The sequence below is a fragment of the Acipenser ruthenus genome, chromosome 36, assembly GCF_902713425.1.
Source record: "Acipenser ruthenus chromosome 36, fAciRut3.2 maternal haplotype, whole genome shotgun sequence".
NCBI lineage: Eukaryota > Metazoa > Chordata > Actinopteri > Acipenseriformes > Acipenseridae > Acipenser > Acipenser ruthenus.
The window spans coordinates 6,968,005-7,040,093 of NC_081224.1; the positions used below are offsets into that span (position 1 = coordinate 6,968,005).

Here is a 72,089-nt window from a genome sequence, read left to right on the forward strand (position 1 = left end):
TCAAAGATGACCCCCAAACTCTTAATTTCTAGCTTAAGTTTTGATGAGAGACTGCAAGGGTCGAGCTCATGCAAGCCCACATTTCCTTTTAGTTGGTTCTGTGAGCCCACTAATTTAACCTCTGTTTAATCTGAATTTAACATTAGAATATTCTGTGACATCCAATGCTTGGTGTCTGTAAGGCAAATAGCTAATAACACCCAGGCAGAAGAAATTCCTGTCTTTAGGGACAAATCTAGCTGGGTATCATCAGCATAGCAATGGAAGTTGACTCAGTGTCTGCGGATAATGTCACCTAACTGTAGGATATATAATGAAAACAGCAAGGGACCTAGAATGGAGTCCTGTGGAACACCACAGACAACTTCTGATAATGCCGATTTTACCTCCCCAATAGAGACAAACTGAAACCTATCAGAAATATAAGATTTGAACCAGGATAGGACCAGGTCAAACAGTGCCATTGTGCTTTTAAGATGATTCAGTAGGATGGAATAGTTTGTGTGTGTATATATACTGTGTGTATATATATATATTACACATACACACACACACACACACATATAATGTATTTTTTTTTAAGGAGGCCATTATTTAACCGACCCCAGTTGACGCTGGCTCCTGATTAAACTTGTTCCTGTTTGGCCGGTTTTTCAAAACTTTGGTAATCGGATATCCACGTTTTGATCTGGATTATATTGTGACATTTGGTTTTTCAAAACATTGCATTACTGCGATCCAGATTTGGTTTTGGTAAAACGATCTTAATCACAATTAAATGTTGCAGTTGGGTTGTTCAGAATTTAAAGAGGAGATCAGGATTATTGCGATCCTACTGCTGAAGTGGATTTAGCTTTTATTAAATGATCATAGAACAGCGATATTGTGTTTGAATTGTCATGGAAATCACACTCTATGTCCAAGTGTTAAATGCAGTATCTACATATTTATTTAGGTTTTGTATCGATGCAAGCAAAAAGGAAAACAGATTTAGTGGTATAACTTTAAAAAAAATAAGCATACGCCTCCTTTTTCAAAAGTTTTATTTTTATTCCATTTAGATTGTTATTTAATTTCTGCCAAGTAGGCATAAATAAAATAACCATTATTTGCATACGTTATATGTGCACTAACATTAAAAGTGATTTTGTTATAATATAAAACAAAATAAATAGTTGTGTATTTTTCATTATTACCTCGATCTTATTTCTTTTGTAAAATTAGGTTATATCATGAATAAGACCTCTTAAAAAATATTAAGAACTAGCCTATCAAAAAACTGGATTTCATAATCGTGATTATTTGTTATCTTGATAAATGTAATCCAGCAGTGACTTTTTCTGAAAAAAACTGATCAAAATGATCCAGATAAAAGTAATTTCGATCACAAAATATAGGATTCCAAAATCCAGTTCACTTTGATCCAGATTAAAAGTTTTGAAAAACTGGCCCCAGGTGACGCCTGATTAAGCCCGCTCCCGTTCGGTTTCATGAGCTGCTGTCCAAGTTGCTGATCCTAAATTTCCATCAGCATCCCCTAACGTAGCTGTCCAAGGTGTGCTGAACAATACTGACTCTCCTACAACAGCTTTTGAGAAAACAAAACTAAAACTCATTTGCATTGCTTTTTGACTTTATTTTTACTTTGAAAATAACAGTAAGTGCTCCCACCCCATGAGCTACATACACACATGTAGAAAAGTCAAATGTGTACACATCCCCAGATTTAAGTTTTATCATTGGTAAGTGGCATAATTGGTAGGTGGTTCACAAAATACGTTGAAATGTAAGTGTTTAGTGCAAACATACCCTTATGAAAGTTTATCACTGTCACGTTGCAGCTTTCTCACATTTTCCTCAGACACACTATACATTTACCATAGTTTCAACATATCTCTCTGGACTTTACAATGCTTACATATACTTTAGTATTCCTTTATGCTTTATTACACTTTAGGGGGGTGCTATTAAACTATTATACCTAACATAAGGTAAAGACAAATCTCCTTGTATCTGAAATAATTGCAGACATACATACATACATTTAGAAATACTACAAGAAATCAAATCAATCACAACTGTTGTGACTAGAAGCTTTTTCAGTGTCTCAAAAATAGACATTTGCCATTGAATTTAAGTTTCTTTTAGTAGTTCTAAATTCAGCACTATCGAGTGTTTATAGTTATGGATTAGACATATGTAAGACATACAGTTTATATCGCCAGATACCGCTATCTCAATAACTAAAGAACCTCTTAACCAAATCTGTTGGATAAGTGTCTTGATTTTTAGACAGTTGTATGTGGTTTATTTTTTCCCCATGTTTTTCTGCAGCTGTCTTCATCTGTGTGACGGGGTACACCCTGCCCCTGTGCTTATTTGTATTTTGTGTTGTATTATTATTATTTAAATGTACTGTTTGATGTTTAAAACACAATGTTTATTATTATTGTTTTACAGCATGGGAGGGGTTAAAATCCCCATCCAGCTAAAACTCGTGCATAACGTGGCCATCTCCCAAATTCATTATGTACAGTCAGCACTTGCATATCCGACCCTATACAATTTAGACTTCAGTGATGGTTAAACGAGTGTGACGTATATCTGATTATTTCATTTTGGCCCGTTCCAATCCTTCAGGGAACACAAAAATAAATGGCTGAAAGTATTGTGTTTTAAAATAAGTAGGCTTCCATTTAGATGTACTGTAATTGGTTTTGTTGGTACAGTACTCAATTTTCAACATAAGTAGTATTGTAATTTAGAACTATATGATTCTGAAAATATCACTTGCCAAATGAGATGACTGGACACGTGGACTGTAATACAGTACATACTTTTAAATCCGGTATGTATTGTAGCAGTATGTAAAATTCCTCATTAACAACCCAACAGCAAAATTAAATAAAAATGTTACCCATGCACAGAACTGCGTACAATGTAAAAGGCAATGCAATTTAGCAAGATTAAAAGAAATACCACCAGTTTACAGAATTAAAACAGTATTCAAAATTGCAGAATATCGTGCTTGATAAGACCCTAATGTCACAGTTCACTTGCAAATGAAAATGCACAAAAGCAACTAAAGATCACAGATTTAAAAAACAAAAACTGTTCAATGATTAACTTTTACATTTCTGTCTCGTTCACTTTGTTTTTGCTGCATTTTTGTCATGTGAAATTGAAGGAAGCGTTGTGTAACTAAAGACAGACTGATTTGGAATGCGAGAAAACGCGGGCTGTGACGGATAAACAAGTACATTGTAACATTGTAGCTTTGTATCAGAAAACTGGTGACGGAGTCGAAAATCACGTGTGATGGGAAAGTACATTAATTTGTTACATATATATATATATATATATATATATATATATATATATATATATATATATATACACACTGTATATGGGGATTGATTTTATTTGACAGCAAGATAAAACCTTTAAAACAATTGCTACGTGTGCGGAGTCAAAACCAGCACGATACTTGTTTGTTGTTTATTATTTGTTTGTTTTGGACAACGTGCCTTTTGCTTTGTTCAGTTTTTCTTTTGTTTAAACTGTTTGTTTGTTTGGCCATCAAGCCCTTTTTTTTAATGTATTTAATTTAAATCATGCGATCACAGCTGCGACTCACCCCCCAGTACTTGTGCCTGTGTTTTCCTCAGACTTTTTCCCAAAATAAACTTGGACCGCAGTCGTCTCCAGTCTTTCGTATTTACAAGGTACTGTACATTTAAAGGTAGGAAATTGCATTATTGTTTTTATTGTTGTACAAATAAAATAGAAGCATGGATGTGTTTGGATTTTATTTATTTATTTTTAAAAAGCGTGATGCAGTCTTAATGTTAGAAGATACATAGAGCGTGTTGTTCATAACAAGCAGAGAGATGCATTTAAAAATAAAATAAACATAAAATACATCAAATATATTTCACATCAAGTCAAAGTTTATTAAGTTTGATTATATCCATTTTAAGATACAGCTGTGTAGACGTGACTGATTATTGTGACATTATTTTGCACCTGGATAAAAATGGTCACGTAAAATAATTTAATACAGTTATTTAAATAGAATGGTTCTTGAATATTAAATCATTGGACATAAGTGTTTTGATTACTCATCTTAATGTACAATATAATTGAACGATCTGTAAAACACAGGGAAATAATGATTTGTTAATACGTTATTTACCAGTAATGTTAGAAAAGTCTTTGAGAAAAGCTGTGTGATATGAAAAAGCATGATATTTGAACTCCTAAGCTTATTCTAGTTGTTGCATTCAATCAGCCTGTGTTTTGAATCAACATCGTACCATAGAAATGTATTGGCGCTTTTCAAATATAGTGGTGGGATCTTACTCTTAAAATGCAATAACAAAATACAAATAAAAAAATTAAACAAGAAGTCGCATTTAATGTTATTTACCTGGCCGTGCAGGGAGAGAAATGGCAAAAAGAGGGAGGCGTCGCATTACATTTAAATCTAGCCTTACTCTTCATTTCAAATAGCATTTTTTATAAGATACATATTTCACTGAACAAAATCTAAAAATCTAAGTGCTCCATAGTGTGTTACAGACTTTAAACGTGATATGCTGTTTCTTGTGTGAAGGCAGAGTTAGTAGCTGACTGGATTGTTTGTTGCTGTGTCTGGTATGCAGAGGAATGTAATGTTACCGGGGTATCCATAGGAAAGTGCAATACAACAAACTCATGACAGGAATGATAAGAAGTGTGTGCAATGCATCGGAGAGCATGGTGCACGGTTACATCACAGATTTACGGTATTTTTTTATTTATGAAAGTAATTTCCCATGAAATATATAAACCCTACATAAATCATACCCCACACGTGTCAATCAGTTGGTTAAACAAGCCAATGAATTATTTTAGAACAGCGTTGAACCAGTCTGCTGGAATCAAATGTCCCGATGTACGCTGAAGTATAAAATGACTTTTTAGTTGTTCCTCAGGCTGCATGTTGTAGTTTCTACCATCTTGAATTTGGATTCAGGAGCAGTTTTACCCTTCAATAAAAAGAGAAGAGTTACTGACTGCTTACTACTTATTGATATTTTTTGTAATTCAATTTTAACAGATGTTCTGTTCTTCCTTGTCTAGAAACTAGCACAGAATGGGATTCCCATGAAGTTACCAAGCTTTAAAAATGACTTGTTTGAAACAGGTTGGCCACTCCTGATCCCCTGTTCCACACAGTGCCTGCAGGTGGTGCTACTGAGAAGAAGTTTAGAGTTTACGATTATGCTCCCTCACTGCAGCAATGCCCCACTCAGCTTAGGAGACCTGACTGAAGATTCAGACGTTGTCCTCGGATCCCACGACCGAGCCAGCTGCCTCTTTCACACCCAGAACTCGAGAACAGACTTAGTGGTACAATACAACAAAACCTTGCTGAAGGACGTAGAGACTGACAATCAATGAGCAAGTACTCCTGCAGAATATCGAAACACCTTACACATGTGTCGAGTCAAACATAGTGCTATTACCTTTGAGGTGCATCCAGCAGACTTCGTGGTAATGCTAAAGGTATTCCTCCGTCTGCAGAGAATGGTGAACCATTTCCTGTATTCTGCTCTCACCTGGAAACGAATAGTAGATGCTCTCAGTAACATGTGAGCAAAAGAATTCCCTTACCAAATTCAATAAGCACTTCTGTACATGTATATCAAATATATGTCTAACATGTATACATAAAGACAGGTGCTTCCATGTATCCCCAGATTGAGAAATAACTTTAATTCCCTGACAATTGAATAGGACGTTCTGTAGATATATGTCATATTAAGGTACAGGTTGAAAGATCCCTCAGTACAGTGGGGTGTGGCTGTTCATACACCTGAGCCTCAGATTAGAGCGTGCCTCCTGTCGCTGATGGAGCTGCAAGGCAGCAATGGAGAATTTAATGAAAAGCCTTGAATCAGCAGCACTTCATTCAGTCACATCACAACAGAACATTCAAAACTTCCCGTCGCCATGTCATAATGAATGGGAACTGATCAGATTCATAGAGTTATATTTGTGTATGTTATTATTATTATTTTTTATTTAAACCAACATTTAATGTTGTGTGTTGACGTCTTCTCCGTATGATTACACGTCAGATCAAAATGTGTCGTTCAAAATAAAAATTCTATTCTCAGCCTAGATCATTCAGTTTTAAGGAAAATGTATAATTTGGTTGCTGTCTGATTATACAATGTATCAAAGGCAACGTATCCTTTGCTGTAATGTTAGCGAATGTATCTGACACAAAAATAAAATACATAAATAATAACATTATACACTTCTGTGACAAATAAATGACTGATTCAGCACCATGGACATTTGTATACTGTATTTAAACTGCTGAGCGCGGAGGTGCTTTTGTTAATTGTAATGTGACGTGGCCGAGGGCAGTGTAAATGATCAGGCTGGAGTCTTGATTTACATATACTTTGACTACTTTACTTTTTGGACAGTATAGTACTGTAACAAACAGATCTCTACTTGCTCTCTTTTTTGTTTTTCTTTCTTTCACTTCTGCTTCCGCAATGCACGCATGCTTCCACTTACTTACTCCTCTATACCTCCATCACAAAGCTATCGGCTAAGACCTTTTTATCGAGCTTCGTTAAGGAAACAACTATGGATTTTCCAGATACATGCAGGAACTCATGGCATCTAGTGGTCAACCCACTGCACTGCAGGGAACAAAGCGCTTCTCATTTCCTAACTGGCATACTGATTCTGCAGCACTAATCATACCAGTCCGCTTTTAAGAATCAACTGCTTATAAGAATCAGATATTCCGGGACGGATGTGATTCTTATAAACTGACTGCACTGTATATAGATTGTTTTCCATTGTAACATGAATTTCAGCGTGCGACACCTGCTGGCGAACAGAAGCACTTCAGTTATCATTACTGAAATTTCTAGTCACATAGTGCCATCTAGTGTGGTAAACACATAATTGCTGGTTAAATAACTGGCACATCGCAACGTCAATTGTGCTGAAAATTCTGCTGGAAGAATCTGCTTCACTGTGGTCGGAACACGGGGCTCCCACAGTATCTCCTCTGATACTCCATCTTGTACTAAATATACACTTCCCATGTTCATCAATGTTGTGTGGTTGTTTGGCCCCACCTGTTGGGAAAGCTCACAGTACAGGCTGGATATGTGCTCTTTTATTTGAATTGTCACCGAGCACTCTGTCGTGTAAGGATTCGGAGTGGCTACCTTACCTCTCTGTTCAGCAAGCAATGCACAATGAAAATAAAGGACCCCTGCTGAGAGTTGAGGATGACGAACAACAATCTGAACATTTGATCTTGCACCGTAAACCCCAGGACCCAGGTACAGCCCATGATCAAAAACTGCGCCAGGGATTTAAAAACCAGCAACCTGGAAAACAAAAAAGGAAACTTCTTTAAACCAAAATGTTTGTGTATATAAGATTACACCCAAAATACATGCGACATTGAGAATAAGCATTATCCCGAATCCGTATGTGTGTGTTTGTGTGAACTTGGGACTCTGTGATGTACCAGCATACTGCGTTTGCATAATGTGGTCTGCATGCAGCCACAGATTATAAATGAGCTAGGTAACAAGGATATCTTATAATGTGGCTTCTTGGAACCTTCAAGTGTAATCAGTATTGTAAATGGTGTCTATTTTTCATAGACTTGTGGCTATGTAACTTTCTGTTTTATAAATAACAAAGAAAATGGTCATAAGTTTTTGTGATCTGCATTGAATCTGGACCCACCTAGTATCTTTAAGTTTGGATACGTCTGCATTCAGCACAGACAGTGTCGTTTTCAGAGTCCACAGAATTGCAATAAAGAGAAAGATGTTAACCTGCAACATACAGATGTATTGTGTGAAGAAAATGGTTCATTTGAAAGGTTTTATTCATTGCTTTTTTTGGATGGATATTTAAAAAGTTATACATTTTCTATAAAGAAAACCTATAGCATCCATTTATAAAAATGCAATAGACACACTTAGGGGTTGACAGGTTCTTCCATATGTTCTACAGTTTCTGATACTCAAACCTATGCTAAATAATGTCTTAACCAAGTTTAATTGCAATTGGATAAGGAAGTTCTGACTTGTTGTAAAAACCTTATGTAAAATTGTGAAATGTAACTCATCTATTAAATAAACCAACTTACTGCGATTATGAAATATATGGGGCCATGAAAACTCCAGCGGAAATCCCGTTCATTCTTCAGCCAGCATCTGGAATAAAAAACGTTGATGTGAATATGAACAGCATCGCGATCCTCCAGCTCAAGACCTCCAGGTTACGACAAACAAAAGCACACTGTTATGCTAAGTGATCTTCTGTGTTAAATAAAATCTACACCCATTGACTGTAGGATAGGCTGCCAGCCAATACAAACTGTTAGCTGTTGGTACAGTATTGAAATGTTGTAACAAATGCTATAGCACAGTACAGCATATAGAACGCAGCAATGAGGGTTACATCTTTTATGTCTAATAAATTGTGTTTTGTAAGAGTTGTGTGGGATGTTTTTACCATGATCTGTGCTTGCAGATTGATATTTGAATTGTCTAATGATGACATAACATGCTGTGTATTTAGTGAGAGAATCAATATTTATTTCTAAATTGTATGAAAATGGTGGGGGTTGGGTGATCATTTTTGAAAGTTTTTAAACTGGGATACCAAATCCATGTCCTTCCGGTGGATGGGGAAAGACTTTTACCCATACGAAATTCATGGCTGTTTTTGAAAACTAAAAGGAACACAGTCTTACATTTCTTTATCCCCATATCCATCTGGAAAGACTCCAGCAGACACAGCCACGATGACAGCAGGAAGGCCGTACCCAGCCAGCAGCAGGAACCTCCTTCGCAGCGCCTGTGTCTTGCTCTGGCCCACCTCCCTCAGCTTTCTCACCAGCAGGAAGAGCTGCACTCCCTCCAGGCACATCCAGGCAAAACTAGCCATGAAGAGGTAGTGCAGGAGCCCAGCTATGACTGCACACAGCACCTGAGAAAGAACAGGCAGGGGGGCAGGTCAACACTGAAGAATAACCCCTGGACCTGAACCACAAGCAGTCTGCCTGGACTACAGGAACCCAGCTGCACCACAGGTACTACCAGAACTACAAGAACCCAGCTCCTAAACCAGTTGCACCAGAGGGACTACCAGAACTACAGGGACTCTACCGGAACTATAGGAACCCAGCTGCACCACAGGGACTCTATCGGAACTACAGAAACCCAGTTCCTTGTGGTGCAGCTTGTTTTGACATGGAAATCCCTTCCTGTTGGCTCTTATTGTACCACAGTTAATTGTATTGGATATTTACAAGGCCCTAAACAGAGGCAATCCTGTGTAGAAACCTACATACAAATAGTAGCCAAGATTTAGGAGGGGAAAAACAAGATCCCACACAATTTTGTCAGTGGTCTTCAAGCATGGCGAGCAGCCAGGCTGAGTCAATTTGAGAGTCCTTCCCTTTGTACACTCTGAACCCATGAGTGTACCCAGTGGAACTCTCACACAGTTTGCACTGTTTAATCCCATACAGGCACTGTTATGTACTGTTTAAAGAGAAGCCTCCCCTTGAACAGCAGAAGGGACTCATTCACAGATATATTCTGACCAGATGTAGATATCTCTTCATATTTATGCTTCAGATGGTCTAGCCGTAATTTGAAGAGCCTGTCACTAAGGATGGTCCCTCGGGAGAGCCTTAGCATTGTTGCTTTAATGCAAAAACCTTAACATTAACTGGAATCTGCCCCGGCTCTTTGTGGACGGGAAAAGGGGGCCAGCAGGGATTGGGTTGGTGGACCAAAATAAATCAATTCTAGGCGTATCCCCAAAATTCAAAAAATGTCATGAGTGATGATCAACTGGACAAGGTTAATTGGGATAAACCCAGCTATGTTCACACTGCTACCCAGTATGCCATAAAAAGGAGATATTTGAGGCTGGATGATGTTGGGGGGGCTCCAGTGGTAGAATGGCTGAAAATTCCCACCCATCAGTCCAGGCCCACCTTCTGTACTGGGTTCACGCAGGTGCTCCGGCTGTTTCAATTGGCTCCTCTTCCTCACCACTGCTGATCTCCTCACTGGAGGAAGTGTCACTCGGCTCATATTCGCTGCCAGTCATCTGGCACAAAATCACTCCCTGAGCCAGACTCCATTAGGAGCTTACAGCAGCCTCTGCACTGAGCTGCCTTCTTGCCATTTTCTCCCCAAAATAACATCCACTGCCCAGTACAAATAAAATGATTAATGAAAAAAATGCAATAATAAAATGAGATCCTATTCAATTACTTGTGTTGTGAGGGGAGGAGATACAGTAATTCAATAACAAAAGCAAATTAATAATAAAGCTAAGTGTTTTTTTTTATCAGAAATAAAAGATCAATATATATTTGTAATGTTTTTGTGGGAAGAGGAAATAGAAATAAAATGAATCAATTTTATTTAATATCAAATATATGGGCAGAACTGACAGAAATAAATGTTGCTGCTTTTTTTGAGTTGGTGGTTAACTGTGTTATTAGGTTTCTATGTGTGACAAAATGTTACCTGTCCAGAATCTAAAATACCTACCTTGCTCTGTAGTGAGAAATATAAAGCTTTGTGTTGCTGTTGAGTGCTTAACTATAAGTAGGGGGTGATTTGTTAGTGTTTTTAGAAACTGTTAATTGCTGCAATAGTAAGCATGGTAAAGTCATTATCAGTGTATTAAAAAAAAAAGTTGTCATTATTAGCATAACTGAATGTGTAATAGTTATGGTTAAAATAAGCAGAAACGACCAAAGAGAATTATACAGAACTATATTGGGACAATATGATATGAAGTATCCCATTAAGCAATTTCAGCATTCCTTGTATATTTAGGCAATCCTGTCCCATGACATACCTCATACTCTACTTGGAGCGCTCCAGTTAAGAAGAGAAGGTGAGCCAGGAAGAGACTGATACTCAGGTGCAGGTGAATGGTGTTGCTGGCTCTCTGAATGCACTTTGTACAGATGAATGTTGTAATTGCAAGGGCGAGACATAACAAGGCTGCCCCCACTGCAATATAGCTGATCAGCTGGAGCAGCAGGTCTTCCTTATACTGCAAAATAAAAACATCTCAGAGTCCTGGGGACAAGTGCTGTGGGTTCTGTTCAGGTTAGAATACATTTGAGTGCAGCTTGCCTGGCTAACAGTGTTTTCAGGAAATGTCAACTGGCATTCAAAGACACGAATAGGGGTTTGAGATCAAATGTAATATTTGTTTCATTAAATACAAGACCTAAGGGATTACATTAATTAATTAATTAATTAATCCATCCATCCATTCATTCATGATCAATTATATTTTCCAATTATCAATGAATGAAAACAGTGGTCAAACACAAAAGGGACTTTTAAAAAAAATAAATAAAGAGTTTTGTTGTTCACAGGTCCTGGCAGTGGATGGCAAAATCCCCATTAAAAACTAAAGCAACACCGTCCTATCAACAGTAAAGTCACACACAGAAACATAAACTGCAAAATTAACTGAATACAGTAGCAGGTAATGAACAGAATGCTGCAAAGGAAGCAGTTATCAACTACGGGGAGGTGTCGCGGGGACTTCAAAGAGGTCTGAGATGGGTACGTTTGCACCTCACTGTCACTGACAAAGGGTTACACGATGCAATTAATAAATAAAAAATACTATTTCGCTCTGCATCCATGTGACAAAGAGCTTAAATCAAAATGTAAACCAGCCCTACACTTGCTTAACAAATCCTGTTGTGGTTAGCAGTGTCTAAAACGTAGAACAATCTCAGACAGCAGACAAAAGTCACAGTGCTGCACCCAACAAGTTCAATACAAGAGAGGCAAATGGTCCATTTAATGAGACACCCTTTTGGAAGTAACTAGATACAGCACTATTTGCTCTTACAATGCGCCTCCCATATTGAATCATAGTGTTTCTTTTGGATTCCCCTGGAACCCTTGCAGTGTTTGGGTTCTATGTAGAACCATTCTTCTATACATATAGTACTACAGACATTATTTGGGTCTAAATAGAACCATTTAATTCAATAGATTCCCGATTAGTGGTTCCAAATTGAATGCTTCATAACCGTACACCTCAATTAAAGGCTCCATAAATTAAGGATCAGATATGTCTATAGATATGTTCAGCACATACGGTTTATATTTAGACCCTAAACACTACTAATGTTTCACTGTAGAGAACAGCCAGGAACCCTTTTTATTTTGTCCCCTTGATCTCATCCTTGTGCAGGCTCAAACTGCACATGCAACTTCCATTAATGGGACTGCTTTTAGGAGAAATGATCCTCACAAACGTGACAGCACTGGTACTCACTCTGGCTCTTCGGGTCTATTCCAATCCAGGACCTTGCCTTACCAAGAGCAGAGACGCTTACTGAACCCACAGGCTCTGTTAAAAAAATGAAAGACCTAGCTAGAGCACTGCTCAGCACTGTGCAATACAATCATTGAGACAAGATCCTGGACCACAATGGACTGCAGGAGCCACAATTGAGAATCACTGCATTATAGCATAAGACCTTGATACAACTTCTTTCAGTATGTGTACATACCTAGTCAGAGAAAGAATCAATCAACTCATATTAGGCTGACATACTTGCACGTAACCACAATTAAACAGACATACTTTTCATTATTCTCTTTAATGCCTTCAGGCCTGGGTTGTTCTTAAAAACAGTCCCTGATGCCTCTGTCTACCCAGGTTAGCAAATCAGCACACGATAAAAATCACAATCTGATATAGCAAGGTATAACCAATTTGGAAATGTCTAAAATATTGCAGAGTGCACGGGGGAAGGCAGCAGCAGGGCTGGTAGGTGACGTAATCACACATGAAGACATAGGCCCGATATATGCTCCTTTTGCCGGCACTTTTGTACAGCGGTATCAGCGCTATGCTTTAGTGTGAGAGGTCCCGGGTTCGCGCCCGCCCTCCGCCTGTGTGTGGATTGCCTCGCCCTGTGTGATGCGCCTGCCTGCTTTAACCGAGTTCGCTACAATATTTACAATCCTGTGAATATTTTGTGAGTGTATTTTACAATCCTGGACCGGTTTCATTAAATGAATTACCGTCTCCCTTTGCATTATGACAGCGAAGGTGGAGAGATGAGTACAGCTGCAGACTGTGTACGTTTCATTAAACTGCACTGTCTTACAGCCATCCCGGGACCACCATTTCTCATCTTTCAAATAGACGCAGATCAGCCTGTCATCTTTTCTTGTTTCCTAAAAATAAATAAAGAAATAAATAAAATTAAAAAAATGGCTATCCTGTTACATCTGAAGTTGAGTAAGGATAGGAGAAAGGTTTGTTAAAATGCCTCAAATTCCTACACTGTCATGAGAAAAATTACAAAGTAATGGCATGTTACAAAAAAATATAAAAAATAATAACAACAATAATCGGGTCTTTAAAAAAAGAAGTTTTAAATCTAATTGCAGTTAAAAATAAATAAGTAAAAAAAATTATAGAAATTACATTTGCTTTTTAACTTACCTTTTGAAATTGTTATCCCATGTTGACCTCATTTTTTATTATTTTGTTTAACATTTTTATAAATAATATGTTAGAATAGAGAGATGTGGTTTGATAGTTCCATGTTGTGTTGGCTTCTTTCAGTCTAAAATGAGATTATGGGATTGCAGAACAAATGGAGGGGGTACTACTTTCAGTGATTTATTTATTATATTTATTAACATGCCCCAAACAATCCATTTATGTAACTGTAGTACTGATACCAGTTACTGTATCAGCTTTACATGCTCACTGAGAAAGTTAGAATTCTTTGCTCACAGTGTTTTTTTCCCCCTAACATTACCACAACGTTAACTCAGAAAACCGGTAAATTAATTATTTGCACCAATTTTCACCCAGTTTCAGTTTCACATTGGTAGGTTATTTCAAATAAAATAAAAAGGTGCATTTTTAACTAAGCAAACACAGAAATTCAGTGCAAGTTTACCATGGTAACTCTATTCCAACTTACATTTTTGTTTTTGAAAGTGAACTTCACAGACTCGAGGTTCGCTGTGTTTTCTAAAAGAGCTGAGATGACTCTTGAATTTATTTGGATCATTCCAGACTCCTCCTCAGGTCCCCTCTGATAAAATGTGTGGTCTAAAACCAACTCCAGCCCAATATAAGAGACTAAGCCAGCTGCTGCAAAACCTGGGGAAGAAATACACCAGACACAACTGAGTCCAACAACCAAGGCTACAAAATACAAGCAGGCTGGGGTCAGTGGAGGACCACTTATCACTGTCATCAGACTTGGTTAGGAGACCATTCTTTTGAGAGTAGAAAGTGGGGATACAAGAACTTGTATGAAGAGAACCATTACGTAGCATAGTGAAACTTGGCATTCGTACCATTTGTCTATTCACATTTACAAATTACTTTTGTAATGACTGAGTATTACTGTAAGTATTTCTGGGGTTTACAAATGCAAATTATTCTCTTGCCCACGTGTCATTCATTTGATTTGTTTTCCAGTTTCTGTCTTCCCTTTGTTTCTCATCACATCGTATATTTTTAAAGTTCTGTTTTTTTTTGTTTTTTTTGGTCAGTACAAACTATAACACAGAAACAGTCAATCTGTTTTAATTAAGAATTGAAGAACAATGGGGTGCACGTTATTGCAAATCTGAGAGGAATAGTAAGACCATAAATTGAGTCCTTCAAATTGGTTTTGCTCTCCTCAGATCACAGATAATGCAATGAATGTTATTTCAGTTGAGGTACCCCTGCCCTTAAATTAGGTTTCAGTTAAGTGGAGAGGCTGACCATAGGTAAGCCATGAGCAGGGGGTAAGATAGCTGCCTTCCCCGTTAGACAAAGCCAAAAAAAGCAGGTGGAGGCTGGGAAGGAGGAGACTAACTCTGGCGCACACCGGGGACGTAATAGGAAAGATATAAATCCTATCCTTGACGATCAAAGCACACTCAGGCACACACACAAAAGCAAGGCAGTCCATACAGCAGCAGTGTGGGAGAAGTGCTTCGTGGAAAAGTGTAGAGCAGTTTACAAGCAGTTTGAAAGCAGGTTGACAGCTGCAGAAACTAAACTTAAACTTGCAAAAAAAAATTAACATGGTCTTCAAGCCAGTAAACAGTGGGCTCCCGAGTGGCGCATCCAGTAAAGGCGCTCCTCGCAGGATGTGCTCTATAGCCTGGAGATCGCTGGTTCGAATCCAGGCTATGTCACAGCTGACCGTGACCGAGAGTTCCTAGGGGGCGGCGCACAATTGGCTGAGCGCTGCCCGGGTAGGGAGGGCTTAGGTCGGCAGGGGAATCCACGGCTCACCGCGCATCAGCGACCCCTGTGGCCGATAGGGTGCCTGTGGCTCTGCAGCGGAGCCGCCAGATCTGTGTTGTCCTCTGGCACTATAGGTCTGGTAGCATTGCTGTGGATCTGCAGTGCGAAAAATGACGGCTTGGAAGGAGCATGTTTCGGAGGACGCGTGTTCCAGCCTCCGTTTCCTGAGTCGGCGGGGGGGTTGCGAGCGGTGAGCCGGGGATACAGATAATAATTGGGCATGCTAAATTGGGGTGAAAAACCGGGGTAAAAAATAATTGGCGACGACTAAATTAAAAAAAAAAAAAAAAAAAAAAAAGCCAGTAAACAGTGACACCTGCATTATGTGGGAAATCCGACAAAACCCAGCAGAGCTAAACCAAGTGTGTGTAAAGTGCTGCACGATCCAGGACTTGCTTAAACTAGTAAGTATGCTAGAAATGGAGCTGCACAAAATGAGAGAGCAACAGGAGCTTGAGGAGCTGGCACACCCACAATTCATGGAAGTTTGCACCCCTAACAGACAGAAAGCCACCAGAAAGATAGAATAGGGTTGAAACAGCTGGGTTCAGATAGGCAGAGACAGGGGAAGAAAGAAACAGAGTCAAACACAACCACCAGAAATCAAAATGTCAAACAAATTTGACCCACTTCAAAATTTTGATGATCAAAACCAGCATCAAGAGAACAAAAGGAACAACACCCAGTGCTGGCCAGGCAGCAAAAGAGAGTGAGGTCATGGTTATCGGGGACTCCATATTGAGAAACACAGCAAGTTCACTGCGCAGTCTAGACCCCCTTACAACAACAGTGTGCTGCCTTCCAGGAGCCTTTGTCACATACATCACTGAGAACGTGGACAGGCTCCTAGAACGAACAGGAGACCCGGTAGTAGTCGTCCACATAAGTACAAACAACATTGGAAGAGACAGACCAAGATCCCTGCAAAACAAATTCAGAGAGCTAGGAAAGAAATTAAAAGACAAGACCAAAACTGGTATTTTCTGGGATACTGCCGGCACCTTGCAAAGGTTCATATGGACAGCTGGAAATAAATAATCTAAATGCACGGCTGAAATCGTGGTGCACACAGGAAGGCTTCATCTTTCTTGAACACTGGGCCACATTCTACAACAAGGACTATCTATATAGGCGGGACAGACTGCACTTAAAGAAAAAGGGAACCAATCTACTCGGAGAAAGGATCCTCGAGGAGGTTTAGAAGCATTTAAACTAAGGGGGGGAGAAATTAACAAAAAAAAAAAAAAACAGAAGGTAGACTAAATCAAAACAAGGGCAACAACTCAGGTAAGACATCCATTAAATGTATTTATCTAAAGGCTAGAAGTCTCAGAAACAAAATGTTAGAACTTGAAGCTACCTCACTAACAAGTAACTACGATTTGATAGGTGTTACAGAAACTTAGTTATCCAAGAGTGATGGAGACAAATATTATATTAGTGTATACACTGCAGGGACGCAGGAAATGGGGGTGCAGGCGATGTTCATTGTTCCAACCTATCATTGATGGTATCGACACCAAGGACTGTCATGCGAGAGACAGCGTTTACTTACAAATGTGTCCTGACCTAGCAGCTGGTTTTGCTATGATATCTGTGTGTTTAACAATGTGGGATGAAAAAACATTAAAAATGAATCTCTGTAATTTCCAGAACCACATTTAAACCGTCGAGAATAAAGGATATTTAACTGTTAACATGTGTCAATATATTTCTCAATAAACAAATCATAACCTGACTGCCTTTCTTTTTACTAGCAGTAAGAACCAGTCCACGTTCTATGTCTCACTTATTTTAATTTAATTAAACAAAATAAATTGTGCTCTAAACTGTATTTTTAGCGGTGCTGTCTTCTCTTTCGTGTTTTTTTTATTTTTTTATTCACTATGCCCTTTTATAACTGTTACTGCAACAGCCCAGGCCAGTGAGGCACAATAATTTCCATTAGTAGGCTCATACTAGTACTGTATTTGGAATTTGAGATTTATTTAGTTTGGATTCAAGTAGAAACTGACATTTTATGTTTTCGGTAAGTACTCTGAAGAGACGTTCAATCGCTCAGGAAGGCAGATTAACAAGGTAAGCTTACGTCTGTTTTAATGGGTGTATAACTGTGTTTCTTGCTACGGCATGACAAACTGCCATTTTCATTTTTATCTTCCAGTAGAAAATAGTTTTTCCATTGACCATTGTTGATTGTTACATTTTGAGTTGAATATTTTGTAACTGACCGCATGATTTCCATTACACGAGAGTAGATGTTAAAACGTCATGCTGATTTGAACTCGGCTCTCGCCAAGATAAGCACCAACTAAGACGTAGCTTTACAGTAAACTAATGTGATCCATATGTGTCTCCATCCATTTACGTTTCCTTCCATATGATGATGTAGATATCCTTCTGTCTGGTGTTAATGGCTGAAGTGTAATGCTGGCTCCAGGGATCAGCTTATTTTGCCTCCCTGGTGCATCAGCACACACAACGGCTGCGATGCTGGCTCCGGGGATCAACCATAGTGCGGCCTCCCCAGCGCATCAGCATGACAACCGTCTGGATTGAGCTAAGTAGGGTTCATCTCTGGGGTCTTCAAGTGGGCACCTTCCATCCTCGGTGTTTCGTCGACTAGCCCACGACACCTCAAGAGGGCTCGACGGTGATTCTGGCGTCCCAGCATCATCCCCCTCCGTCCACCACTCAACTCAGCCCAGCTTACTTACCCGTACATCAGCGTTTCTTTCTTTCTATTGTGCTTGAGATCCCCAGCCAGAATCTTTCCGTCTCAACCACAGCCAGTTGCTGCTCCTCTCTGCTGCTTCAGATAAGTTCTTCACTGTGCGACGCAACTCTTGGCCACTGAATCCGACGTCTCTGAGAAACCGGGTTGTAGAGTGTGCCACAAATCCTCGACAACCCACTTCCACTGGGTAAACCCGGACTCTCCATCCTCGCTGTTCCGCTTCAGTGGCTAGTTGAGCATACCGCAGTTTCTTCCTCTTATACGCCTCATCTACAGCATCCTCCCATGGCACTGTTAACTCTACCAGGTGAACAAGGCGTGCTGATCCAGAACACAAGACAATGTCTGGTCGAAGGTTAGTGGTGGCAATCTCAGGTGGAAAAATAAGCCGTTGACTAACATCTGCCAGCATTTTCCAGTCTCTAGCAGCTTCCAGTTGTCCTGGGCGAGGATTGGTTTTAACACCTTTTCTTGGTGGTTGCTCTCCTGGGCGGAGGAATGTTGTCTTTTGTGTGTAATGTTTTGATGGAACAGGTGGCAACTTATTGGTCATGTTACGCTTGTCTTCCAATGCTAAGGCCAAACATCGCAGCACCTGGTCATGGCGCCAAGTAAATCGTCCTTGGCTAAGAGCCACCTTACATCCTGTCAAAATGTGCCTTAATGTTGCAGGTGATGAACACAAAGGACATGAGGGATCCTCTCCTACCCAGAGGTTTAGGTTCTGTGGTGATGGGAGAACATCATATGTTGACCTGATGAGGAAACTGATCCTGCTCTGTTCCATTGACCATAGGTCTTGCCAGCCAATCTTGTGTTGTTCCACACTCTCCCATCTCATCCATTCTCCCTGCTTGGCCTGGGAAATGGCCTTTATACACCTCATCCTCTCCTCCTGCTTTTGCACCTCGTTGACTACCAGCTTCCTCCTTTGAGCTGGGGCTGCCTTGTGCCATGTAGGAGGAGCTGAACTGAAACCAAGACCCCCTCTTCCATGCTGAACTTGCCCCATGATATCACCAATTCGAAGGGCAGCCTTTGCATCTTCCACAGCTTTCTTTGCTGCCCACTTTCTTCCAGTTTTCAACACAGGTGCTGCCTCCCTTACGCATTTGTCGCGTGACTCTACTAATGTCATTTCCAGTCTGACCTTGGCGCACTTAAACTCCTCAGTTAGAGCAGAGACTGGTAGCTGCAGTATTCCTTTACCATAAAGTCCCACTCTGCTGAGGCAGCGTGGAACTCCCAACCATTTCCTGATGTATGAACTGATTAAAGCTTCCAGCTTCTCTACTGTTGTCAAAGAAACCTCGTACACAGTCAGTGGCCACAGCAACCTCGGCAGTAGACCAAACTGAAAGCACCAGAGTTTTAGTTTACCTGGTAGAGCGCAGCTGTCTATGCTCTTCAACCCTTCCACTGCTTGTTGTCTAACTTCTCCCACACGAACTGTGTCCTTTAGATCCCCGTCGTACCATCTCCCAAGACTCTTCACTGGCTTCTCAGACACTGTTGGTATTGCCGCACCATTAATGAAGAATGTTTTATCTACTACTTTGCCTTTAATTATAGAGATGCTCCTTGATTTAGTGGGCTTGAATTGCATTCGTGCCCATTCAATGTTATTGGTTAATTTGCCCAATAATCGATTAGTGCAGGCTACTGTTGTAGTCATGGTTGTCATGTCATCCATGTATGATCGAATTGGTGGTAGTCGCATTCCAGAAGCCAAACGCTCTCCTCCTACTACCCATTTTGATGCCCTAATGATTACTTCCATTGCCATGGTAAAAGCCAGTGGAGAAATGGTGCTTCCTGCCATTATTCCAACCTCTAGGCATTGCCATGTAGTGCTGAATTCTGAAGTTGAAAAACTGAATTGCAAATCTCCAAAGTAGGCTTTCACTAAATTTGTTATTGTCATCGGTACACTGAAAAAATCAAATGCTGCCCAAAGTAGTTCATGTGGCACTGAACCATATGCATTAGCCAAATCCAGGAATGTCACATGGAGCTCCTTCCTCTCCTTTTTAGCTGATTGAATTTGTTGCCAGATCACATTGATGTGTTCTAAGCAACCTGGGAAACCTGGAATGCCCGCTTTTTGTATTGAAGTGTCAATGAAGCAGTTCTTTAATAGATAATCTGACAATCTCTGAGCAATAATGCTGAAGAAAATCTTGCCTTCTACGTTTAATAGGGAAATGGGACGAAACTGACTGATGCTTGTAGAATCTTTTTCTTTAGGTATAAAGACTCCACCTGCTCGGCGCCATGCTCTTGGTACAACCTGTTTTTCCCATGCCACTTTCATCAATTTCCACAGAATTCGTAGAACTCCTGAAGCACTCTTGTACACTCTGTACGGAACTCCATTAGGCCCTGAAGCCCTTGCTTTTTTCACAGCTTGCTCTACTTCTTTCCACTTAGGTGCACAGTCCTCCATTTGGTATTCTGGTGGATTGATAGGTGGGATGTCTGAAGGAAATGACATAGGCTCCTGCCTTTTTGAATCTGTATGTGTTTCCTCCAAATATCTCTCCAGCTCAACCTTAGATGCTTTTAGTGTGCCATTCTTCTCACTGGTGAATAACTTCTTTACAAATTTGAATGGGTCTTTATAAAAGTTAGCTCTCGCACGCTCCTTCTTTTTGTAGCGTTTCCGTAGGCGCTCAGCTCTGCGCAATGTTGCAAGCTTATCTTTTATGACCCTTTGTAAGAGATTGAGTCCCTCCTTCTGACTTTGTTCTGCTCTTTTCCATTGGTTCCTCAGCTGTCTTCTTTCTCTAACTAAGCGTTCAATCTCCGTCTAGACTTTCCAGGAATAGTTTGTACTTTTTCCTTCCTTTTTTCAACTCCAAACCTTTCACTTCCATATGCGTAGATGATGTCCCCAAATTTATCCAGCTTCTTTTCAACTGTTCCACTTAATCTTTCCAATGCAACGCAGAGATCTGTGTTTACTGTGTCCCATGCAGTTTTCTCACAAGCTCTTGGCCATTTAACTCCAGGCTTGTGCCCGTTGAGGTTCTTTTGTCTCTTATGCTGGTTTGTCTGACCGGGTTCACAAGGATCATTAGGTTCATCACTAACTGTGTCCATGCAAGTCCTCCTCACATCTATGACAGGGGTGCTGATATCCTGCGAACTGTGGTTTGCTTCCTGTCGCTGGATTTCATTCGACTGACTTGACTGACTTCGTAAGAAGTACTGATCAATGCGAGGCCCTTGTCCCTTCTCCCTCAAGCATTTCATTCTCCCTTGATGAATCTTCAAACCCCTGACCATTGTCGCCTTGCTCCAGCCGCAGACACAAACCTGGAGTTCCATGTCTTTGTTAACTGCAGATCTTGAACTAGTCTTTTGTGAAGTACTCTCCATACTCATATCCGTTTCCGTTCCTAAGTCGTTAACTGTGTTGTCCAACGTTGAGTCATCTTCCGCCCCCGCTCTCGCAGACTCTAGGGGTATTTTTCTTTTTAATTTCTTAGAAGCCTTGGGCGGGTGTCTCCAGCATCCTGTAAACACAGAGCTGGATACTGCCGACAAGGGTAGCTAACCCTTACCAGCCCCAATGGGGTCTCTTTCCTCCTGTCAGCTGTCTCTCCAGGCTGTCACAAGGTCTTTCCCTTGTTGCCAGCTGCACTATTCACAGCAGTCACTGGACGTATCCAGAACTTCATGACTTCCATTACACGAGAGTAGATGTTAAAACTTCAATGTAATGGGGGGAGTTACAAAATATAAAAAAGAAACGCAAGATATATATAAAAGGAAGACGGGGAGGGATGCAAGATGTTTATAAAAGGAAGACGGGGAGGGATGCAAGACGTTTATAAAAGGAAGACGGGGAGGGATGCAAGACGTTCATAAAAGGAAAACGGGGAGGGATGCAAGATGTTTATAAAGAAGGGAGTGGGTGAAACTACTAAGAGATAAAACAATTCAAATCAAAACAAATCAATTTTCAATCTTTCTTTCACTCTAAAGAATTACTTACAGATAAAAGCAACGCGACTCGCTCCATTGCTAACAGGTTTATTGCTTTGTATCCCTGGATTGCAATTTAAATAGCACCCCTTTTAATGCAAACACATAAGAGAATTTATACTTCATGTCATTTCTTTGTTAATTCTACATTTTGCTATTTGTTACATTTAACAAGCCGTGTGTATCCAGACAGGCAACCTGGTCTCACTAGAAAAGCGTCGACTCAGTAGTGCAGTTTGTCTTCCAATTTACGTTCCTGTGAGCTCGCATTCTTGCCGCTACCAACAATGCATTGCGATGTACTGCCAAATGAAATGAAAATCAGCCATTTTCCCCGCCATTTCTTACACTACCGCTTGTGATCTGGAAAAATTCTAGGTAACTATATTTTAATTCATTATCTCTTCATTTTCTTTTCAGAATTGTATATGACAGTATAGTATCGTTTCATCCGAGGCTTGGCCAGAATGTGTCATGTAAAATGTGAATAAAATATTAATAATACGTTAAAGTGAGAGCTATACCAATGATTTCACAATGGCATTTTACTGGTTAACGAAAGTTTTCATATTGTATATCGAAGGTAAGAATAGCTATATGAATGATCTGGATTAATGTTTTTTTTTTTGTGTTACCTAGAGATTTTCCATAATTGCAAAGCACATTATTATTATTATTTGTTTATTTAGCAGATGCCTTTATCCAAGGCGACTTACAGAGACTAGGGTGTGTGAACTATGCATCAGCTGCAGAGTCACTTGCAACTACGTCTCACTCGAAAGACGGAGCACAAGGAGGTTAAGTGACTTGCTCAGGGTCACACAATGACTCAGTGGCTGAGGTGGGATTTGAACCGGGGACCTCCAGGTTACAAGCCCTTTTCACAGCCTCCTTGACATGGTTTATTTAGATTTCCAGAAAGCTTTTAGACAAAGTCCTGCATAAAAGATTAATTTTCAAACTGAACGCAGTAGGGATTCAAGGAAATGCATGCACATGGATTAGGGAGTGGTTAATATGTAGAAAACAGAAAGTACTGATTAGAGGAGAAACCTTAAAATGGAGCGAGGTAACTAATGGTGTACCACAGGGATCAGTATTAGGTCCTCTGCTATTCCTAATCTACATTAATGATTTAGATTCTGGTATATTAAGTACACTTGTTAAATTTGCAGACAGCACAAAAATAGGAGGAGGCAACAACCAAACAAGCAAGATGGGCAGAATGGCCTCCTGTCGTTTGTGACCTTTCTTATATTTTTTACTTGAGTTGGATTACAAACACGTTTTGATTTTTTGTGCTGTTTCTACCTCTATGGTTTTTTGCTGCTGGACTATTTTTTGAGAATGGTTTTACAGGACTATTAATACGGGACATTGTTTTGTATTGCCTGATCGCTATCGCTTTATTGCATCTACAGTATGTGCATACTGATACGTTGTTAGAGAGTGAAAGTGGTCACGCTAACGTTTTGTTTTCTTTCTCTTTGTGGTTCTTACCTGTGCCTCAAGCATTCTATTTCTTTCCAACCTTTGTAACTTTGGTTACAAAATTACTCAGGTAGCAAGTATCAAAGTTCTGTGTGTGCCGCTTGTATGTGGTTTGGAAATTAAATGTTTTGCAATCAATGAACCTAGCAATCCTGTTTTTGCTGTCAATCTGCCTTTCTGCCATCTACGTTTTACAGTATTATTTAATGGGTTTTTGGCAGTACCCTATTCTGATTCTGGGAATATTGATTGTTACAAAGTCATAAACCTCCAGTTTCTTGTCTTAATCAATTTCAAGAACCCACTTTCAATTACCTTGTTCTTCAGTGAGGGGCTTCAGGTTAACTTCCATTGTGGTTTCTTGTGCTTTCAATGAAGATCCATTCTTCAGTGTTATTGCTAAAAGGGAAACAGACCAAGCTGTGAGCATGAACTCATTGGAAGTCCTCAGCACAACCTGCCAGCTAAAGCAGGATTAACCAATACTTCAGTATCCATTGTCTTACCTCTATTAGCTTGATTAACATCGGAAATGGGAAATCAGTCATTAAACATGGGCTATGAGCAGCCACTCTCATTCTGGCAGTGTTTGTCTGCTGTCCTTGCTATATCCTTAATCTATATATCATTAATAAGATTATTATGATATATTGTCTGCATCGTTTCAGTTTAGGCTGTGTGTGTATGTGGGCGTGTGTGTGGGCTTGTATGTGTCAGCAAGCTACTAGCTACATCACAGCCTGCTCGTGTGCTGATAACTGCGGCTTGGTGTGTGAGGGTATAGGTGGTGTCATATTTCAGGTTTTTTTTGAAAGGCAAAGTGAGAGCTTTTGACTTGCGAGCTTTTGATTTTGTGCTTAGAGACTAAGATATTTACTTTCTGCCTTTTCTGATTTCTGTTAAATATTTTTGTACTTAATAAAATACATTCCTTGTGTCTGCGCGTGAATGTGTGTTCACAGTAAATCCTCGATCTGGTAAAACAATTAAATATTTTTAATAGGAGAACTAACCAACCCAGATAAACTCTAAATTATCAATTATAGAATTGTTCCTACAGATGGTAAGTCGTGGGGTTTGACGTCTTCACACCTGGGGTTAAATCCTGCAGACCAATGATGGACATTCTTTCTTTCAATAGGACCAATGCGAGATCTTTACACCTGGGTGTGGAGCTAACAACAAACACCCAATGTATAAGATTCCTCACAAACCTCATTAATCTACATTAAGACCTTGATAAAGATTTATAGTCAACGTTTGTCAGTTTTACTAGATTATGTTAGTACGTCAACATAATATTAATCCTAATACATACTTGAAACTTTAAAATGGATAATTAATTATGTTATCCTAATATTTAATGCATTATCCTTTATGTTCTGTATAATTCTTTATTGACTACGAATAGATAATTATTTGCCAGGCTAACTCATCAATTCCATCAAAAAAGAATTTCCAGCAAGACTCCTCAAGACTAATTGCATGGTGGGGAAGCATATAGGTGTTGCACAGGCTTCAGTGCCTGTACAGCGCAATGCTAATATGCGTCGCCATCATGATTTAGAAAATTAGCCCTGTGGGGTCTTCAGAATGGATTTTTGTCCATTCTTGCTAACATAACAGACTGTGTAAAATGATCTGTGACCTGGGCTGAAGGCTAGTTCTAAAATAAAGACTGAAGGAGATTGCTCGATTCCATACCCAGATCTTGTGTTTCCACAGTCAAAGGCTTCCAGTCACTTGCTGGCTCCAGAAAGGTTTTGACCTGGCTCTCAGTAGTGTTCAGAAAAAAACTTGCTGCTTTAACGGTCTCCTCCATGGTCAGCCCACTCCAAAGCTCCTTAGCATTCATCAGAGAGTTTAAAGAACCAGCCACACCCTGGAAGAGAGTTACAAGAGGTTACTGTAGGCCAGGGGGAGTCAATAAGGAGGATGTGGTCCCAATTCTGACAAACAGTACATTTTGACCGGACGCCAAGTCATGTGCCAATCTGTTTTTACTTGCATTCACAGTAGAAATAGTTCTTATGAGAGTGTGGTACACAAGGGTACAGTAGGTGTCGCTGTAGCAGATACAGAGTGTGCATTATGAATGAAACCAAATGTACAACAGTATTAGCAGCTAAAATGAAGTGACACTGCTGTCGTGTGCATTGGCTGCTGTAGTGTGTGGCAAGCGTCTGCCTTTCCCTTCTCTATGGCTAATAAAACAACCATCATTGGTACAGTAATCCATCATGTATCCGCCCGTCACATATCCGCCCTAACTGTTTATCCACCATGATCAAGCTCTTCAGCAACGTTAGTTTAGAATTGAAAAGAGTAGATTAGTTCAGAGATTGTAGACCTGTGGCAGAACGACTTGCAGTGATGAGGTGTGGTGACGTCATGGACCAGGAAGTAACAGAACCAAAACAGTGGATGGGCGGGTGAAGCTGAATGCTGCTGTGCTCAGCATATGTATTAAATCATAAAACAAAACAAAAGATTTAAACAAATAACAAAACACAAAACAAAAAGGCGCGGTGGCCAAACAAATGGAAACAAATAAGCGTGCTGGTTTTAACCCAGCACGATACTTAGCAGTTGTTTTATTTTATTTTCCTCGCTCTCTCTGCTCCTCATACTCTCCTCTGTACACTCCTCTCCTCGCAGCACGGACAGCTGCAGGTTCTTATACTCTGGTCGAGGGGTTAACTAGCTGTTAATTATCTTATTACCCCTCGGCCACAGTCTGCACGCGTTTAGTAAGGATGCGTGACTGTCAGCTAGTTAAATAATCAGTAGCTGATCAGCCACGCATCCTCACAAGGTTCTTAAAATATAAAAACAATAACAAATACGCGGCGCTTTGAACTGCGCCGCAAACAAAAATACAAATAATAATAAATAAATTGTGATGAGTCAAAGGGGTTTCGGTCTGTAATTCAGCCTCCTGACAGTAGAAGGCATCAAACCAACTCGGGACTTCCCTTACCAAGGTCTCGTGACCATGACGAAAGTCGTCTTTATGAGGGGCGGCACCTTGGTGAGGGGCGGAAGTACGAGTATGTAAATTCCAGTCATTGGAGTCAAGTGAGTTGTAAGGACACTTGTCAGTTGGGGATTGGTGTTCCACTGACTACAGAGGCGGGACGTTGCATACTAAAGGGAACATACTACTGTGTTCAGGGTTGGTCCTGAGGGAAAATAGGCAGAGTAACGGGTGGAGGGAAAAACGAAAGTTTGGTGGTGGTTTTTTTGAATCTCTGGAGATACGATTGGAAACTGTACTAATATTTTCTTTTATGTTTTATTCCTTTTTGTTTTATGTCTGGGAACACCGTGAAGACGAATAAGGACGTTTCCACTTCTCTTCTTTTTGATTATTACTCCAGCACCCCCTCCCTCACGCCGTTCTTTTTTCTTTGTTGATTATTTTTGTTGTGTAAAGAAAACTAATAATAAAACGGTTTATTCCTTTACACACAAATCACTGTCTGGACATTCCATTGATACTCACACGCCTCACATAAATATATAGGGGTGGGACACTCCGCCACAAGACCCTACCAACGTTTTCATATAGGGTGTTGTATGTGCTCTGTGCGCTACCATTGCTGGCAGTGTCACGTGGGCTGTTCAGTGTGTTGATATGTAAATAAATCCTGTTCGTCTGCGGGGCATATGAACTTCAACCTCCGTCTCCATCTCCTGCCTGTCACTCAGCAGCGAATGCATGCACCCACACGGCAGACGACTACCCTGTCACAAGCATTAATAACCTCTATCTTTCTAAACAAGGGATTTAGGGGAGCTCCCTAATAAAAGCTGAATGTCAAAACAATAATTGTGTGAATATAGTAATTGTTACAGTTGTGTATAATGGTATTTTAAACAGGATTCAGTTATCCACCTTTTTACATATCCGTCCTTACTCTGGTCCTACCACAGTCATATTTGTGATGGATTACTGTGCGTTATTTGCAAATACACATTAAGACACAATTTTCAGTAGGAAAATTGCACTTATAAACAAAACTACAAATAACTACAAAACCATTTTTTGTTAAGTAGCTTTTCCAAGGTTACCTAATCTCATTAAACTGCCAATTAGTTTAATCTTCATCACAAAACAAACACCATAGCCTTTGCTTGAGAGAGACCCAGGACTGCTTGCTTGTTGTAGCAAAATGTGTCTTTTAATAGTAACATGCTTCCTAATGCTTCCAATTGATTATTATAAATACTGTATACATTTCTCAATAGCACAAGAAGTCTCTCTGGGTGTAAAATAAAACGTCTGTCAATAAAATCCATTACTCACCGCAAGCCTGTCCGAGGTGCTGCAGTTGGTGCATGTTTTCTTTCTCAATTCCGTCGTAATATTGCCAATTAAACAAAAATGTGTCTACAAAGAGATTTTAAAAATAATGAATTTTATAAAAATGCAAAAACAGCAAAATGAAAAATGCACTCAACCCTAAAACCCTGAACCCTGAACTGTAACGGGTATCTGCAGTAGTGAACTGGGGACTGTATGGGAGAATGTCCCAGGGCATTGACCTGCATTGTATTGGGTATTACACAGACATCAAAAACATAATCTCTTAATATACAAAGGCAGAAAATCTATTTTGCACTACATTTGTTTAATCCAGTGGTTTTCAAACTTTTTTCTCGCGACCCAGTGGAGGAAAAACACTTAACCCTGCGTCCCAAAACAATAATATCTTCTGACTAGTTTTCATAAAATCACAATAAAGCCCGGGCAATTGATACATGCTAGCTTTAACCGCTTCACTTTAAGTAATAATTAAAATTAGACATTGACGTTACTTGTATAACATTTTTAAATTCAATTAAAAAATTTTTTAAAAAAAAAGACGATCAGGTAAGTTTTACTTACCTAATGTGACGGGTGGGCCTGCCTGCTGTTCATGATCTCGCTCCAATCTGGATCACAGGATGAAAGCGCTACTCGCATGTTAGGTGCGCTGTTCATGATCTCACTGCAATCTGGATCACAGGATGAAAGCGCTACTCGCATGTCAGGTGCGCTGTTCATGATCTCACTGCAATCTGGATCACAGGATGAAAGCGCTACTCGCATGTCAGGTGCGCTGTTCATGATCTCACTGCAATCTGGATCACAGGATGAAAGCGCTACTCGCATGTCAGGTGCGCTGTTGAGTCGGTTTCTTTCTTTTGTTTTTAACCTTGTCAAAGTCGAAAATCCCAGTTCGCACATGTAGGTTGTGAATGGCAGCAACAATAGAACACTAATCTTACTTAACAGTGGATATTCTTTGAAAACACTGATCCAAAACGATGACAAATGTAATGACTTGTGGCGTGTTTTCAGTGTGCTATCACAGGTGAGTTGCAGCAACTCGTTTTCTTGCTCAGGCATCAAGTTTAGCTCCATTATTGATTCAGGATTTTCGAAAGCAAAAGGATATTTCACCCAAAGCTTTTCCTTCAGATTTTCAAACCCCTCTGCAGGAAAGTAGCGACTAAAACTGTCAGACAGAGCAGCGAGATGTAACTCTATGACACTTTTAATGTCATTCACTTTTTCTTCACTGATGCTGTTCTCCTCAGTGTGTTGCAACAGTGTTGGGAACATGTAGTAGCTGGGACGATTACTTTTTAGTTGTGCTTGCCACAGTACTAACGACTTTTGGAATGCTTGTATATGCTCGCAGTGTCGGAATAAATCATTGCCTCTTCCTTGTAACTTCAAATTGAGTTCGTTTAAAATTGAGAAAATGTCAGCGAGATATGACAACTTTATTAACCAATTGGCATCGTCAAACAAATTTGCCAAGTTAGACTGTTTCTCTACCAGAAAAATGTGAATCTCATTCCTGAGTTCGTACACCCTTGTTAGTACTCTGCCCCTCGACAGCCACCGTACTTCAGTGTGAAACAGTAAATGAGTGTGCTCCGCTCCCATTTCTGAGCATAAAGCTTCAAAAAGCCTGCTGTTCAGCGAGCTTCCTTTAATGAAATTAACAATTTTCTCTACTTCCTTCAGTACTGCCATAAGATCAGGGGAAACACCCTTGGATGCCAAAGCTTGACGGTGAATGAAACAGTGATTCCAAACAACATCATTACCAGCTGCCTCAGATATTCTTTTCACAACTCCGCTATTTCTACCTGTCATATTTGCTGCACCATTACTTGTTATTCCTTTGCAATTAGCCCAATTCAATTTGTATTTTCCAACAATGCAGTCATCCAGCGCTCCGAATATATGTGCTCCTGTTGTATTTGTTGGTAAAGTCAGACAACACAGCAAATCTTCCATAAAGTCATCTTGCCACACATACCTCACATAAACTAACAGTGTTGCACAATTTGAAACATCAGTACTCTCGTCAAGTTGGATAGCAAAATCCCCGGCTGACTGTAACCGAGTAATAAGCTGGGCTTCCAAATGCTCTGCAATGTCACATATTCGCCGAGACATTGTGTTGTCACTGAGAGGTATGCTTCTCAATTTTTCTGCAGACTTGTCATCGAAAATTGTACGCACCATATCCAGAGATGCTGGAAGAATAAGTTTTTCGGCCACTGTATGAGACATTTTCTTTTTTGCCACACGGTATGCAACCAAATATGAAGCCAGTTGTGCCTTGTCATTCCAGGTAGTTGAGCGATTAAGCACTTGAGCCGATAACTTTAACTCACGTTGCTTCCGTTGAAAATACTCGATAGGCTTATCCACGAGTTCCCCGTGTTTCGTTTCTAAATGTCTTTTCAGTTTTGATGGTTTCAATCTTTCGTTAGCAAGCACCTCGCTGCACACAACACACTGGGGCTTAGGATCCTGATTTGTGTTAGCGCAATTTATGAAACCAAATTTCAAAAAGGAATCATTATACTGTCTCGTCCATGATTTATTTTTCTTTTTACTTGGTGGTTCAGACGTCGATTTGGCAGTAATACTAGTACGACTAGTAGAATTAGAACTTCCTGTTTCGGGCGGCGTACTTACACTTGTATTTGACGTAGATGGATTTGATTCCGAACTTCTTTTTCTGATAACAAAACGATCCATTCTCAGTCAGTTACCCAGCAACAACAAACTGACAGTGTTTGGATTCAGAATGCAATCACGTTACGTCGTTAGGTGTGATTAGCTACATTCGAAACTGCTACGTTGTGATCACGTGTAGTGCGTCGTGTGTAAGATGAAACTCTCTGCAAACAAATAAGTCTTACCGGAAATAAGTAATTCGTCCGACTTTAATATTATTGTGTAATATTATTTTAAAACTAACGAAAAACATTTTTATATTTTAAATTTGCAAGCGACCCAGTGCCTTATCTTCCGCGACCCAGTATTGGGTCGCGACCCGTACTTTGAAAACCACTGGTTTAATCTATATTTATCTAGAAAAAGCCAGTTCAGAACCGTGCGATTCTGCTACAAAGAGGTGATTTCTGCTGTGAAGGTGCAGGGTTTGTAGGGTCCCTGTGACAGTTCCTACAGCCCTTTCCCTTATTTGGGTTCTTGTTATAAGGATGAAGTTGGAGATAGCTCTCCGGCTCAGCTGAATCCACTGCAGCTGAGTGCAGGAGAATGCTCGGAATGTGGCTTTGTGTTCTCGCACCGTTTTGTGGTTCTTCTGAGTTGTAGGGTTAGTTAGTTAGAAACATTGTTAATTTCCCCCAAGAGAATCGGAGAGACCTATAGTGCTCAATGTATTTTAAATGTAGAAATCATTGCGCTGAAATAACACTAATATGTTTTGGGTAGGCTATACATTACATGATGTAAAATGTTAGGTTACGGATGTAAGCCTGGTTCCCTGAAAGAGAAGACGACAACCAACCAATATTTTTGGGATATGCCTGCCACAGGTCAGGTTTACTGAGCATTTTATGTCAGAGCTGCCGATAGGCCCCTCCGGTGAGTGACGTCCTCGGTCCCGCCTCTCGAGGGAACAAACAGTCACTCCATGGAGCTCACTTCCTCTTTTGCTTCTCACATCAGGTAAGTAAGGTAGGTATAAAAAACCTCTTCGGTTGCTATGGTTGAGTTTGTGTGAAAGAGCTCTCGCTCGAGTTTTTCTGGTTCCCCCTGCAATATTTTATTACTGGAAGTCGGCTTGCCACGTCCCCGGAATCAGAAACTCGGCATCTGGAACTGAGCTAAAACGCTGCGCAATGGCACTTTATTTTAAATGTCTTTTTCTCTTTTCAACAGCCTGCATCGCTTGCCGATTGTAGTCTGCTTTCTAACTCTGCCGCATTTGCTGTTGTGTGTGTTTTTCACCTGCTAGTGCAGCTAAAAAAAATAAATAAATAAAAAACAATAGACGCGTGATTTCCTTCACCTGCTCTTGCATTCTTTACTACCGCAGCTCTTAAGCCAGTGCTATGCGCTGCTGTGGTTGTATTTGACTGCACGCGGTTCAAATCATTGCCCATGCTGCACTTTGGTGCAGCACCATGTTTTCTGCACTGCTCCCGTGTGCCTAACTGCAGCCACCAGAGCTTGTGTATCCACCCCGGCGTATGCTACCCCAGGTTGAGTGACTACACAAGGTTAAGGCTAAGCACCTGCCCAGTACCTTGGTGCTTCGGTGCCCTCGGTGCTTCAGTGCCCTTGGCGCCCTTGGTGCATGTGCCCTTGGTGTTCGGCGCCCTCTGTGCTGAAACGCTCCGTGCCTTGGTGCTTCAGCCCCAATGCGTCCTTGGTGCTCGCTGCCCTTGGTGCTTCGGTGCTCTCTGCCTCAGAGCATGTCCCTGGTGCCCTTGGTGCACGCTCGGTGCTCGGTGCCCTCGGTGCTTAAACTCCCCAGCACGTCGTAACCATCTGTGGCTAATTTCCATGCTTGCACTTCCTGCAAGGATGTTATCCTCTATTTGTGCAGCATTCCAGCCTCGGGTGCTATGCAGGAGGCTTGATAAGTTTACGGGTGCTACATCACCTGCTCCTCCCTCGCCCCTCGCAGAGCATTCCCTGCGCTCAGGCTCGGTGCCTCGGTCTCGCACCCGCTCTAAGTCTCCAACTCAGAGATCAAAGCAGGACAAACACTCGAGACATGTGCAGGACATTACGGACTTGAAAAACCAGATGGCTCAAGTCCTTGAGTATTTGGCCAAGCAGCAGGCTCAATGGAGTTGACCCCGTATTCACTGGTGGTCCACCTGGGTGTCCCAGAGCTAGATGTCAGCATGGCTGATGAGGACCAAGATGCAATCTCGATCGCTGCTTCTTGGGAGGGTAGCTCCCTCCATCAGGAGGAGGAGGAGGAAGGACAGGTCCAAGAGCTGACCTTTGAGATGGGCCCAAGCTCAGAGATAACCTCTGACGCTGGGGTTTCCCCGATCTCAAGCTCGATCCCAGTGCTGGTGGAGCCGGCTTCCAAGTTCCTGCAGGTGTCTTGGAAGGCAGCGCCCGAACAGTGCTGATCTGTTTTTAATATCCAGCCTATTTCACGCCTCCAGCCTTTCCCAGTGTTCCGAGACTTCTTCGAAAAAGTACTGTCCACCTGGAGCCACCCGGCTTCGGCACCGAATGTACAAAAGAGGGCAGTCCCACTGGCCTCCTTAGTCCCGGAAGAGGACGAGGACAAGGCAGTGTTGCTGGATGCACTGATATCCCACGGCCATACTCCATTCCCGTGCTTCGGGAGAGAGTGAGACGTTGGTACCCTCCCACGACATGCACGGTTACTCGGATGGCCCCGATCCCCACTGCTCCCCACTTGAGGCATCACCTTGGCTTTCGCGGCAACTAAAAGCCAGGACAACCTGCAATGATGGGAGGATGCCAGGCATGGGATCTCATCAAGGAGGGGTTCTCATCAAGGTATTTTTTGGTGCCGAAGAAGGAGGTTCCAATGGTCACACACCGTCACATTCTCCAGTCTGTCTGGCCGGGCGACTGGTTTACTACAGTGGACTTAAAGGACACGTATTTTCACGTCCCTATACGTCCCGTGCACAGGAAATATCTCCACTTTGCCTTTCAGGGAAGCGTCTTTGAGTTTTCTGTGCTGCCATTCGGCCTCTCTTTAGCCCCCCACACGTTCTCAAAGTATGTGGATGCCATCCTAGCCCCCTTGCGTCTGCAGGGGCTCAGGATGTTGAATTACCTGGACGTCTGGTTGGTCTGCTTCCAGTCGCAGGAAGGAGCAGTGGCCCACATGACAATCATGACGGAGCTGGGTCTCACCCTCAATGATGCCAAGAGCCAATTAATCCCGGTGCAAAGTATGGTTTACTTGGGACTCCGGCTGGACTCCCTTACAATGCGAGCCTACATGTCAGACTGGCCGCCATTCAGAAGTGTCTATCCCTGTTCCAACAGGGATCGATAGTGCCTGTGGTGTTGTATCAGAAATTGCTGGGTCTGATGGCAAGACTCCCACATGCACACACATGTAAGCATGGGGGTGATCCGCAGCCATCAGGTGGTGATGATAGAGGCATCCAGCTCAGGTTGGGGTGAAGTCTGGGAAGGCAGAGGAGTCCACTGATCCTGGAAGGGCTGCTGGACATCCCTGTATATAAATGCGCTGGAGCTGCAAGCAGTTCACCTTGCTCTCCAGCAATTTCTACCGGAGACATGTTCTTGTCCGGACAGACAACATGTCGGTAGTGGCGTACATCAACCGCCAGGGAGGACTTCGGTCCCTGGGGTTGCATCACATAGCCTTCCTGCTATAACCTGGGCACAACAGAACGTGCTATCCCTCCGGGCTGTTCACCTTCCCGGAGTGGTGAATTGGGCGGCGGACCTCGTCTCTAGGGAGGGTCCTCACCCGTCAGAATGGCGACTCCACCCTCAAGTGGTAGAGCGCATATGGGAACGTTTCGGGAAGGCAAGGGTTGATCTCTTTGTCACGGCAGAGATGACTGACTGCCCCCTATGATTCTCCCTCCACCACCACTGCGGCGGTTCATTAGGCATCGACGCCCTAGCGCACGAGTGGTCCAGGAAACTCTTGTACACATTCCCGTCAATACCATTGCTCCCAGGCCTTCTTAGAGAAGGTCCGGAGAGAGAAGGCGACAGTTCTACTGGTGACCCCCAAATGGCCTACGAGAATCTGGTTTTCAAACCTTTGCCAGCTACTGCAATGCCAGCCCTGGGAGATCCCACTATGCCTGGATCTCCTCAGTCAGGTGAAAGGCACTCTCTGGCAGACTCCAACTACGGGCAGACTCCAGCTATGGGTCTGGCCCCAGAACGGGACTGTCTGTCCGCCTCAGATGCAGTCGTTAGTACACTGCAAAACACAAAGGCCTTCTCCACAAGGTCGTTGTACGCATACAAATGGAGGTATTTTCAGGATTGGTGTCTGACCAGGAGTCATGACCCTATCTCTTGCCGGATAGTGGTCATTTTACAATTCCTGCAAGAACTGCTAGAGGAGGGTAAATCCCCCTCTACACTGAAAGTGTACTTGACAGCCATATCTGCATGCCATGTCCCCATAGACTTGGTGTCCCGAGGCGCTCATGTCCTGGCGACACGTTTTCTCAAGGATGCTCGGCGGTTACCTCCTCCTAGAAAGGACACCCTCCCCGAGTGGAGTCTAGATGTGGTTTTGGAGGCTCTCACTAGGCCCCGTTTGAGCCTATGCATTCCACAGAGTTGAAGCATCTCTATGAAGACAGCCTTTTTGTTTGCCATCCCCTCCGCTAAGCGGGTCAGTGAGCTCCAGGCTCTGTTGGTGCACAGCTCCTGTATGCATGTTTGGGATGATGGAAACAGGGTGTCATTATGAACGAACCCTGCTTTCCTCCCTAAGGTGGTTACAGCTTTCAACTTGAATCAATCAGTGGAACTAGAGGCTTTCCATCCCCATCCGTTTTCTTCGGAGGGGGATCGGAGACTAAACTCCCTCCGCCCGGTTCGGGCATTGAGAAGCTATGTTAACAGAATGAGAGCTCTACGTCAGTCAGACCAGCTCTGTGTCTGTTATGGTGCAAGGACCCTGGGTCAAGCCCTCTCGAAGCAGCGGCTGTCTCACTGATTGTGGACACAGTCCACAATCAGTGAGATTGCGTATACTAATGCCGGCCTACCCCCAACTGGGCAGGTGGCCATGCACTCCACCAGAGGAGTGGCTACGTCATGGGCCCTCTTTAGAGGAGCCTCATTGGCTGATATATTTACTGCAGCTAGCTGGGCTACTCCACATACTTTCACCAGATACTACCGACTTAATGTGGTAGATCCCTCTATGCCTTCATTGGGCACAAGGGTCCTTGAGGTTGCACGCTCGCACCACAAACACTAGTCCCTCGTCTGATGTCTCCGCTCATGCTCCCTCACAATGGCTTTGGTATACTTCTTCCCAATTTCAAATTGAAAGGGAACATTACGTTACGGATGTAACCCTGGTTCCCTGAAAGAGAATACAACCACCAACCTGCGAGGTCGCATCGGTTGCTTCGCGGGTTCGATGCAAAAGAGGAAGTGACCTCCGTGTAGTGACTATTTATTCCCTCAGGAGGCGGGACCGAGGACGTCATTTCCTGGAGGGGCCTATCGGCAGCTCTGACATAAAATGTTGCGCAAACCTGACCTGTGGCAGGCATATCCCAAAAATATTGGTTGGTTGTCTTCTCTTTCAGGGAACCAGGCTTACATCAGTAACCTAACATTTTACATCGTCTACCCAAAACATATTAGTGTTATTTCAGCACAATGATTTCTACATTTAAAATACATTGATCACTATAAATGAATGTGTGCGATTGCATTTAATTATTTTTTTTGAAACCCAACACCTCCTTATGTTGGACAAGCATGTCCGGTTTAGCGAGGGGCCACTGTATGATTATGAAAAGCTTTTTGATAGAAACACATTTTTATTTTGGGGTGAAATGGTGGGGGCCCTACTATAGAATCTGTTGGGATTAAACTGCCTCTCGCAATGCTAAAGATCTCACTAAGATGATGCAACAAATATTTAAATTAGTATATTAGTATACTGTATACAAAAATGCAAATTGCAGTATGTTTGCGCTGTGACTGGTCCATCTTAGTAAAGATATCAACCAGGACATTAAAATCAAGTTTTCTTTACCAATGATTTTTAATTTGCCATTACAAGCAGATCACTCAGACAAGGATTGGTCATGGAATTTTGTAAATAGGTTTTAGCCAAACATAAAACAGATGCTCATTGCTTGCAGTTGTTACTGGAAGAGTGATGACTACTATGTAATAGCAAGTACCCTTTTAGAGTTGTACCAGCTCAAAAAAAGAATAAAAACTACTGGGTGTGCGAGTTTAGCTTTTCATTCACCTCTTTGACTGAGTAACTTCTTAATGAGTTAAAATGGCACTGGGTATTATCAGGGCCGGCACCAGGTCTTTGTGGGCCTCAGGCAATGGACCTCCAGTGGACCTTCTTTCGTTTTTACTGTAGCTTACTTAGTACACAATTACCAGAAAACAGAACACAAACTTTACAGAAATATATATTTTGGAAGATTTGACACTGTACTTACTGCAGTGGTTTTTATTTTTTTTATTTATTTTGTAGTCTTTTCCTTCCGTTTTTGACATCCAGATTTGATTTTCTTTTTATTTGGAGGTTCCAGAGGTTCGGCAGGTTTCATTTTTGATGGTTTAAAATCGTATTATAGTAGGTGTTTAGGTGTTATGATAATAATAGACGTTATGATAGTGAGGCTCAACAAAATGCTTGTCAAATGAAAGTCTTGATTGTTGGACAGTAAATTATAGGATGTCTTTAATTGGCACATATGAATAATGTATGTCGAGCTCAGCCAATGGCTTTCGGCTTTACAAGAAAAGGGGGGAGATCTGAAAAGTTTCACTGCACTGCACGCATACAGTTTAGTTGAGTGAAAACAAAACGTTTCTAGTCCTAAAGGCTGCTTGAGTAGCATAGCTGGCAAAGAAATAGTACATTTACTCATATTTCCAATTTTATTTCTGTATGTGTGTGGGGCCCCCCTCTGGCATCGAGGCCTCTGGGCTGTTGCTATGACTTTTTTTAGGCAGAACAATTTTAAAACACAGTAGCATTTCAGCTTTTAGCAAGAAAGAAAAGATAATGTTTCATTCAACAGCGTTGCATTGTCAGGCTAGTCGCTGCGCTTTCGATGTCCCGAAGCATGAACACTTTCCTTTAAGCCTTTTAACTTTTCACAGAAACTGCCATTTGGGTTCCCTCCCCCTCCCCCTCCCCCTAAATGATGCCCCTGATGCACACATGTAGTTAAAATGTAACTAGCGTATTTTAGCTAATTCATGGTTATTGTTAGTCCGCATATTTGGAACAAAACCACCTTGGCAAGTTCCAATTTTTACTCCGATGTGTAGTTTTCCTAACAGTTTTAAAGTTGGTCACTTACTGTATGCAGTAAATCTGGGCATTTCACATTGCCTAGTTGACTCAATATGTCTGAAAAGAGATGGAGATGCAGAAAGAAGGTTAGAACTTGTGGATATTTTGGTCCATTGCAATTTAGTGTAATGGAAAGGTGAGGTGAGGTGACATACAGATGTGTTCCAAATTATTCCAAACCTTTATTTACAAAAAGGATGCTTGGTTATACAGACGTGCTCAAATTTGTTGGTACCCCTCCACAAAAAACGAAGAATGCACAATTTTCTCTGAAATAACTTGAAACTGACAAAAGTAATTGGCATCCACCATTGTTTATTCCATATTTAATAGAAATCAGACTTTGCTTTTGATTTTTTATTCAACATAATATTGTAAATAATAAAACAAATGAAAATGGCATGGACAAAAATGATGGGACCGCTAACCTAATATTTTGTTGCACAACCTTTAGAGGCAATCACTGCAATCAAATGTTTTCTGTAGCTCTCAATGAGACTTCTGCACCTGTTAACAGGTAGTTTGGCCCACTCTTCCTGAGCAAACTGCTCCAGCTGTCTCAGGTTTGATGGGTGCCTTCTCCAGACTGCAAGTTTCAGCTCTTTCCATAGATGTTCGATAGGATTCAGATCAGGACTCATAGAAGGCCACTTCAGAATAGTCCAATGTTTTGTTCTTATCCATTCTTGGGTGCTTTTAGCTGTGTGTTTTGGGTCATTATCCTGTTGGAGGAGCCATGACCTGCGACTGAGACAGAGCTTTCTGACACTGGGCAGTACGTTTCGCTCCAGAATGCCGTGATAGTCTTGAGATTTCATTGTGCCCTGCACAGATTCAAGGCACCCTGTGCCAGGCGCAGCAAAGCAGCCGCAAAACATAACCGAGCCTCCTCCATGTTTCACTGTAGGTATGGTGTTCTTTTCTTTGAAAGCTTCATTTTTTCGTCTGTGAACGTAGAGCTGATGTGACTTGCCAAAAAGCTCCAGTTTTGACTCATCCGTCCAAAGGACATTCTCCCAGAAGGATTGTGGCTTGTCAATATGCATTTTAGCAAATTCCAGTCTGGCTTTTTTATGTTTTTCTTTCAAAAGTGGAGTCCTCCTGGGTCTTCTTCCATGGAGCCCACTTTCTCTCAAAAAGCGAGGGATGGTGCGATCAGAAACTGACGTACCTTCACCTTGGAGTTCAGCTTGTATCTCTTTGGCAGTTATCCTTGGTTCTTTTTCTACCATTCGCACTATCCTTCTGTTCAATCTGGGGTCGATTTTCCTCTTGCGGCCGCGCCCAGGGAGGTTGGCTACAGTTCCATGGACCTTAAACTTCTTAATAATATTTGCAACTGTTGTCACAGGAACATCAAGCTGCTTGGAGATGGTCTTGTAGCCTTTACCTTTACCATGCTTGTCTATTATTTTCTTTCTGATCTCCTCAGACAACTCTCTCCTTTGCTTTCTCTGGTCCATGTTCAGTGTGGTGCACACAATGATACCAAACAGCACAGTGACTACTTTTCTCCATTTAAATAGGCTGAATGACTGATTACAAGATTGGAGACATGTGTGATACTAATTAAAGAAACTAATTAGTTTGAAATATCACTATAATCCAATTATTTATTATCTTTTCTAAGGGGTACCAACAAATGTGTCCAGGCCATTTTAGAATATCTTTGTAGAATAAGCAATAATTCATCTCTTTTCACAGCTTCTTTGCTTTATTCTATGACATACCAAAGGCATGCAAGTATACATGATCAAATAGCTTTTAATTTCATCACTTTTCAGGAGGAATGAAGCATTATTTCAATGAGCTGTAAGGGTACCAACAAATTTGAGCACGTCTGTATATTTTGCCCCTCCACTTTTTTTGTTCATTATATACACATTATACTATGTTTAACACTGTTTTTGTTTTAAAAAAAGGTTTAAAATAAAATCTAAAAATTGAAAGGTGTTTAGACAATGGACCAAATTTATAAACACTGACAATCAATTCCCCCACAGCTAACAATTACAAAAAAACAAACAAACAAACAAAAAAAACGTTATTTATTAAGGTAATGGCGGGAACGGTGGTCAAGAGAGATGTTTTTTATTTATTACTACCAAAAACTCTGAAAAAAGGAAGAGAGAGTATCAGACCGTTATTAAAAATGAAATCAGAAGTTAGCAGGTTTATGTTGCCGCAGGGCCATGAAAGAGTTCAAGTTCAATTCCCACTAAAATCTTTTTTTTTTTTTTATTTATTTATTTATTTATTTATTTATTTATTTATTTAACTTAGATTAAGTAGTAGTAAATATAGCAAGTGGCATTTAAAAATCATATAAGCCTAATTTTACTTTAGTGAAAAAGTTCAGCCTTTATATCGAAACTTGTGTACTTGCTAATAATTTAAACTCCCATTCATTTAATAATAAACATTTACGGTACATTATGTCCATAAATTATTACAAAAATGTTGAAATAAAAAAAGTAACTGATTGTTTACAATTATTTGGTTGTCCATTTTCATATCATAAACAAGTTATTATGCATTGTGCAAAAGACTGAATGAATATTGTTTGCATGTCTCTAATCTGTCGTTGAAATTGATTTTTTCTGATTTATTTAGCCTCGTTTAAAACACTGCTCGGCGTTTGTACAATACACGCAACTGTCAGCCTTCTGAATTGTTATGTCATTATCTTTTCATTGGGGAAAACACTTGTTTATGTTTGTTAATATTAATCACGTACTTAAAGTTTGCAAAAATGCACAGAATTGCTTCATAAATATATAACATGTATATTTTTGTTCAGGTGTATCTGTTGTTGACAGTCGCTGTTATGAAAGTACTGCTATGGAGCTGTCGTGAATCATGCTACTTTCACCTTGTGTACTGTATATATTTAAGCTATTTCAGTTTGTTGCTATTTACATAGGTTGAAAAACAAAAGGTTTAGCATCACTGGAGGTCTGCCGCTTAAAGACATAACAATAACAAATTTCAGATAGTTATAATGCTTGCAGACCAGCATAGTAGGTAGTCCAATGCTATTAATTTCTGTCTAAATGAGTCTGCTGAAATACTTTGCAGCCCAAGTCAGTAGCAGTGGAGAAGAGCAGGTGCCTCAACATGAGGCAGAAGAATCTCAGGTAGGGATGGGGATTTAGGTAGTTAAGTAAAAGTAGGTATTGTCAAATGGTTTTGGACACAAAGTGACCAGATCTTACAATCTCTTCTTTTAAATCAGAACAGGGATTCAGTTAACCCAAATTGGTTATATGAAAAAGGGATTAATTTTCAGATTTCATATAAAAATGTGTGTACGTACTAATAATTTAAGCTCATCTTCGTTTAATAATAAACATTTAGGTATATTATGTACCTGAACTACATTTTTTACAGTCAAAATAATGCTGATTTATAAAAAGGACGACTCAGTATTTACCAATGTAGCTCATTATGATATACTGAAATCTCTTAGGTCGGGGGCAGGTAATTTACATACTTGGCGCATCCATTTTTTTCATTCATTTATTTATTTATTTTGGTGCCTAAGGATGCGGGAAGTAGGAGAACACACAGCTGTACTCTTTCTTGTTAATGTATGAGCAGTGTATGGTTGATCTGCCCTGCCTGCAAAGTCATGAATTAGCTCTTTCAACCAATTGGCATTGCTGTGTGAAGGCTGGGATTTAGTGTTTCAACCAATTAGCACTAAGCATTGCCATGTGAGGGCGGGTTTGTATTGTTTCAACCTATCAGCACCACATTGCACTGCTATAGAGAGTGTTTACTTTCCAAAAGTCTCGTTTAAAACTTGACATACATATGCCAATATATCTATCAATAAACAAGCCATATTATAACATTTTGTACATGTTATTGTTTGTTTCGTACTTCTCTTTAATAAGCTGCATGTTGTAATTATAGGTGCCGTACAGCATTATGCAGATATGCCACTGGAGCTGGTTTTGCCGTTTTGGTGCTACTTGTGTTTGTACTTAATAAATGCTCAGTTAGTAAATAGTATATATTTTATGTTGAAACACCTGTTCAATTTTGTGGGTTTTAAACAAAGTTAGGCGCCCCTGTGGTTATGCCATATTATGCCATAAGGAGTCTGTGTGGTCCAGTGGTTAAAGAAAAGGGCTTGTAACCAGAAGGTCCCCGGTTCAAATCCCACCTCAGCCACTGACTCATTGTGTGACCCTGAGCAAGTCACTTAACCTCCTTGTGCTCCGTCTTTTGGGCGAGACGTAATTGTAAGTGACTCTGCAGCTGATGCATAGTTCACACACCCTAGTCTCTGTAAGTCGCCTTGGATAAAGGCGTCTGCTAAATAAACAAATAATAATAATAATATTTCTTTGCAGTAACTATACTGTCTGTCTCTGGGTTTTGAAAGGGTTGGTTGGTTTAGACGTCTGTGAAACGCCTGTTGACATACTGTACCTGTGCACTGCGTCTGGCCTTCAATCCATGCAAGTGTGGTGGGCTGGAAGCCAGATCTGCAGGAGCAGCCACATCTTCCATTCGTTTTGGTCCATGTTGTATCGGTACCGCAGCTTGGGCACTCAATGTCTATTTAAAAAATACAAATACAAAATGTTCAAACTAATTGTGATAATGAATAGCAGGCAACGCTTTCAGTGGCCAAGTAAAACCATCATCCCCTGGCAGTGTTAGGTAATCTTAATCCTGTACTGCCCTTTGCTTGTAGCACATATAATATGCTTCAGAGGGTGGCAAAGTATAGCACTGTGCTGACTGTGCAGCCTCAATAGCCTATATTCAATAGCCTACATTTTCAAATGCAATCCATTGTGTTGCTAGTCACATCTCAATCAGGCAATCAATCAGTCAAATCCTTTATTTATCCAGATGAGTCAATTGAGAACAAATTCTCATTTACAATGACGACCTGGCACTAAGTCACAACACCACAGCAAACAACATATACCACAATAAATAAGGAATAAAAAACACAAATCAATCAGAAAAAATAAAACTCACCAGCAGCTTGGCAGGTGCAGGTTAGTCAGTAATGAGTCGACTCTATGGCAAAAGCCACCTCAGATAACTTGTACAACGAAGAAGAGAGCTCCAGTAAATTACGCAAGTAACCAGGTGTCTCCCCAATTAAGGTTAGGTAGCTTAACATATACAGTACCAGTGTTTCAGTCGTTTTGTATGTATTATTATTATTATTTGTTTGTTTAGCAGATGCCTTTATCCAAGACGACTTACAGAGACTAGGGTGTGTGAACTATGCATCAGCTGCACAGTCACTTACAACTACGTCTCACCTGAAAGACGGAGCACAAGGAGGTTAAGTGACTTGCTCAGGGTCACACAATGAGTCAGTGGCTGAGGTGGGATTGTGACAGGGTAGCATCACAGCCCAAGCTGTTACCGGCATGAGAGACTCAGAGACAGAAAGCTGCAGTTTAAGCACTGGTGTGCACGTTTATAACCAAAACAAACACAAAAACAGAAATAAATTAAACGCAGCACGAGGGCCAAAATAAAAGGTTTAAATAAAAGAATAACTACATGTAGGCTGGGCATTAGCCTTCACTACCACATTTCAAACCAGTACAAAAATCACAGCACAAACACTGTATTGGTGAGATACGCCCCCTTTTTTTCGGCTCCTATCGGTCTCACTCGTCTTTTTGATGATGTCGGACAGGGTCCCACATTGGACCGGAAAGGGAAAATTGCGATGTCGGACCACGTCCGACATAGGACCGCAAAAGGTTAAACCTGTAAAGGACTGTGAGAGACCCCGTGAGAAATAACGTTTCGTGAGTGTTTTGTTTGTTTGTCTGTAATTGTCTTGTTTTGTAAATTACTAGACGGCTGACACGATTCTGGAGCTGTCGCCAAGGGCCAGCACGAAGCCGGAACAGCACTGCACGATTGTCACTAATAAACTGTATCACCCACCACGAGCACTGCTGCACGCACCCAGGACTGGTGACCGTGTTAGTATTATTGTGGAGCGGATATCTGTGTTTATTGTTTGGGACTGCAACCCATTGTTATTTACGCTGTGCAATACACATTGTTGTGTATTGTCAGGGTCTTATTATTTGGTCACCAGACCTGGATACAATTAAATTCCTTTCCAACTGGATTATAACTCTCTTTATCTGTTTTATCATGCCCTGCATTACTCCTGCACCTGTACCCACTTAACCACAAATGAGTCAACCAACCTTAATAGCAAAACAGCACGATTGTGTACCTTAAATGTGAAAGTGATAAAAAAGACTTGAACCACATTTCATGTTTTTAGATCTCATTGAACTTCCAGATCAAAAAGCTGACACAATTGTTAAACATCTACTTGAATATCTAGCTAAACACGGTTTTGACGACTCGTATCTGAAACACCTTGTGGCCTTCACTAGCGATGGTGCCAGTGTTATGCTTGGTGACAAATCAGGCGTTGCTCACAGACTTTTGGAGCAGTACCCAAATATTATTGTTTGGCACTGTTTAAACCATAGGTTAGACCTGGCGGTGGGTGACTCGGTCTCAGAAGTTGGTGGAGTGAACCATTTTTATTCATTTATGGACAAATTTTATTCATTTTATAGTAGATCTCCTCAAAATCAATGGCAACTTGCAGAGTGCACTTCCGAACTAGAACTGCAAATTTCAAAGATTGGTTGTGTTTTAAGCACAAGATGGGTAGCAAGTTCATTTCGAACTGTGTCAGCAGTGTGGCGTAACTATGAAGCATTGTGCGCTCACTTTAATTTTGCTATGAAAAGATGGAACAAGGTCAGTGTCAGACAGAAAAACCTAACAAGGTCTGTCTTCGAAGCAGTCTTCTGGATTTTTATCTCATGTGCGACACACTGAATGAACTTGCCTTGCTCTCAGAATGTTTACAGAAACGTACCACAACAATTGTTTACGCAGACAAACTGATCCATCGCAGCATATGCTTTTTGGATGGACTGAAATTGCAATTGCAGAAGGAAAATTTGGAACTGTTTTGCTAACTAGTAACAACAAGATTATCAACATTAAATCGTCAGCAATTTCTTACAAGGCTCATTAATAATCTGAAACAACGGATGTTCACGGCATCTCAGGCTCAATCCAGCTATGCTTCTCTAATCGAACAGATGTGAGTTCTTAACTCTGAATACTGGCCAGCTCATACGCCTCCAGGGTATGGAGAATTAGAAGTAACTTCTCTCTGCAAGTGGTTTAAATTGCCATCTACTACTGTGATAAACGCATACAGAGATTATGTCGACGAAGTTGGGCAATAAGTTCCACAAGAATTGCAACCTTTGCTGAATCAAAACTAATTCCATGCAGCTCTGCAGAACGTGAGCGCGGATTTAGCCACATGAACCTAATAATATCTCCAACACGCTCAAGAATCCTAACCAATCGGGTATCTGCACTTATGTTTTTAAGACTGCCTTGACTCCCACTTACAGAATGGGATCCCACAAGTTACGTGCTACTTGGTTGCAAAGTCACCGCTCAGCTGAAGAGTGGCTACACCTACTGTGAATGACGTACTGGACCCACTGTGGAAAATGTTGTGATGCTTCGTTTTCGGGGAGTAGCCTATCGTTTCAGTGCTTACTTTTAAAATATTATTACATTTTTTTTTTATAATGTTATGCAGTGAATTTAATAAGCGGTTGTAAAATCTGAACTTCTGAATCTGAATATTCTCTTCCAGCATCTTAAGTAATTTATTTGAAGTTTGCAGACTATTGTTGCTAACACCAAAGTTGAAGGAGACTCAAACTATTGTATATATCTAGTACCCTGTTGGACTTTTTTTGTTTTTTGGATATTCCTTGCTGCTTAATTGTGTTGTGTATTTTCTGTTGGTAAAATGTGAGCAGTCAATTTATTACTAATGTAAGTAGTTTCAAATAATTAGTGCTGCATATATTTTCTTTATTTAAAATAGACTCGCAGAAATGGAAATTAGGTTTTGAATATGAGATTTTTAGTCCGATGGTGACATCACATCTGACAAGTTTTGAAGCACTTACCTTGAGTAGTAGCATTAGCTTTAATGTGAATTGCAGTTGTAGATGTGGGAGCTGGAGTTGTGGTTGGAGGAGTCGTCAGGGGCCCTGCTGCAGTTGTAGATGTGGGAGCTGGAGTTGTGGTTGGAGGAGTCGTCAGGGGCCCTGCTGCAGTTGTAGATGTGGGAGCTGGAGTTGTGGTTGGAGGAGTCGTCAGGGGCCCTGCTGCAGTTGTAGATGTGGGAGCTGGAGTTGTGGTTGGAGGAGTCGTCAGGGGCCCTGCTGCAGTTGTAGATGTGGGAGCTGGAGTTGTGGTTGGAGGAGTCGTCAGGGGCCCTGCTGCAGTTGTAGATGTGGGAGCTGGAGTTGTGGTTGGAGGAGTCGTCAGGGGCCCTGCTGCAGTTGTAGATGTGGGAGCTGGAGTTGTGGTTGGAGGAGTCGTCAGGGGCCCTGCTGCAGTTGTAGATGTGGGAGCTGGAGTTGTGGTTGGAGGAGTCGTCAGGGGCCCTGCTGCAGTTGTAGATGTGGGAGCTGGAGTTGTGGTTGGAGGAGTCGTCAGGGGCCCTGCTGCAGTTGTAGATGTGGGAGCTGGAGTTGTGGTTGGAGGAGTCGTCAGGGGCCCTGCTGCAGTTGTAGATGTGGGAGCTGGAGTTGTGGTTGGAGGAGTCGTCAGGGGCCCTGCTGCAGTTGTAGATGTGGGAGCTGGAGTTGTGGTTAGAGGAGTCGTCAGGGGCCCTGCTGCAGTTGTAGATGTGGGAGCTGGAGTTGTGGTTGGAGGAGAAGTCAGGGGCCCTGCTGCAGTTGTAGATGTTGGAGCTGGAGTTGTCGCCGCTGTCTCAGTGGTAGCTATTGGCGCTCCTTCTCCAGAAGTTGCCATAGTGGGAACGAGAGTTGCATTAGTGGAAAGTGGAAGGGTAGCAGTGGGAGCTGGAGTTGTCACCGCTGTCTCAGTGGGAGCCATTGGCGCTCCTTCTCCAGAAGTTGCATTAGTGGGAACGAGAGTTGCATTAGTGGAAAGTGGAAGGGTAGCAGTGGGAGCCAGAGTTGTGGTAGCTGGACCAATGGGAGTGGTAGGAAGAGTAGTGGTAACTGCTGGAGTAGTGAAATTTGTAGATGCAGTTAAATCATTGGTAGATGATGTTGCTGTAGAGAGAGAGGAGAGAGAAATTAGTACTAATGACAGCTATGTAGTGCCTTTGTCAGACACAAATTTTGTAGGCATATCCCCATAGCTCACCCTAACAATTTAGAGTAGAACAGGCATTGTAATACATTCTACTATATGTCCTACTGTATTTAAAGTACTGTGGAACTGAAACAAAATGGTTTTGCAACTCATAAATGACTTTTAAGAATGCTGGGTGCCTTTCAATCTGTTTTAGATTTGCTTTGCCTTTCCTGTTTCCTGTACAGTGTAAGTTATTGTTAAGCTACATGCTTTCTTTTTTACACACTGATTTAGGTCTTGAAATGACACTCGACTGACGGCTGATGAGAGGTTAAGCCTTTGAGCTTATTGAAGCATGACGGCAAAAGCCGATATTATTTGTTATTGTTTTATCTTTTTAAAACCTCGAGAGGATGCGTGACTGATCAGCTACTGATTATTTAACTAGCTGACAGTCACGCATCCTTATTAAACTCGTGCAGACGGTGACCATCGCCCGAGTTAATTCATTGATTAATTGTTGCTAAATTGGGAGATGGTCACCTGTATATAAACCTGCAGCTCTCTACCCTCGGGAGGAGTGTACAGAGGAGTGTACGGGAGAGCGAGCAAGGAGAGAGATTAAAACATAAACAACAACTAAGCGTGCTGGTTTTTACACCAGCACAATACTTATTTGTTTATTTCTGTTTGTTTGGCCAAAGCACCTTTTTGTTTAGTGTGTTTGTGTTTGTTTAAATCTTTTGTTGTGTTATTATTTAATAAAACGCTGAGCGCCGTTGTGCTTCAGCTTTGCCCCGCTACTTCCTGAGTCTGTGTTTCTGGTCTGACGTCACCACTGCAAGCCACCTGATCACAGTTCCCTATATACACCAGCAGCTATGTGAGAATACAAGAGACAAAATGGTAGGAACAGCTGCCTCAGGAGGAAAAAATCTGTTGCAACATGTTAAACATAGTTAATATTACAGTATGAAGAGTAACTATCCAGACAATACTGTTTTATTTTGCATGGAAGAAATCAACATTGTAACCATCAGGCGCAAACATATCTATTAATTTATTTGATCTATTTAAACCCAGGTCAGGTCCTTATTCTCTGTCCTGCTTTTTAGTTTTGTCTTGGCTTTTCGTTATGCTCCATGAACAGACCCTAGCTTCAACTTTAATACAATTTAGACAATAAATTGAACAAATCCAAAATCGCTATCATAAACCGTATTATTTAATTTACCATACTAAAACTCTAGACAAATATATGAATCAATTGATACCTGCATCACCCTCTGACATGAATTTGAAATTTCTGATGCCGGTATCATCCCTCCAGCAAAGTAGCCCAGGAAAAAGCTGTGGAATAATCCACTCCTCGTAACTTTTTAAAAAACCACTCGGTTCTGGATCCACGACTTTCATTCACAGCCCCTTCACTTCAATTGGCAGCATCATCTCAGCTGTCCAGGGTATTGAATCTTCCAGGAGCGGCCTTTATCTAAACCAGCCTCTAGAGGGTTTCCTCTCTGAGCTGCTTCCCTCTACAATACGGACTGACTTTCTGTCAAAGACTGGCCCACCAACAATCCCTGCTAAGCATTTTAAATATGGCCTTGAAATCCCAACGGGAAGCCATCGGAATTCTCTGTTTCTTCTCTGCCACTCCATCATCACCGTTGTCTTCCCCCTCCTCCTCCAGCACAACATGGAAACCAGCCACCGGAAGTCCAGCCCAAGGAACACAAACACGCTCCATCCGGCATTCCTCCACGCTCCGTCCCCTACAGGACCTGGTCTGTTTCTGCTCCTACTCCCTGTGACTCCATTGCAGCTGCCCAGGGTATGAATCTACAAAATCTGTGTATTTTCTAACTGCGCCTTCATATTATTATTAGCTAAATAAATCAATTCATCTCCTCTTTGCCATGGGGGTAGAAAGAAATGAAAAAGGTTGAAAAAAAAAAATCACAGCAGATATTTAGCCTCCTCCACCATGAATGACTCCTTGGAATCTGATGCACATTTATTAGAACCTGCTTCTCTTCCCCCACCCCCACGCTCCTACAGAACAGTCTCATACATTCTTGCTACAGCTTGAAGAACTGGTCCTTTCTCCACGGCCTACCTCCGCAACACAACATAATTGGAGCCTCAGGATCCATGTCTATTAATTCTATCAACCTCGACGATTCTTCACAGTCTCTTCTGTTACCCAGGATCTGCTTTGAGAAGACATATGTTTATTTTTCATTGTTGGGATTGTCTTTAGGTAAGGCGGATGTCGCTTCCTCCTATTCCCAGTCATTGAGCTCCATTATCCAGTCTTTCCAGATCTGCGGCACAGCGTGCTATACCTTCCATACAAGCTTGCTCCTAATAGACACCTCCTCAATAGGCATCTCCGGCTAGCTCGGCAGGGGACTCCTCCAGCAGCGCTTCTACTCCCTCATCTCCAAGGACCAGGCCTCTTCTCACTTCCCTTTCAGCAATGCAGCCGGCAGAGGTTCCGAGCTGAACAAAGCAATTTCTCCAATCAATTCAAGGTATACCAATCCACTGTTCACTCTGCCTCTCTTCGCTGTCTCCTGGAGGGACCAATATCTCTTTGCCACCCAGGGGTCAATTCTTTTCGCTAACCAGCTCGCTTTTGGCTGTCACAGCAACCTAAGATTTTGACTCCCTCGAAGCCCTCTGCTGGATCCTGCTCATCCATCATCACATCCCCTTCATCCTACTTTTGTTGAACGACCTACTCCCCACCCCCACCCAATGCATTGGCCTCTTCACCTTTAGTGGAGGAGCCACAAGCAGGGTCGATGAGGTCAGGATAATGAGTAAAAATAAATTCCATATTTTCAGTTGGACCATAGCATATTAGACTTATACAACACTTCTACTGAGTTGCTTTTATGTATTTTTTCATTTCTTTTTTTCAGTTTAAATCAGGGCTATGTCGTGTCCTTCCGCAGTCTGCAGTGATCTGTTGGTACGTCAGTGTCTTGCTTCGAACAGAATACAGTATGTATAAAAAGACATGCATTTGTTAGTCTAGTGTGCTGTCTGCTTTCAGAGCTGTACGATTTGCGGTTCCTGTGCCTTGTTCACGGGTTTGATATCATTCTCAGTTTTTTGTTTTGATGGTTTCTGTATCACTTCAAATGTTTGCAGTTAGTTAATGTTAAATCTTTGTAAATGTTTCACTTTTTGCAAAAATAAAAATAAAAATAAACACAGTAAAACTAGGCTATAAATATATTTAATTAAAGTAATTATTTTCAAAATCTTTTTGTTATTGCAGGAATGACATAAATACCACTATGTTGCAGAAATCAGTAATTTCCTCTTTGAATCTCCATACTGTACACCCACAGATACTCCAGATTTTTGAATATAGACAACTCCCTATAGCTCTGTGTGACAGGCTAGCTCTAGGGGTGACGCCAGGCCAGAAAGGAACACACAGACAGGCAGTACTAATGAGTGAAACTGAGACGCAATGACTGCGCTCAGTACGTTTATTAAACAAACAAAAATAAAAGGTTGAACAAAACAGAACATGGCACTTTGGGCCAAAATAAATAGACAAACAAAATGACAAAACAGTAAACAGACAACAGACACGGTGAGCCTAAGCAGCTTATATTTACTTTACTTTTTATTTTCTCCTTCTCCACACCTGTTCTCCACTCACCGAACACACAACTCGAGTGAATGAAACGTGCATCTGTATATACAATTGTGCTGGGATTCAATTACCAATTAATTATTCACTTGAATCCCAGCACGTGAACTAAATCTGTGCAACCCCGTGCTTATATATTATTAAATACTTTAAATGCACGTGAAGTGAAGTGCAATCCCCGTGCCTAAATACAATTATACATTTTAAATAACTTGTGCTACACACACCCATTGCAGCAACTACAATACACCAACATTAACACACCACACGCAACATATAACACAGAAATGCACACAGGTGCAGGGCACATTGCCACACTCTGTTAATGGGGATGTGAATCCCCCACAGGGAATCAACTATGTTTCTGGTCCACTGCACGCAATGCAGACAAGACAGGGGTATAAATATTTTTTTTTAAACGAACTACACAACGATAGACAATCACTTCCACCTATAAAATATGTTACAGGAAAAGTGTATTTTTTTTAATGGAATTTCTTTTAAGCAATTTATCTGGACTCGAGCACCTCTTATTTGAATCCTTGCAAGATTTGTTTTGTTAGCTTGATGCACTTTACAGAACTCCCCTAAATCAAGGAGAGCTTTAAGGGACATTTGTACTTGCCAAGGATAAGGCCAATCCATAGAGATCTTCCATGGTATCCATGGGCCAAGGGAAACACCAGCCCTGAAGAGAAAACAGTGAAATTAGAGGAAACCAGTATGACTATTTCAACTAGAAAACACTTCAGACAGAAACCAGATTTGTGTCTTCTTAAGAGTAGGATTTTAGGTCCCCGAGTGGCCCACCTGGTAAAAGCACTGCCATGTGGTGTGCTGGGTCAGTCATACAGTCAGGTGAGCACAGCTTCACATGCTGACTGTGCGAAGACACCGGTCTTCTGTGGGGATGTCAGAGGGAGCGTTGCATTGGCTCTAGCACTCCTGCGGGTTAGGGAGGTAAAACCGGAAGGGAGTTTCTATTCACACTCTACAGCAGACCCTACTCGCCAGGCGCCTAGTTAGCTCAGTAGGACACCTGCAGGGCTGGTTTTTGTCCTGCAGAGGCAAGTAGCTTGCAGACAACCACTCTCATTCCTGGGTGTCAAAGAGGAAGCTGGTTTGGTCGTGGGATCGGAGGACGGCCACTCAACCTTTAGTTCTCCTGAGCTGCTGTGGGGTATTGCTGCTGTGAGGAAACATAACTGGGCATTGTAAATTGGTGAGAATGTAACTCCATATATTAACATGTGTTTAAGTTGTTTTCCTGATCCTCCAGAAATGGCCATTCAGTTTCCTCTATTTGTTTAAGAGCTTCATAAAAAGTAAAGTGCATTAAAATATAGTAGTTATGTTTGATGCCTTTAGGAATATGTAAATCTTTGTAATTAAAACAATTGCAGGTTTTTTTGCTTTTACTGACCCTGTAATAACATCCTTTTATAGTACCACACAGGCTTACATTTACATACTCTGCTTCCATTTATGCCCTCTTGTTCTGCTCTCTGGTTATTTTAGAAGTGCTGTAGAAGGCCCTCGCACCAAAGTCAGGTGTGCGTCAGTAATCTGCATGGTATGGTAGAGTTTTGTGCACGCCTACCTGATCACTAAGGGGTCAATTTACATGTGATCACTGTGACATTACATCAGACCAAGCAACATTGAAACTGCCACGCCTATCCAGAGAGTTTGATTACATTTTCTAAGGCGGGATATTTAATCATTTGAATGTTAAAATTGCATATATGAGCCTAAAGAAAATAATCAAAGTAAAGGGAAATAGATATATACAAAGTAAGGGTAAGCTTGAATGTACCTGTATTTTGAAAAAACAAGAAACGAAGTTTGAAAAATTGGCAAAGCACCTACCCTGACTCCATATACAGAACTGAACTTTGTGGGTAAACTAGGGTATCACAAATATCCTGATTGTTTAAATGCAATTCTACTCAGGTTTCTGTACCGATCTAGAATCTCTTAACACAACATGCAAGTTCTTCAGCAACATCCATGGATTCACACTCAATCAGTGGTGGATTCTTGCCACACCGATCTTCCAGTGGCTGCTCAGGTTGAGCAGCTACAAAACGTAGCTGCAAAAGAAACATCGATGCAAGCAGGTTTTCTTGCATAATAGTCACTAAAGTTGCCATACCACAGTAATTCTCCACAACAGCTCAGGAGAACTGAAGGTTATGCCTCTTTACACCCAGGAACTTGAGAGCAGATGTCAGCGAGCTACCAGCCTCTGGAGGACAAAGGCCAGCTCTGCAGGTGTCAGTTTGAGCTCACCAGGCACCTGGCCAGTAGGGTGCGCTGTAGCGCAATGAGGAGAGTCCCTGTTGGTTTTAATCTGCAGGAGCTCTAGAGCCAATGCGATGCTCCCTCTGGAATCCCCAGTGAAGGATAGTGACTGTGCTTCTCTGATTGTTTTGGTGAGCCACTCTGGGACCCTTGAAGATGTCATTTATACAAGAATGTTACAATAAAAGGTCATTGTTTATTTAAACGTACCGTTAATGTGAAACGTTGGCTGGTAAGTGTTAGCAGTGATTTCATTGAGGATGCACATATATTCTGTTTCCACATCTTTTATTTGTGCACAACATTCCAACACCACAGAATGCTATTTACGTGTTATTATTTACATACTTAGTTTCTTTTCGTCTCTTCCATTCTTGCCTACGTGAATAACTAGCCTCTCTCAGAACCTGTAAATGTCTGACAAAGCAGCACCTGGGAAGTATGAGTGTGACACTGAAAAGCAGAAACACAACAAGCACAGTCGTGAGGAAGATAAGTGAAACAAAACACCAACACTGTGCTATTTTAATACAGTACCAACAAATGTATGTAAAGGTACCAGTACTTCGGAAAATACATTGGAGAGAAAACAACAGGAGGAAACGACCTAGGTTTATATGGATTACAGTGGGGCAATCTCCACGGAAAAATAAAACTAAGTCTCACCTTTTTCTCACTCTGTTTTGGTAGTAGTTTCAGGTTGTGTGTGTTTCCATGTAGTTTTCTTTTAGACTGAGCAATTCTCGTTCCAAATGCAAATACACTAATTCATACTAAAATACGGGAGGCTATGTTTATGCCAATTTTGCCTTGCGTGACTTCATGTATCGTACAGCTTTCTTAAACCGGGTTTCCATGAAGTTTTTAGGTTGTCTTAAAACACAGCCTGCCTCATTTGGCCCCCCAAAAAACAATCAATAAATAAATAAATAAATAAATAAATAAATAAATAAATGAATAAATGAATAATAATAATAATAATAATAATAATACAAAAATATGCCATTCCTGTGTGTGAGTCTGCAGTTTGCATTTCCCATTTTGTATTTGAAACTGCCAGTAACTAATGCTGTGGCCAATGCTCATTTTCAAAACTGGAGCTAATTCAAACATTGAATCAGGAAAAATATGGATCAGCTAAGACTGAATATAATTTGACATTAATGTTAATCGAGTGTGGTGGTAGTAAAACAGTAAAGGGAAGCAAATGAATATGCAAAGAGGGCCCCCAAAATGATAACAGCCCCGGGCCTCCGTTTAACTTAATCAGGCCCTGATGTTAATACCAAGTGTGACAGTGCAGAAGCCTTGTCCATGTAAATAATGTTTGAGTATAAATAAAGTTTATATCATTTTGAATTTAAGTTTGGCAGGGATGGGGTAAAAATCTCATCTCTGCAAAATCCATGTGCAGAATGTGGCTGGGGCTTAATTGATTAATTGAGGATCAATGAAGCCCAGCCACATGCTTTGAAATAAGAGCCAGCTCCTTTGTTCTGGGGAGGTTAGTTCAGGGAGAAGGCTGGGGAGCAGCAGGTTGTGTGCCTTGTCTAGCAGTGATAGCTGTGCTCTTTGGTTTGTTTTAACCTTTTGTTTGTTTTGGTCATTTGATAAAAGTGCACAAACAATGGCCAGACTTGACCGCAACGCTACTCTACCACACCAAGTTTCATGACAATTGGATAAGAGGTTCACCAGATATGTGGTAAAATTAAGCAGTACGGCACGAGAGTTGTGCTGGATATTGTCAATTCTTGGTGTGTTGTTAGCCACGAGACGCAGTCGAGTGCCTGCAGCCAAGCAAGAAGTGACAATATCCAGCACAACCCATGCCCTCAAGTGCCTTATTGCTTTTATAAAACAAATTTGTAAACGTTTTATAAAAAAAAGGAGAAATCTATATAGTTTCTAAAGATTTATTAACATTTTGAGGTTTCATTTTTTTTAATAGAGACTTGAAATAATTATCAAAAAAACCTTGCTTAGTTGTGTGTCTGTGAGGTGCCTGCCTTCCTGTATATTCTACGTAACTTTGTTGCTGGGTAATTCACTCCCATTGGCTCTAGCGTACACCAAACAGTGCCAGAGTTTAAGATGCTTTGCTGGGGTGAAGCTTATTAATTATTAGGTAATTAATTTAAAGTCAAATTATAAATTATATATATATATATATATATATATATATATATATATATATATATATATATATATTTTTATGGCAAATAAAAAAAAAGTACAAAATATATGTTACAATCAAACAGGACTTCAGAGATTATTTTTTCTCAGTGGAAGGATAAATAATATATTTCTTTTTTTTTCCTTAAAAGTTTGTATAATTAAAAAAAAAAAAATGTAGCCATTTTCTAAGTGAAATAACCCACTCCAGGTGTGCGGTAAGACAATTATTTCCGCACTTCCTGGGTGGTTGAAGGGACTCGACCTGCGGCCTTGTGCCTCACAATGCACCCAGGGTTAATTGTCTTACCGCACACCCTGTCGTGGGTTATTTCTTACATGTAGTATAGAGTCAGACTCGAAACTTGTTGTTGGATGCGGGGCATCATTCAAGCTGGCAGGGAGTGGATTGGCTGGTGCGGAAAGAACTGAAACAGGGTTGGCAGTTTGACTGGCTGGTTTGTGGGCAGGGTGTCGTTTGGATCCAGCTGATGACAGAATTGTGGACCAATCGTGTCTTTCCTGTTGATTTGCTGTCCAGTAGCTTTGAATTGAGCCTTCATTACTGTGCCCTGTCACAGACATGATTTCCCTTGTCTCTAGACCAGCGTCAGAAATATGTGCAGATTGATTTAAAATTTAATTAAGTTAAGCACTTCAACGTTCTATGCAAAATAGAAGCCAGCTAGATCTGGAAGCTGATTGGTTGTTCGCACTCAATCGTTTTCTAATAGACGGTAGAGGCCCTCTGGAACGTCTGAGAACCAGCTATGAATCTAATTTAAAATCAATCTGCGCAAGTGCTGGCTTTTTCTTTTTTGACTTGCTGTATTTTTTAGCGTAGTTCACATCTATTGGACAGCAAATACAAAACAAAGACACAATTGGTCCAAATTAATTTTATCATCCACCAAAACTAGCCAATCAATACTTTGCATCAACGAAAGCAACAAATCCTGTACTTGCAACTGCAGAGAGAGCCAATCACAGACTGTCAGCTCGACTGGGGTCACAGACAGGGCATCTTTCAACAATAACAAAGTGAGATGCGGACAGTTCAGTAATATTGCTCTATTCATATATAGATTCAGGAGAAAAAGGATTTGGCTTTAGGTAGGAACATGGTGAGTTAGGAGGCATTTTAGAGTGGTATTTAATGAGAGATTGTATTGGTAGTTCAGACTCCATCATACATGGACTGTCCAGTAATTAATTTCTCCATTCATTCCTCAGGCAATGTCCTGACTATAAATAGGGGTTTAAAACCCTAACAAGTTAATTAAAAAAATAATTAATTTACTAAATAAAAACTCATTGTTTTTCACGTTTATATGTATGTCACCCTTGTTCTTTATTTAAAAAAATCTTCGGGACTATTTTCTTATAACATCTTTACTCAGTGGAAAGGTACCCAACAAATCAGTACAACTGCAAGGTAAATCTAGGTTTTAAGATTTTTTTTTAAAAGAAAACAATGGTAAAAATCGTTTTCTAATAGTGATAGTGCCCTCTCGATGATGGCTCTACGGTGTGATAGTTGACCTTGACTTTTGTTAGTGCCCTCGCCTTCGGTTCGAGACGCATAACTCCCGTCGCGGTCAACTATCACACGGTAGAGGCATCATCGATGGGCACTATCGCTTAAGTGTATCATATGCATGTACCACTGCCAAGGTTGGTACAGCATTCAATGTGGTATTAGTATTGGCAGTCACAGAAACCACTTGTTTAGGATAAAATGAAGAGCAAAAGCCCTTCCTTATAATTTCTGTATTTGTTCCTATTACCACAGTATCTGTATGCCGTAATGGAGACTATAATAATGTATGTCAGACCCGCATCATTCTCTATTTTAGGCCTGTACGGTCAGCTTGCTTCTTAACTTAGCATTTGCATGTGTACTGTCTGCTTTACATGCAGTTTTTGTTATGATTACTTGGAAGTAACAGATATCTGTATTACCAACACCTGCTTTCATATTGGACTACTTTACCTCAGATAACATTAGTGAGTCCATGATTAGTGCTACTTAGGGTCTGTGAAACCAGCCCAATAATGCAGATCTTTGAATTAACCTTGACCCACGGATCTTCAATGGTAATGAATGCAGATTACAACCAGCACAAATTGTACTCTATTAAACTTTAGGGTTACACAGACTAGAATAGAAGGCTGTCATTTTTATGTTTAATTTATAAGATGTATGCTGGAAATTCTTCAAATTATTATTATTATTATTATTATTATTATTATTATTATTATTTATTTCTTAGCAGACGCCCTTATCCAGGGCGACTTACAATTGTTACAAGATATCACATTATACATTATTTCACATTATTTTTTTTACATACAATTACCCATTTATACAGTTGGGTTTTTACTGGAGCAATCTAGGTAAAGTACCTTGCTCAAGGGTACAACAGCAGTGTCCCCCACTGGGGATTGAACCCACAACCCTCCGGTCAAGAGTCCAGAGCCCTAACCACTACTCCACACTGCTGCCCTGATGTAAATAGATGTAAATTACCTTACATCTATGTTATAGACATGCAACTCTATCAGTGCACTAAGATCAAATGATGTGCCTGCTTTTAAAATCCCTAAATTGAGATCTAATATGGGCCAACGTGCCTTTGTATATCAAACATCTAATCTTTGGAATTCATTGCACTTGAACATAAAAACAGCCTATTCACAATACTTTTTTAAATCACTCAAATACATTTTAAATCTGACCAGGGTTGCAAATCCTGTAAATACTGACTGTGACCAGGAGCATGTACATTGGAGTTGTTCTGTTTGCTGTGCTTTTATTTTGTAGTACTGTTTTTATGAATGTTTTAAGTGTTTTTGTCCTGTTTGAATGATTTGTCTACTTTTGCCATTGATTTTATAATATCATGTCTTGCTGCTTTCTCCTGCCAGGACCCTCTTGTAAATGAGATGTATATCTCAAGGGGTCTTCTCCAGGTTAAATAAATACATTTGAAATGCATCTGTGGCATGACCATGACAATACTATGGTTCTGTAATGTCATCTGAGAGGCAATGGTAGCCCAAGGGCACTATTGGTACCAAACTGTCATATTTTTTACATAGAAATAGAAACACAACCTTTAATCCATTGCAGGTACCACATGAGGATCCAAATCCATTTGTGTTGCCATTGCTGGTTATGTTATAGTTATGGATTATATGTAGAAATGTGAAGTCAGAAGCATTTATATTTTAGCATTTGCTACTGCTAAAGTTTCTGCTAAGGTTTTATCAAGATATTATGTTGGTATTATATCAGGATCAATGAGAATTTTAAAGAGTCAGTATCACGTCCTATCTAAGTTACAGCAATACCTGTGCAATGTATTGGACCTTTATGTGTCACTACTTTTTTGGGATTAGAACAGTTTTGGGCAGCTCTGATCTATTATAAAGCACGGTTGCAGTGTTTACATTCATGCTGCTACACGAGAATTGGCAGTCATGGATGATTGATTTCCATTACATGAGAGTAGGTCTTAAAACTTCATGCTGATAATGGACTCATCTCTTGCTGAGATAAATACCAACTAAGACATAGCTTATTTTACTGTAAATGAATCCATCTACTTTTCCTTCCATCTGATGATGTAGATATCCTTCTGCCTGGTGTTGATGGCTGAAGTTTAATGCTGGCTCCAGGGATCAGGCTATTTTGCCTCCCTGGCGCATCAGCACACACAACGGCTGTAACGCTGGCTCCAGGGATCAACCACAGTGCGGCCTCCCTAGCGGATCTGCATGACAACCGTCTGGAATGAGCTGAGTAGGGTACTTCTCTGGGGTCTTCACGTGGGCACCTTCCATCCTTGGTGTTTCGTCGACTAGCCCACGACACCTTAAGAGGGCTCGACAGTGATTCTGGCGTACCAGCATCACCCCCCTCCGTACCCCACTCAGCTCAGCCCAGCTTGCTTAGCTTCCTTTATATCAACATTTTCGTCACATTTTTGTGTTAGGCCGATTTTACCGAATGTATGTATGTATTTATTTTATAAATTTTGATCCAGCTGCTAGATACTGAATTTGGTACTAGACTAGTATATGTTTAGAAAATGATCACGGGTCATGAAAACATACATGACATAATACATTTAAAAAACATTAATAAATACATTCATGTGTGATTCAAGTGAGAGGCAAAGAAATTAGATTGTCACTATTCATTTGGGAAGCAGCTAACCCGAGTGCCATTCTCCTCTACTGACAAGGGAGCTGTATTTGAGTGGCAGGTTCCTTCTATTGCAGTGAGCAAGCCAACTCTCTCATTATTTTTCATGAATACTCTGAATTTGGGAATTTTACTTTCAGCTTTTTAAATAACTATAAGAAATGTATCCGGTCACCCAGCAGGAGACGGGTCTGTCAAACAGCACAAAGACCTGCTTGAGTGAGGTCAGATTGTTCAGAATGCATGTACAACACTGTAAATGATCAATTCAGATACAGGCTCTTCAAACCTTATGTAATCCTCTGTGCAGATAATGAAACAGCTTTCCTGTTTTATAAAGACCTACTTTACCAATTCCCTTTACAATTACCAAGCTCTATGGACTCCTACCCCCTGTCTTAAACACAGAAACCAGGACCAGAGGACACAGTTGGAAATGAAAGGTTAAGGTTAACTTTGTCAAGATTTGAAAGACTTCAATCAAGACCCCCCCTATTTCTTCTTGGCTCAAGGCTAAATACATTCAGTTCTTTCAGCCTGTCTTCATAGTTTATTCCTTAAAGCCCTGGGATCAGTCTGGTTGCTCCTCACTGGACTCTCTCCCCAGGGCCACAATGTCATGTTGGTCATGTGATGACCAGTTTTGGACTCTAATATAATATAATCATGTTTATGTTATGTGTCGGTTCATATTGTTTTGTAACTTTTTTTTAGTTTTTGTTGTATATGTACAATAGTTTAAAACTGCTTGGGAAATTCTGGTGAAAACAGAACACAGCTATGGCCAAAAGTACCCTATAGAATTAACATAATTTTGCTTCATAAAGTCAAATGAACCCTGCTGAATAATGTTACATTAACATATTGAATTACATACCGCTTTGTAGTTTTCCATATACTTAACGAAAAACTGACAAACCTTTTGAAATCTAACATGAAATATTGTACTACTATATGGATTCCGGGAGAATTTTGCAGTTTCTTTGATTACATGATGTTAAATAAAATATCTAAATTATGCTCATATCATAGTTTCAATCCTAAAATTCTAGGTGATGCAAATCTTTTGGCCACAGCGGTACATAATGGGTCTTATTCATTGAGCCCTTTTATTAGTATATATGTTACGGTAAAAGAGTCAGAATCTGGTCAATCTTAGTTTTGCAGGTAACTGTCAACATTTACTAAGTTAGGTGGTAAATGTTCAGAATTATGAAGAAATATATTGCTTTTCGGACAGTTAACGAAAGCTTATTGATAAAGGCACTTGGTTATTCTTGATTTACTGTCAAATGTCCGAAGTAAAGCGTTATCATGTTTATTTTGGACATTTACCTCTTTACTTGGAAATGTTGACATTTTGCCAATATTTTGACTTTTACGGTAACATATATAAGAAAAATCAGCTGAATTATATTGACCGAAATTTGCTAAAGATATTTAATGACAACAGGTTTGATGCTGTTTATTACATTAAGTACAATTTGTTTGTGATTTTTATATCAGTTAATCTAAAATTACATTTTAAAATCTGAATTGTATTGAAATATATTGGACTTTAACCTAACATACTGTATATGTAAACATCTCCCACAAAGATTGTAAATTTGAGCCATCAGGACCCAGGTTGACTTTAAAACACAGATTCTGATACTCGCAATAACTTGTGTTAAAGAATGCCCTAACCAAGCTCGCTGATATATGGCCAGCTTAAGTTCCATTCATCTCCACTATATCCCCTTTACAAAAGTAATGAGTACTTTTCAGGGCAAAAAGTAACAGAGATGACTTTGCATTACTTCAGCTGGCTGAAGCACCTTTGTGAAAATAACTTTTCCTTAAGTATCTAATTTATTTTTTCTGCCTCACTAGCTTTAAAATGTAAATATTGTCAAGTAAAACTCATTGTAAAACTAAAGTGCAAAAATCGTGTCACCCATTATCATTTTTGTTCTACGTTATTAGATATGTATTTTTTTATGTTATTGGAAAAAGTTATATAATATGTAACATGCAACAGATTGCATTTCGCAGCCAGTAATCAGTATAAGTACTATGTCAATATTTTAAATATATATCAATACTTGAATTATTATTTTTCCACATATACACCGTATAAGTACTTACCCAGAACGAGTGCCAAGAAATGCCTTCTGTTCATTCTGACAAACCCCCTCCAGCTCAGTGTGTTGAATATGGAAAGATTCACGATACTTTAGAAGAATCAGATCTCGGTTAAAGAGAACATGAAGGCAAGTTCAGCCCACTGCTAATGTATTTTCACACATCATTTGAATTGACATACTGTTTTAGACCTTACGGTTAGCAAATTAGCATCTATATATAAGTCTCTCATTTGACTACTGCAAATGTTGTATGTTGTTTATATTTTATTAAGCAATGTGCTAGCTACCTCCTGCCACAGCTGACGGGGGAGGCGCAGGCGGCGGCGAGCACCCTGGATCCATCAGCGATGATGGAGTACCCCACGCTGAAAGCTGTCATCCTCAACTGCGTGGGTGCGACTCCGGAGGGCTACCGCCGCAAGTTCAGGGAGGTGAGCTTCTCGGCTGAGGAACACCCCCGGGCCATCGCGCATCGCTTGCATGATTACGCCCGTGGATGGTTAAACCCGGGAGCTACTACCGCTGCCAGGTTGGTGGAGCTGGTTGTGATCGAGCGGTTCCTGCAGTGCTTGGCTCCGGGACCCCGTGTGTGGGTACAACGGCAGGCACCCGTCACCCTGGATTTGGCGATCCAACTAGCGGAGCAGTACCAGGCAGCAGAACCAACGCCCGCTAAGCTGCCTGGGAACGGCGCTACCCCAGCATCACCCCCTCTACGGGCCCCAGGGAGGGCGAAGGGACTTGGGGGAAGGGGTCGCCAGGTCTTTGGACGGAGTGTGGCGGTGGGAGCTCCTGGCCCGAGAACTGGGGCAGAGTGGGGTCACCCACGGGCTGCTGCAGTGTTGGACCGTGGTCTCGCGCGGCCACCCTGCCGTCGAGCCCCTTTGATGGCTCCTGTGTCTTTACCTCCTGCTGAAGCTTCCTGGTGAGAAACCAGTTCACTGATGTGTGGAACAAGCTGGGAGGTGAACCACATCGACCGGGTTTACCCCGCTATGGGATGTGACGTCATCCGACCAGGTAAGACTGTTCCATTACATCAGTCACTCCAGCAGACAGGTTTTGTGATTCCTGTGTCAGTGGATGATACACAAACCCAGGCTCTCTTAGATTCAGGGTGTAGTCAGTCTCTGATACAGGAGAGCTTAATCTCACCGGGGCATAAACAAATAACGGCACAGGTGCATATTAAATGTATTCATGGTGATGTGCGCACCTATCCCAAAATGTATGTGAATTTGAAAATTGGGCAGCAGGTGACGCGAGTGCAATTGGGTTTGTGTCCTCGATTGCCGGTGCCTGTGGTTCTGGGACGGGACTGCAAGCAGTTTAAAGATTGGTTGGCTGCTGTGACAGCCCCGTCTTCCTTATTGGCAAAGAAAGAGGAAGTAATTGGCGAGATCTTTCCCTTTCGTGACCTGGACTGCTATTGCCATAGATTCAGACCCCGCAAAACTAAACGGGAACGCCGGGCCGACCTGATCCCGAGTTGGAAGCCATGGGAGCTGATTTTTTAGCTCGTTCCCGTGACTTCCGACTTGAGCAAGGGCGTGACGATGTGCTGGGCAGGCTCTTTGACCAAGCAGCGGTGGTAAATGGTCGTGTGGTCGAGCCCAGACGTGCCGCCACGTACCCTCACTTTGAAATTAATTGAGACCTGTTGTACCGTGTTGAAAAATTGCCCCAGACTGGGGAAGTGCGTCACCAGTTGCTCATTCCTCAGCCCTTTAAAGAGGATTTGTTGCAGCTTGCTCACGCTATTCCCCTGTCTGGTCATTTGGGAAGGGACAAGACTAAAGCGAGGCTCGTGACACGGTTCTATTGGCTGGGGCTGGACGGTGATGTCAGACGTTTTTGTGAACGATGTGGGGAATGTCAGAAAGCTAGCCCTAGAACTGTCCCACGTGCGCCACTGGTGCCATTGCCCCTAGTGGAGGCTCCGTTTGAGCGTATTGGAATGGATATAGTGGGTGTGTTAGAAAGGAGTGCGGCAGGATACACACACCTATTGGTCATTCTGGATTACGCTACGCGTTATCCAGAGGCCATTCCCCTCCGATCTGCATCTGCTAAATCTGTTGCCAACGAGCTCGTGAAGGTTTTCTCTTGGGTGGGGATCCCCAAGGAAATATTGACCGACCAAGGCACCAACTTTATGTCCCGGCTAGTCCGCGGAACATGTAAACTTTTGGGGATTAAGACCATTAGGACCTTGGTTTTTCACCCTCAGACTGATGGTCTTGTGGAGCGATTTAATAAGACCCTCAAAAACATGTTGCGCAGATTTATTAATAGTGACGTGCGCTACTGGGACCAGCTGATTCCGCCCCTTCTCTTTACTATCAGAGAGGTACCCCAGGCTTCCACGGGTTTTTCGCCATTCGAGCTACTGTATGGACGGAGACCCCGGGGTGTACTCGATCTGGTCAGAGAGATGTGGGAGGAGCAGCAGGACAATTCGACCAATACTGTCCGGTATGTGCTGGACCTGCGCAAACGTCTTGAGTCTGTAGGAAAGTGGGCACATGACAGCTTGCAACAGGCTCAGCACAGACAGGAGACCCAATATAACAGGGGGGCCCGGTTGCGCACATTTCAGCCGGGGGATAAGGTGCTTCTATTGCTACCCAGTTCTGAGTCCAAACTTCTGGCGAAGTGGCAAGGGCCGTTTGAGGTTACATGCCGGGTTGGGACGGTGAATTATGAGATCTGCCAGCCGGAGCGACGGAGAGAAAAGCACATTTACCATATCAACCTGTTGAAACCTTGGTTACAGCAGGAGGCTTTGTTAGTGGCGCAAGCAGATGGAGTCACAGACCTGGGACCTGATCTTTCTGTGTTGGCAGAAAAGGGGTCGGTACAGATTGCAGATAATCTGACACCAACACAGAAATGTCAGGCTCGGGTGCTAGTGGCGGAGTTTCCTGATGTGTTTTCTCCCGTCCCGGGGCAGACTCGAGTAGCCCACCATCACATTGAGATTGAGCCAGGGGCGCCAGTTCGCCAGAGGCCGTACCGCATACCTGAGCGCAAAAGGCAGGTAGTGAAAGCGGAGATTGATAAGATGCTCAGACTGGGTGTAATAGAGGAGTCCCAAAGTGACTGGAACAGTCCGATTGTTTTAGTGGATAAGCCGGATGGGTCAACTTGATTTTGCATTGATTTCAGGCGAGTTAATGAAAAGTCGAAGTTTGATGCTTATCCCATGCCCCGGGTAGATGAGTTGCTGGAGCGTCTAGGCACGGCTCATTTTATGACGACACTGGATTTAATGAAGGGGTACTGGCAGATACCCCTGACCCCAGAGTCCAGAGAGAGGACGGCGTTTTCGACTCCTTTCGGGTTGTACCAATTTCGGACCATGCCCTTTGGGTTGCACGGAGCATCAGCCACTTTCCAGCGGATGATGGATCGCATTTTGCGGCCCCATCAGCAGTACGCCGCTGCTTACATAGATGACGTGGTTATCCACAGTGAGGATTGGCCGAGTCATCTGTGTAAGGTAGCGGCGGTATTGCAATCCTTGCGGGAGGCTGGGCTCACTGCTAACCCAAAGAAATGTGCCATTGGGAAGAGTGAGTCTGAGTATTTGGGGTATCGAGTAGGGTGTGGCCAGATCAGACCGCTGATTGCTAAGGTGAAAGCCTTGGCTGACTGGCCGGTCCCTGCGACCAAAACCCAGGTGCGCTCTTTCTTGGGACTAGCGGGCTATTACAGGAAGTTCATCCCGAACTTCGCCACGCTTGCTACTCCTTTGACAGACCTCACCTGGAAGGCTGCCCCAAATACGGTTCAGTGGACGGAGCCGTGCCAGAGAGCCTTTCTCGCTTTGAAGCGTAGGCTGTGCAGCAAGCCAGTGCTGTGCAGTCCTGATTTCAGTAGGAGGTTCACCATGCAGAGGGATGCGTCAGAGACAGGTCTCGGGGCAGTGTTGTCTCAGGAGGTGCGGGGAAGTGAGCACCCGGTTCTGTACATCAGCAGGAAGCTCCTTCCCCGCGAGAAAAACTACAGTACCATCGAGAAGGAGTGTCTTGCAGTAAAATGGGCTGTCGAGTCACTCCGGTACTACCTCCTGGGGCGACACTTCACCCTGATTACGGATCATGCCCCCTTAGCATGGCTTCACCGGATGAAGGATAACAACGCCAGAATCACGCGGTGGTACTTGGCCCTGCAGCCCTATGCCTTCAGGGTAGTCCACCGAGCAGGGAAACTGCATCAAAACGCAGATTTTTTCTCTCGGGAAGGCATGGGGTTGTAGGATTTTCGAATGGACCGGTGGTGCCATTCTGAGGGGGAGGATGTGTAGCAGGGGAGACCTGTACTGACTATCTGGCACATGCGTATTGCTGCAGGTAGAGGGCAGCAGTCTCCTATGATCCGCCTGTCAGTCATGGCGATGACACGGAGAGGTGGGGAAGAGTGTGTGTGTGTGTGTGCTTTCCCTCTCTCTGAGTGGCTGAGAGGGGGGCCTTGGGAGATTGCTCGGCCCTTAAGAACGGTGCTTTAGGTGCACTCGGGTGGCCGGATTGGGGAACACACCGTGACCCTGACCGCAGACGTCAGGTGTTAAAAAGGAGGAAAACGAGGCAAGTCTGGCTGAGGGTAACAGCCGGCCTGAAAATAATTAAACGAGAAATCAAAATACATAGCTACACACCCAAGGGGACGGGTTTAGTTATACGGGGGAACTCCGGCCATCCCAGTGTAAAGCAAGCGAGTGTAGGACGGAGGCTCGTAAGCAGAACTTTTGTTTGTAGGTTTATTACTGTGTTTTATTTTCCCTTTTTCTTTCGCCTTTGGTTTTCATTATTATTTACGAGCACTTGTTGTGCCCTTGCTTGTGTACCTGTTGTGGTACAAGCCGTGGTGCTGGTTACTGTCGCCAGTATCCAGTCCACGGACAACAACGCCATCTCCTGGACGCAATAAATCAGTGCTCCTGAGCGGAGTTTCAAATAAAGTACTGTCTCCTGGTGTCAGTGAGTTGCCCACCACCCTCCCACACTGCTCTAGAAAGAGTCCTTTCTTACTTTTGGGATATTTTTCAACTTTTATACAGCATTACATATAATGTATCTAAATCTTGAACGAATATCCGAACATGTTTGTCCTAGCACTAAAAAAAATTGCAAAATATAAATAGATACAGATCTTTTTTTTTTTTTTTTAATTATTATTTAGCAAACTCCAAAAGATAAGTAGTGACCAGAGGCGGACTGGCCCAGGATGCTTAGGATGCTATTGTGTTTTGTTTTTTTTGTGGCAGGAAAAAAACGTGCATTGCATTGCAGACTGAATAGTGTAATGAGAGTGCAAAAAATAAAAATTCTGATGATCCAACAACCGATCGTAAAGTTAGATAGCATCATTCTACTCAGTTTGGTGGGTTTGATTTTGAGAGCAGACGGGCAGAGACCTCGACGGTGTTTTGGGGTCTCATGTAGTGGTGTTTTGTCATGGTCTTGTTGTTAAAAGGAACCTGAAAGTTGGGACCAAGCAGAACAGTATCTTGTTCAATATTTATATACTTATTACTTTTTTTCCTCCCAGTAACTGGAATTACTAAAATACATCTGTGGCAATGTGCCCCGCCCCTGTGTGCATTTGTGTGTTATATGTTGTATGTTGCGTGCGTGTGTTAATGTTGGTGTATAGATTGGTACACGGGATATAAGCGGGTCTGTGTTTCACGTGTGTGTAAATTGTATATTTGTATTTAGGCACGGGGATGGCACATCGCATCACGTGCAAGTAAAAAGTAATAATATGTGAGCACGGGGAATTGCACTTTAATTAATTCACGTGCTGGGATTCAAGTGAATAATTAATTAGTAATTGAATCCCAGCACAACAGTATATATAGAGACACGTAGCATTCAGTCGGGGTTGGGTGTTCGAGAGTGGAGAACGGGTGTGGAGAAGGAGAAACTAAATAGTGAAAGAAAGCGTAAATATAAGTGTTGTACTCACCGTGTTTGTTTGTCTCTCCGTGCACCGTTTGTTAAGTGTTTAGTACGTTTTGTTTGTCTATTTATTTTGGCGTGAAGTGCCGTGTCCTGTTTTGTTTTGTGTTTAAAACCTTTTATTTTCTGTTCTGTTTATTAAATGCTGAGCGAAACCATTCGCTCAGCTCCATCAAACCACACCTCTCTGTCTGTCTATTTCCTGCTGCTGGTCTGACGCCACCCACTCCGGCCGTCTTTGTGACACCATCTCAGAAAATATATTGGGCCATATTCATGAAGCAAATTCATGGGCCATATTCATGAAGTATTTTCCGCCACCATATGTTTACTGTACTTTATGAATAAAGTGAAACAACTATCTTTTATGTTTGTGACAGGGTGACTGAGTTGGTGACGTCAGACAGAAGCAGGAACGTAAAAACACTGACACCAGGGAAGTACTGCAGGTAAAGGCTGGCTGCCATTTTTATTAATCAAAACAAAAAATAAAATATTTAAACAAAAAGAACACGTGCTCACAGAGCAAAAATAGGAGGAGGCTGTGTGGTCCAGTGGTTAAAGAAAAGGGCTTGTAACCAGAAGATCCCCGGTTCAAATCCCGGCTCAGCCACTGACTCATTGTGTGACCCTGAGCAAGTCACTTAACCTCCTTGTGCTCCGTCTTTCGGGTGAGACATAATTATAAGTGACTCTGCAGCTGATGCATAGTTCACACACCCGAGTCTCTGTAAGTCGCCTTGGATAAAGGCGTCTGCTAAATAAACAAATAATAAATAAACAAATAATAAAAAATAAAACAGTAAACAAAACAAATCTCGAACACAAAATACTACATAAAACACAGGTCAGGCTGGGCAGGTTGCCTTCACTGTTCCTATGTCTAAGTTTAATTTTCTTTTTCCGCTCTCGTTCCTCTTGCTCTCTCCGCTCCTAAAACACCCCACCCCGAGTGCCGAGAGCTGCAGGCTTTTATAACAGATGACCATCTCCCGATTGGCAACAAATTAAATCACTTAACTAATTCGGGAGATGCCACCTTCTGCACAAGTTTTTTAATTACAATGTGGATGGGGCTTCCCATCCACGTTACTAAATAATAAAATAAACAAACGGCTACGCCGTCAAAATACATAAGCCCCGCGGCGCTCGCCGTCATATACAATAATAAATCATCATAATAATAATAATAATAATAATAATAATAATACAAAATAACACAGGGGCAGAGGGGGACCCCGATCTAAAAGTAAACATGTTTAAAAAATCCTTTTTCTGTTTGTTTTATTTTTATTCTCTGCTCCTGCGCTATTGGAGTGGGGGGGGGGGGGGATTATTTTTTGTTTATTTATTTATAAATAAATAAATAATTTTGTTTGTTCAAAAAAAAATAATCCTTTTTCGTTTGTTTTATTTTTATTTTCTGCTCCTGCACTATTGGAGTGCAGAGGTGGTTATTTTTCTTTTTTTTTTAATAAATAATTTTGTTTGTTCAAAAAAAAAAAAAATCATTTTGTTTGTTTTACTTTTACCTACCTCTGCACTATTGGAGTGCAGGGGTGGGTGTATTTTGTTTATTTGTTTATTTAAAAATAAATAAAGAAAAAACTTTGTTTAATAATTCTGTTTTCTTCCAAAAAAACTATTGGAGTGTAGGGGCGTGTGTGTGTGTGGACAGGCTCCACAAGCCCCCAAAAAATTGGCAAAGGTGGCTGCAGGGGAGTCTGCAGCCCCTTTCAAAAATATTACCAGGAGGCACGGGGTCAGGTGCCTCCTGAAGGACTCCCTCTCGATTGAGGGCTTTGTCAAGGCCATGGCCAAGGTGGTGGGGCCATCGGCCATCGTGGCGGCCTCCAAGATGTACGGCAAGGCTGTCATCTTCTTAAAATCGGAGGTGAACACGGTGATCGAGAGGGGTCTCGCGGTGGCGGGGATTTTTATCCCCGTTGAACCACTCGCGGGCCTGGGCACAAGGGTCGTCCTGTCAAACGTCCCACCTTTTTTGAAGGATGACCTGCTCAGGCCCCACTTCCAAGCCCTGGGGGAGATTAAAACATCCATCCACCCCCTCCCCCTGGGCTGCAAAGATCAGCCCCTCCGCCACGTTCTATCTTTCCGCCGCCAGGTAACCATCCACCTGGCGGGTTGGGAAGTGATGGAGGGCAGTTTTGTGGTCCTCTTCGAGGGGACCAACTATGTCATTTTTTATTCCTCGGAGGACGTGCGGTGCTACCACTGCAGAGAGCTGGGGCACCAAAAAAAAGAGGTGCCTCAAGCTCCAGTAAGGCACAAAGCCACCCGCACCGGCACCGCGCCCCTCCGAATCCACCTTGCCCCAGGGGCCCTCAAAGAGGCCCGCAGAGGGGAGCAAAAAAATACCCGCCCCCCTCCCAGTAACATACGGCGGCCGGACTCTCCATGCCTCCCGAAAGCGCGCTGGGGGAGAAGGCCGCTGAGTGGACCACCAGAAAAAAGGCGGCGGCGGCCAGGTCCACAGGGGAGGCCAAGCATGGGACGTCAAAGCCCACTGCCGCACCATCTAGCACTAGGTCAGGGAGAGTCCCTGAAAAGGAGACTCCCTCGCCAGAACCCCCTGAGAGGCAGGGCAGCAAAGCCGCCGAAAAACAACACCTCATCCCTGGGAGTGAGGAGAGAGATGCTACCGGAGGTGAATTACCGCCTCCGGTAGCATAAGGGGCAAAAGGAAGGCACAAGGGCACCTTACCACGTGTGCACGCAAGTACACACGTACCGGCCTCTTGGTGAGGGTCCCCGGGGGGGGGAGAAAGAGGGCCCCCCTAAACAAAAAAGACTGCCTCGGCATCCACCCTCTACCAGTGACCAGGACCCTGGCCCTCGCGCTGCCACAGAGGGGGAAAAAGACCCATCCCCCGAGGCGGTCCAGGGCTCAGCAGAGGAAGTGGAGGCCCCCACTGAGGGGCTGAAGGGGGGGGAAGGAACCTGAGACGGCAGAGGGAGCCCTTCAGATAGATCCCCTCCCTGTTACACAAGAGACCTCGGAAGCCGGCCCCGACCCTGTGTTGCAGAGGAGGGGGTGGCAAAACCAGCTCCTGAGGCAGCCTCAGGCTTCCCTCTCTTGCGGCGACGAGGTTTCCGGCCCTCATGCTGCCGCGGAAATGGATGCAGAAACATCCCCCGAGGCAGACGTGGGCTCTGCGGAGCCCACGCACATAACGGCCGCCAAAGCACAGAAGGGAGGGGAAGAACCAGAGAGGGCAGAAGGTGGTGCCCTCGAGGTAGATCCCCTCCCCAGCGTGCAACAGGGCCAAGAAACCGGTCCCCGGCCCACCACCGAGGGGCTGGTTTCAATCAAGGTCACCGAGGGGGGCGTGGGAGGAGCCCCCGAAAGAAGAACCGCTTCGGGCTTCCCCTTCTGGTGACAACAAGGGCCCCGGCCCCGGGCTCTGCAGTGACGACGGAGCCTGGTCCGGTGACCGCCGCAGAGGGAGGGGAAGGACCCGAGAGAGTGGATCCCTTCCCTCCGAGGACTGAGGACAGGCCTGAAACCATGCCTCGGCCCTTGAAAGAGGGACGCACACCGGGGACGAGACCATCTGGCTCGGCGGCGTGCGCCGAGCGCCAGTCTGCACCCCCTAAGTCCAGGGTGCAGACGGTCCCTGCGAAGGTCCCTCCGCCGGTCTCTCCCACTGCGTCCCCTGGGGGAGAGTCGGTAAAAATAAAAATAAGACGCAACACGCTCACTCACCAACGTGAGTGCGTTGTGCTTCTCCATTGCGAGAGAACCGGAGGAGCGGGAGGAGGACTCAGAGTCCACATGTAGCGTGGGCTACACGCAACATGTGTGTAGCCCACGTTCACCTGGATGGCCGGCGCCGTTCACGGACCACAACCTGGTTGCTGTAACGGTGGCCCAGGTGCCAGCTAGGCATGCCGCTGCCTACTGGCACTTTAACAACAGCCTGTTGGAGGACGAGCGCTTTGAGCGGTCTTTCCGGGACTTTTGGACGGTCTGGCACAGCAGGGGATCTCACTTCTCAATGTGGCATCAGTGGTGGGACGTGGGGAAAGCGCAGATCAAGATCCTCTGTCAGGAGTACACGAGGGGCGCGAGCAGGTTGAGGGACTCACGGATCAAGCAGCTGGAAAGGGAGCTGCTCGATCTGGACAGCCGCCTGGCTCGCGGGGACCCACTCGAGCAGAACGCGTATGAAGACAAGAAGAGCATCTTGCCGGACCTGCAGCTCCAGCGGGGGGAGTTTGTGCGCTCGCGGGGCCAGTTCCTTCGGGAGATGGACCACGGCACACACCACTTCTACGCATTGGAGAAAAAGAAGGGGGACCGAAAGAACATCACCTGCCTCCTGGCGGACAACGACTCCCTTCTGATAGATCTGGAGAGCGTGAACGAGAGGGCCAGGGCGTTCTACTCTGCCCTCTTCTCTCCGGATCCCGTAAACTCTGACGTGTGCAGGGTTCTATGGGACGGGCTTCTCATGGTCGGCGAGGGTGTCCGGGATGAGTTCGAAGGCCAACTGACCCTGGCA

The 72,089-nt window shown here is 42.2% G+C and overlaps 1 protein-coding gene across 1 annotated transcript; it reads right to left on the bottom strand.

The window, feature by feature from the left end:
• Positions 1-3,813: 3,813 nt before the first annotated feature.
• LOC117402166 (adhesion G protein-coupled receptor E3-like) lies at positions 3,814-47,076 on the bottom strand. The gene is made up of 15 exons (XM_059008179.1): positions 45,963-47,076; positions 42,376-42,504; positions 37,943-37,992; positions 27,906-27,989; positions 25,301-25,478; positions 23,912-23,995; positions 14,051-14,232; positions 13,134-13,289; positions 10,927-11,127; positions 8,795-9,030; positions 8,186-8,252; positions 7,777-7,868; positions 7,250-7,409; positions 5,511-5,603; positions 3,814-5,030 (listed from the first exon to the last, which is right to left on the bottom strand). Exons 1-15 carry the CDS (start codon positions 46,897-46,899, stop codon positions 4,962-4,964), a joined length of 2,718 nt encoding a protein of 905 aa, XP_058864162.1. The 5' UTR covers positions 46,900-47,076; the 3' UTR covers positions 3,814-4,961.
• Between the last annotated feature and the right edge of the window lie 25,013 nt (positions 47,077-72,089).

Coding starts and splice junctions, on each gene's coding strand:
- LOC117402166 (XM_059008179.1), bottom strand. CDS start 46,899: ATGGCTCCCACTGAGACAGCGGTGACAACTCCAGCTCCCACTGCTACC. Junction 23,996..25,300: donor TGTGGAAACACAAGATCTGG/GTATGGAATCGA, acceptor TTTCCCTTTTAG/CAATAACACTGAAGAATGGA. Junction 8,253..8,794: donor GGATATGGGGATAAAGAAAT/GTAAGACTGTGT, acceptor TTTTTATTCCAG/ATGCTGGCTGAAGAATGAAC.